This window comes from Mesoplodon mirus (assembly GCF_964341445.2).
Source record: "Mesoplodon mirus genome assembly, chromosome: 1".
NCBI classification, from domain to species: Eukaryota; Metazoa; Chordata; class Mammalia; order Artiodactyla; family Ziphiidae; genus Mesoplodon; species Mesoplodon mirus.
This window is the reverse complement of record NC_138976.1, coordinates 171,086,557-171,158,645: the sequence shown is the minus strand read 5'-3', so window position 1 is coordinate 171,158,645 and position 72,089 is coordinate 171,086,557.

Sequence of the window (72,089 nt, the reverse complement as noted above, 5' to 3'; positions counted from 1 at the left end):
CAAGGCAGAATATATACATAAAACTGGAACTGAAACAAGGAACAAGGATGTTTTCAAAGACTGGTAGGATCTCTAAAACATTTTTAAAGTACATGTCATTGATAAAGCTAAATACTCAAAGGTTGTGTAATACAACAGATTAAGCATTGAGAAGAGTGAAATTATGCTGTTTTGAAAACTATGGCAGGTTAGATTTTCTGCCTAATTATATAAGAAGATTTCTCTAAAAATACACATTATTTCAATGACTTATTGGCTGTGAAATAAGTTAAGGGTATTTCAAATGGCTTGTCTGCAAAGAAAGGTGAGATGTAGGGAATCACAGAAAGTCGTGGGGAAAATAGGTCAATATATACATTGCTATATGGTGAACTAAACCTTAGGCCAGCAACAATGGAGAGGACCTGACCCTTAGAAACTTACAAGAACGCTGGAATCTTCAAAAGTTCAAATCTGTATAAGTAAAATATTTATTAAAATGAATAACCAAGTGTTTTAATTGACATCAGAAGATCAAAACAATAAACCCTGAGAACATAGAAAAAAAGATAAATAAAGATATGAGCAGAACTTAATACAACAGAAAACGTATAAAATTCAGGTGATTTAGTAAGTCCAAAGAATCTTCTTTGAAAAGATTGAAAAGACACACTTGATTAAGGAAAACAAAAACATAAGTATAGAATATACAGAAAGAATCAGGACAATGTTATAGCAGAGAATACATGAAATGCCAGTAAATTTCAACATTTCTGTAAAGTGGACCATTTCCTAGCTCCTAAAGTTTACCAAACCTGACACAAGAGGAAATCATTTAAGGTCATCATGTCTGCCCTTGGCATTCTCGGAACGCCCTGGCCTCAGGATGCAGCCTCTGTAGTCCATGGTAACCTGCGGAGAGGGTGCGGGGCTAAGGGTGGTTGGAACTCTGGCCTCACTGAAGGAGTGGGTGTGGCCATCTCTGCTGTGACTGAACAAAGGGCAGGGGAGCAGGGGGCACAGGGCAGGGCCCTCAGAGCACGGCAGGTCCAGTGGGGTGTCACAAGCATTTAGGCCCAGTCCAAAGGGCGCCTTCTTTGTCTGCACAGCTGCCCAAACTCTCACCTTTCCACTCAGGCCGACCTCTTACTTGAAGTGTGTGTGGAACCTGTCCTCACAGTACACCTCGCTGCACAGCTAACCATAGGTCTGGGCATCGTAGCTTCCTGCCAGGTGACCGAAGTTCGCAGGCAGATGTGTCCCAGGGACACATGCAAAGAGGCTCCTGCCCGGGCCACAGGCTGCCCACTGCCCCTGCCCCAGATCGGTGGCCGCCAATCAGCCCTGTCGGAGTTCCCTTCCTCTAGAGGGAGTATTGGACCAAAACTTGTAGAAAACGGTGTCCTCGTGGGCAACTCATTGGAGGGACACAAATAAATCTTTGCCGTCTTTCTGCGGAAGCTTACGAGCGTTCACACCTAAGCGTCTTACAAGGTCAGCTGTTTAGCTAAAAATGAGCTCATGATCTAAATTTACACAATAATGAAGAAATCAGCTACGAGGGGAGACAATCAGTAAAGACTATCAATACCAGAATTAGATTTCCAAGGCCATCCATTAATTGTTGGAATAATCAGGTGCAAGGCAGAATATATACATAAAACTGGAACTGAATCAAGGAACAAGGATGTTTTCAAAGACTGGTAGGATCTCTAAAACATTTTTAAAGTACATGTCATTGATAAAGCTAAATACTCAAAGGTTGTGTAATACAACAGATTAAGCATTGAGAAGAGTGAAATTATGCTGTTTTGAAAACTATGGCAGGTGAGATTTTCTGCCTAATTATATAAGAAGATTTCTCTAAAAAATACACATTATTTCAATGACTTATTGGCTGTGAAATAAGTTAAGGGTATTTCAAATGGCTTGTCTGTAAAGAAAGGTGAGATGTAGGGAATCACAGAAAGTCGAGGGTAAAATAGGTCAATATATACATTGCTATATGGTGAACTAAACCTTAGGCCAGCAACAATGGAGAGGACCTGACCCTTAGAAACTTACAAGTAAGCTGGAATCTTCAAAAGTTCAAATCTTTATAAGTAAAATATTTATTAAAATGAATAACCGGGCCTCCCTGGTGGCGCAGTGGTTGAGAGTCTGCCTGCCGATGCAGGGGATGCGGGTTCGTGCCCCGGTCTGGGAGGATCCCATATGCCGCGGAGCGGCTGGGCCCGTGAGCCATGGCCGCTGGGCCTGCGCGTCCGGAGCCTGTGCTCCGCAATGGGAGAGGCCACAACAGTGAGAGGCCCGCATACCGCAAAAAGAAAAAAAAAAAAAAAAAAAAAAGAATAACCGAGTGTTTTAATTGACATCAGAAGATCAAAACAATAAACCCTGAGAACATAGAAAAAAGATAAATAAAGATATGAGCAGAACTTAATACAACATAAAAGGTGTAAAATTCAGGTGATTTAGTAAGTCCAAAGAATCTTCTTTGAAAAGATTGAAAAGACACACTTTGATTAAGGAAAACAAAAACATAAGTATAGAATATACAGAAAGAATCAGGACAATGTTATAGCAGAGAATATATGAAATGCCAGTAAATTTGAACATTTCTGTAAAGTGGACCATTTCCTAGCTCCTAAAGTTTACCAAACCTGACACAAGAGGAAATCATTTAAGGTCATCATGCCTGCCCTTGGCATTCTCGGAACGCCCTGGCCTCAGGATGCAGCCTCTGTAGTCCATGGTAACCTGCGGAGAGGGGGCGGGGCTGAGGGTGGTTGGAACTCTGCCCTCACTGAAGGAGTGGGTGTGGCCATCTCTGCTGTGACTGAACAAAGGGCAGGGGAGCAGGGGGCCCAGGGCAGGGCCCTCAGAGCACGGCAGGTCCAGTGGGGTGTCACAAGCATTTAGGCCCAGTCCAAAGGGCGCCTTCTTTGTCTGCACAGCTGCCCAAACTCTCACCTTCCCACTCAGGCCGACCTCTTATTTGAAGTGTGTGTGGAACCTGTCCTCACTGTACACCTCGCTGCACAGCTAACCATAGGTCTGGGCATCGTAGCTTCCTGCCAGGTGACCGAAGTTCGCAGGCAGATGTGTCCCAAGGACACATGCAAAGAGGCTCCTGCCCGGGCCACAGGCTGCCCACTGCCCCTGCCCCAGATCGGGGGCCGCCAATCAGCCCTGTCGGAGACCCCTTCCTCTAGAGGGAGTATTGGACCAACACTTGTAGAAAACGGTGTCCTCGTGGGCAACTCATTGGAGGGACACAAATAAATCTTTGCCGTCTTTCTGCGGATGCTTATGAGCGTTCACACCTAAGCGTCTTACAAGGTCAGCTGTTTAGCTAAAGATGAGCTCATGATCTAAATTTACACAATAATGAAGAAATCAGCTACGAGGGGAGACAATCAGTAAAGACTATCAATACCAGAATTAGATTCCCAAGGCCATCCATCAATTGTTGGAATAATCAGGTGCAAGGCAGAATATATACATAAAACTGGAACTGAAACAAGGAAGAAGGATGTTTTCAAAGACTGGTAGGATCACTAAAACATTTTTAAAGTACATGTCATTGATAAAGCTAAATACTCAAAGGTTGTGTAATACAACAGATTAAGCATTGAGAAGAGTGAAATTATGCTGTTTTGAAAACTATGGCAGGTGAGATTTTCTGCCTAATTATATAAGAAGATTTCTCTAAAAATACACATTATTTCAATGACTTATTGGCTGTGAAATAATTTAAGGGTATTTCAAATGGCTTGTCTGCAAAGAAAGGTGAGATGTAGGGAATCACAGAAAGTCGAGGGTAAAATAGGTCAATATATACATTGCTATATGGTGAACTAAACCTTAGGCCAGCAGCAATGGAGAGGACCTGACCCATAGAAACTTACAAGTAAGCTGGAATCTTCAAAAGTTCAAATCTTTATAAGTAAAATATTTATTAAAATGAATAACCAAGTGTTTTAATTGACATCAGAAGATCCAAACAATAAACCCTGAGAACATAGAAAAAAGATAAATAAAGATATGAGCAGAACTTAATACAACAGAAAACGTGTAAAATTCAGGTGATTTAGTAAGTCCAAAGAATCTTCTTTGAAAAGATTGAAAAGACACACTTTGATTAAGGAAAACAAAAACATAAGTATAGAATATACAGAAAGAATCAGGACAATGTTATAGCAGAGAATATATGAAATGCCAGTAAATTTGAACATTTCTGTAAAGTGGACCATTTCCTAGCTCCTAAAGTTTACCAAACCTGACACAAGAGGAAATCATTTAAGGTCATCATGCCTGCCCTTGGCATTCTCGGAACGCCCTGGCCTCAGGATGCAGCCTCTGTAGTCCAGGGTAACCTGCGGAGAGGGGGCGGGGCTGAGGGTGGTTGGAACTCTGCCCTCACTGAAGGAGTGGGTGTGGCCATCTCTGCTGTGACTGAACAAAGGGCAAGGGAGCAGGGGGCCCAGGGCAGGGCCCTCAGAGCACGGCAGGTCCAGTGGGGTGTCACAAGCATTTAGGCCCAGTCCAAAGGGCGCCTTCTTTGTCTGCACAGCTGCCCAAACTCTCACCTTCCCACTCAGGCCGACCTCTTACTTGAAGTGTGTGTGGAACCTGTCCTCACAGTACACCTCGCTGCACAGCTAACCATAGGTCTGGGCATCGTAGCTTCCTGCCAGGTGACCGAAGTTCGCAGGCAGATGTGTCCCAGGGACACATGCAAAGAGGCTCCTGCCCGGGCCACAGGCTGCCCACTGCCCCTGCCCCAGATTGGGGGCCGCCAATCAGCCCTGTCGGAGACCCCTTCCTCTAGAGGGAGTATTGGACCAACACTTGTAGAAAACGGTGTCCTCGTGGGCAACTCATTGGAGGGACACAAATAAATCTTTGCCGTCTTTCTGCGGAAGCTTACGAGCGTTCACACCTAAGCTTCTTACAAGGTTAGCTGTTTAGCTAAACATGAGCTCATGATCTAAATTAACACAATAATGAAGAAATCAGCTACGAGGGGAGACAATCAGTAAAGACTATCAATACCAGAATTAGATTCCCAAGGCCATCCAGCAATTGTTGGAATAATCAGGTGCAAGGCAGAATATATACATAAAACTGGAACTGAAACAAGGAACAAGGATGTTTTCAAAGACTGGTAGGATCTCTAAAACATTTTTAAAGTACATGTCATTGATAAAGCTAAATACTCAAAGGTTGTGTAATACAACAGATTAAGCATTGAGAAGAGTGAAATTATGCTGTTTTGAAAACTATGGCAGGTGAGATTTTCTGCCTAATTATATAAGAAGATTTCTCTAAAAATACACATTATTTCAATGACTTATTGGCTGTGAAATAAGTTAAGGGTATTTCAAATGGCTTGTCTGCAAAGAAAGGTGAGATGTAGGGAATCACAGAAAGTCGAGGGGAAAATAGGTCAATATATACATTGCTATATGGTGAACTAAACCTTAGGCCAGCAACAATGGAGAGGACCTGACCCTTAGAAACTTACAAGTAAGCTGGAATCTTCAAAAGTTCAAATCTTTATAAGTAAAATATTTATTAAAATGAATAACCAAGTGTTTTAATTGACATCAGAAGATCAAAACAATAAACCCTGAGAACATAGAAAAAAAGATAAATAAAGATATGAGCAGAACTTAATACAACAGAAAACGTATAAAATTCAGGTGATTTAGTAAGTCCAAAGAATCTTCTTTGAAAAGATTGAAAAGACACACTTTGATTAAGGAAAACAAAAACATAAGTATAGAATATACAGAAAGAATCAGGACAATGTTATAGCAGAGAATACATGAAATGCCAGTAAATTTGAACATTTCTGTAAAGTGGACCATTTCCTAGCTCCTAAAGTTTACCAAACCTGACACAAGAGGAAATCATTTAAGGTCATCTTGTCTGCCCTTGGCATTCTCGGAACGCCCTGGCCTCAGGATGCAGCCTCTGTAGTCCATGGTAACCTGCGGAGAGGGTGCGGGGCTGAGGGTGGTTGGAACTCTGCCCTCACTGAAGGAGTGGGTGTGGCCATCTCTGCTGTGACTGAACAAAGGGCAGGGGAGCAGGGGGCCCAGGGCAGGGCCCTCAGAGCACGGCAGGTCCAGTGGGGTGTCACAAGCATTTAGGCCCAGTCCAAAGGGCGCCTTCTTTGTCTGCACAGCTGCCCAAACTCTCACCTTTCCACTCAGGCCGACCTCTTACTTGAAGTGTGTGTGGAACCTGTCCTCACAGTACACCTCGCTGCACAGCTAACCATAGGTCTGGGCATCGTAGCTTCCTGCCAGGTGACCGAAGTTCGCAGGCAGATGTGTCCCAGGGACACATGCAAAGAGGCTCCTGCCCGGGCCACAGGCTGCCCACTGCCCCTGCCCCAGATCGGTGGCCGCCAATCAGCCCTGTCGGAGTTCCCTTCCTCTAGAGGGAGTATTGGACCAAGACTTGTAGAAAACGGTGTCCTCGTGGGCAACTCATTGGAGGGACACAAATAAATCTTTGCCGTCTTTCTGCGGAAGCTTACGAGCGTTCACACCTAAGCGTCTTACAAGGTCAGCTGTTTAGCTAAAAATGAGCTCATGATCTAAATTTACACAATAATGAAGAAATCAGCTACGAGGGGAGACAATCAGTAAAGACTATCAATACCAGAATTAGATTTCCAAGGCCATCCATTAATTGTTGGAATAATCAGGTGCAAGGCAAAATATATACATAAAACTGGAACTGAAACAAGGAACAAGGATGTTTTCAAAGACTGGTAGGATCTCTAAAACATTTTTAAAGTACATGTCATTGATAAAGCTAAATACTCAAAGGTTGTGTAATACAACAGATTAAGCATTGAGAAGAGTGAAATTATGCTGTTTTGAAAACTATGGCAGGTGAGATTTTCTGCCTAATTATATAAGAAGATTTCTCTAAAAAATACACATTATTTCAATGACTTATTGGCTGTGAAATAAGTTAAGGGTATTTCAAATGGCTTGTCTGCAAAGAAAGGTGAGATGTAGGGAATCACAGAAAGTCGAGGGGAAAATAGGTCAATATATACATTGCTATATGGTGAACTAAACCTTAGGCCAGCAACAATGGAGAGGAACTGACCCTTAGAAACTTACAAGTAAGCTGGAATCTTCAAAAGTTCAAATCTTTATAAGTAAAATATTTATTAAAATGAATAACCGGGCCTCCCTGGTGGCGCAGTGGTTGAGAGTCCGCCTGCCGATGCAGGGGATGCGGGTTCGTGCCCCGGTCTGGGAGGATCCCATATGCCGCGGAGCGGCTGGGCCCGTGAGCCATGGCCGCTGGGCCTGCGCGTCCGGAGCCTGTGCTCCGCAACGGGAGAGGCCACAACAGTGAGAGGCCCGCATACCGCAAAAAGAAAAAAAAAAAAAAAAAAAAAAAGAATAACCGAGTGTTTTAATTGACATCAGAAGATCAAAACAATAAACCCTGAGAACATAGAAAAAAGATAAATAAAGATATGAGCAGAACTTAATACAACATAAAACGTGTAAAATTCAGGTGATTTAGTAAGTCCAAAGAATCTTCTTTGAAAAGATTGAAAAGACACACTTTGATTAAGGAAAACAAAAACATAAGTATAGAATATACAGAAAGAATCAGGACAATGTTATAGCAGAGAATATATGAAATGCCAGTAAATTTGAACATTTCTGTAAAGTGGACCATTTCCTAGCTCCTAAAGTTTACCAAACCTGACACAAGAGGAAATCATTTAAGGTCATCATGCCTGCCCTTGGCATTCTCGGAACGCCCTGGCCTCAGGATGCAGCCTCTGTAGTCCATGGTAACCTGCGGAGAGGGGGCGGGGCTGAGGGTGGTTGGAACTCTGCCCTCACTGAAGGAGTGGGTGTGGCCATCTCTGCTGTGACTGAACAAAGGGCAGGGGAGCAGGGGGCCCAGGGCAGGGCCCTCAGAGCACGGCAGGTCCAGTGGGGTGTCACAAGCATTTAGGCCCAGTCCAAAGGGCGCCTTCTTTGTCTGCACAGCTGCCCAAACTCTCAACTTCCCACTCAGGCCGACCTCTTACTTGAAGTGTGTGTGGAACCTGTCCTCACTGTACACCTCGCTGCACAGCTAACCATAGGTCTGGGCATCGTAGCTTCCTGCCAGGTGACCGAAGTTCGCAGGCAGATGTGTCCCAAGGACACATGCAAAGAGGCTCCTGCCCGGGCCACAGGCTGCCCACTGCCCCTGCCCCAGATCGGTGGCCGCCAATCAGCCCTGTCGGAGACCCCTTCCTCTAGAGGGAGTATTGGACCAACACTTGTAGAAAACGGTGTCCTCGTGGGCAACTCATTGGAGGGACACAAATAAATCTTTGCCGTCTTTCTGCGGAAGCTTACGAGCGTTCACACCTAAGCGTCTTACAAGGTCAGCTGTTTAGTTAAAGATGAGCTCATGATCTTAATTTACACAATAATGAAGAAATCAGCTACGAGGGGAGACAATCAGTAAAGACTATCAATACCAGAATTAGATTCCCAAGGCCATCCATCAATTGTTGGAATAATCAGGTGCAAGGCAGAATATATACATAAAACTGGAACTGAAACAAGGAAGAAGGATGTTTTCAAAGACTGGTAGGATCACTAAAACATTTTTAAAGTACATGTCATTGATAAAGCTAAATACTCAAAGGTTGTGTAATACAACAGATTAAGCATTGAGAAGAGTGAAATTATGCTGTTTTGAAAACTATGGCAGGTGAGATTTTCTGCCTAATTATATAAGAAGATTTTTCTAAAAATACACATTATTTCAATGACTTATTGGCTGTGAAATAATTTAAGGGTATTTCAAATGGCTTGTCTGAAAAGAAAGGTGAGATGTAGGGAATCACAGAAAGTCGAGGGGAAAATAGGTCAATATATACATTGCTATATGGTGAACTAAACCTTAGGCCAGCAGCAATGGAGCGGACCTGACCCATAGAAACTTACAAGTAAGCTGGAATCTTCAAAAGTTCAAATATTTATAAGTAAAATATTTATTAAAATGAATAACCAAGTGTTTTAATTGACATCAGAAGATCAAAACAATAAACCCTGAGAACATAGAAAAAAGATAAATAAAGATATGAGCAGAACTTAATACAACAGAAAACGTGTAAAATTCAGGTGATTTAGTAAGTCCAAAGAATCTTCTTTGAAAAGATTGAAAAGACACACTTTGATTAAGGAAAACAAAAACATAAGTATAGAATATACAGAAAGAATCAGGACAATGTTATAGCAGAGAATATATGAAATGCCAGTTAATTTGAACATTTCTGTAAAGTGGACCATTTCCTAGCTCCTAAAGTTTACCAAACCTGACACAAGAGGAAATCATTTAAGGTCATCATGTCTGCCCTTGGCATTCTCGGAACACCCTGGCCTCAGGATGCAGCCTCTGTAGTCCATGGTAACCTGCGGAGAAGGGGCGGGGCTGAGGGTGGTTGGAACTCTCCTCACTGAAGGAGTGGGTGTGGCCATCTCTGCTGTGACTGAACAAAGGGCAGGGGAGCAGGGGGCCCAGGGCACGGCCCTCAGAGCACGGCAGGTCCAGTGGGGTGTCACAAGCATTTAGGCCCAGGCCAAAGGGCGCCTTCTTTGTTTGCACAGCTGCCCAAACTCTCACCTTTCCACTCAGGCCGACCTCTTATTTGAAGTGTGTGTGGAACCTGTCCTCACAGTACACCTCGCTGCACAGCTAACCATAGGTCTGGGCATCGTAGCTTCCTGCCAGGTGACCGAAGTTCACAGGCAGATGTGTCCCAGGGACACATGCAAAGAGGCTCCTGCCTGGGCCACAGGCTGCCCACTGCCCCTGCCCCAGATTGGGGGCCACCAATCAGCCCTGTCGGAGTCCCCTTCCTCTAGAGTGAGTATTGGACCAACACTTGTAGAAAACGGTGTCCTCGTGGGCAACTCATTGGAGGGACACAAATAAATCTTTGCTGTCTTTCTGCGGAAGCTTACGAGCGTTCACACCTAAGCGTCTTACAAGGTCAGCTGTTTAGCTAAACATGAGCTCATGATCTAAATTTACACAATAATGAAGAAATCAGCTACGAGGGGAGACAATCAGTAAAGACTATCAATACCAGAATTAGATTCCCAAGGCCATCCAGCAATTGTTGGAATAATCAGGTGCAAGGCAGAATATATACATAAAACTGGAACTGAAACAAGGAACAAGGATGTTTTCAAAGACTGGTAGGATCTCTAAAACATTTTTAAAGGATATGTCATTGATAAAGCTAAATACTCAAAGGTTGTGTAATACAACAGATTAAGCATTGAGAAGAGTGAAATTATGCTGTTTTGAAAACTATGGCAGGTGAGATTTTCTGCCTAATTATATAAGAAGATTTCTCTAAAAATACACATTATTTCAATGACTTATTGGCTGTGAAATAAGTTAAGGGTATTTCAAATGGCTTGTCTGCAAAGAAGGGTGAGATGTAGGGAATCACAGAAAGTCGTGGGGAAAATAGGTCAATATATACATTGCTATATGGTGAACTAAACCTTAGGCCAGCAACAATGGAGAGGACCTGACCCATAGAAACTTACAAGTAAGCTGGAATCTTCAAAAGTTCAAATCTTTATAAGTAAAATATTTATTAAAATGAATAACCAAGTGTTTTAATTGACATCAGAAGATCAAAACAATAAACCCTGAGAACATAGAAAAAAGATAAATAAAGATATGAGCAGAACTTAATACAACAGAAAACGTGTAAAATTCAGGTGATTTAGTAAGTCCAAAGAATCTTCTTTGAAAAGATTGAAAAGACACACTTTGATTAAGGAAAACAAAAACATAAGTATAGAATATACAGAAAGAATCAGGACAATGTTATAGCAGAGAATATATGAAATGCCAGTAAATTTGAACATTTCTGTAAAGTGGACCATTTCCTAGCTCCTAAAGTTTACCAAACCTGACACAAGAGGAAATCATTTAAGGTCATCATGCCTGCCCTTAGCATTCTCGGAACACCCTGGCCTCAGGATGCAGCCTCTGTAGTCCATGGTAACCTGCGGAGAGGGGGCGGGGCTGAGGGTGGTTGGAACTCTGCCCTCACTGAAGGAGTGGGTGTGGCCATCTCTGCTGTGACTGAACAAAGGGCAGGGGAGCATGGGGCCCAGGTCAGGGCCCTCAGAGCACGGCAGGTCCAGTGGGGTGTCACAAGCATTTAGGCCCAGTCCAAAGGGCGCATTCTTTGTCTGCACAGCTGCCCAAACTCTCACCTTCCCACTCAGGCCGACCTCTTACTTGAAGTGTGTGTGGAACCTGTCCTCACAGTACACCTCGCTGCACAGCTAACCATAGGTCTGGGCATCGTAGCTTCCTGCCAGGTGACCGAAGTTCTCAGGCAGATGTGTCCCAGGGACACATGCAAAGAGGCTCCTGCCCGGGCCACAGGCTGCCCACTGCCCCTGCCCCAGATCGGGGGCCGCCAATCAGCCCTGTCGGAGACCCCTTCCTTTAGAGGGAGTATTGGACCAACACTTGTAGAAAACGGTGTCCTCGTGGGCAACTCATTGGAGGGACACAAATAAATCTTTGCCGTCTTTCTGCGGAAGCTTACGAGCGTTCACACCTAAGCGTCTTACAAGGTCAGCTGTTTAGCTAAACATGAGCACATGATCTAAATTTACACAATAATGAAGAAATCAGCTACGAGGGGAGACAATCAGTAAAGACTATCAATACCAGAATTAGATTCCCAAGGCCATCCAGCAATTGTTGGAATAATCAGGTGCAAGGCAGAATATATACATAAAACTGGAACTGAAACAAGGAACAAGGATGTTTTCAAAGACTGGTAGGATCTCTAAAACATTTTTAAAGTACATGTCATTGATAAAGCTAAATACTCAAAGGTTGTGTAATACAACAGATTAAGCATTGAGAAGAGTGAAATTATGCTGTTTTGAAAACTATGGCAGGTGAGATTTTCTGCCTAATTATATAAGAAGATTTCTCTAAAAATACACATTATTTCAATGACTTATTGGCTGTGAAATAATTTAAGGGTATTTCAAATGGCTTGTCTGCAAAGAAAGGTGAGATGTAGGGAATCACAGAAAGTCGAGGGGAAAATAGGTCAATATATACATTGCTATATGGTGAACTAAACCTTAGGCCAGCAGCAATGGAGAGGACCTGACCCATAGAACCTTACAAGTAAGCTGGAATCTTCAAAAGTTCAAATCTTTATAAGTAAAATATTTATTAAAATGAATAACCAAGTGTTTTAATTGACATCAGAAGATCAAAACAATAAACCCTGAGAACATAGAAAAAAGATAAATAAAGATATGAGCAGAACTTAATACAACAGAAAACGTGTAAAATTCAGGTGATTTAGTAAGTCCAAAGAATCTTCTTTGAAAAGATTGAAAAGACACACTTTGATTAAGGAAAACAAAAACATAAGTATAGAATATACAGAAAGAATCAGGACAATGTTATAGCAGAGAATATATGAAATGCCAGTTAATTTGAACATTTCTGTAAAGTGGACCATTTCCTAGCTCCTAAAGTTTACCAAACCTGACACAAGAGGAAATCATTTAAGGTCATCATGTCTGCCCTTGGCATTCTCGGAACACCCTGGCCTCAGGATGCAGCCTCTGTAGTCCATGGTAACCTGCGGAGAGGGGGCGGGGCTGAGGGTGGTTGGAACTCTCCTCACTGAAGGAGTGGGTGTGGCCATCTCTGCTGTGACTGAACAAAGGGCAGGGGAGCAGGGGGCCCAGGGCAGGGCCCTCAGAGCACGGCAGGTCCAGTAGGGTGTCACAAGCATTTAGGCCCAGGCCAAAGGGCGCCTTCTTTGTTTGCACAGCTGCCCAAACTCTCAACTTTCCACTCAGGCCGACCTCTTATTTGAAGTGTGTGTGGAACCTGTCCTCACAGTACACCTCGCTGCACAGCAAACCATAGGTCTGGGCATCGTAGCTTCCTGCCAGGTGACCGAAGTTCACAGGCAGATGTGTCCCAGGGACACATGCAAAGAGGCTCCTGCCCGGGCCACAGGCTGCCCACTGCCCCTGCCCCAGATTGGGGGCCACCAATCAGCCCTGTCGGAGTCCCCTTCCTCTAGAGTGAGTATTGGACCAACATTTGTAGAAAACGGTGTCCTCGTGGGCAACTCATTGGAGGGACACAAATAAATCTTTGCCGTCTTTCTGCGGAAGCTTACGAGCGTTCACACCTAAGCGTCTTACAAGGTCAGCTGTTTAGCTAAACATGAGCTCATGATCTAAATTTACACAATAATGAAGAAATCAGCTACGAGGGGAGACAATCAGTAAAGACTATCAATACCAGAATTAGATTCCCAAGGCCATCCAGCAATTGTTGGAATAATCAGGTGCAAGGCAGAATATATACATAAAACTGGAACTGAAACAAGGAACAAGGATGTTTTCAAAGACTGGTAGGATCTCTAAAACATTTTTAAAGTACATGTCATTGATAAAGCTAAATACTCAAAGGTTGTGTAATACAACAGATTAAGCATTGAGAAGAGTGAAATTATGCTGTTTTGAAAACTATGGCAGGTGAGATTTTCTGCCTAATTATATAAGAAGATTTCTCTAAAAATACACATTATTTCAATGACTTATTGGCTGTGAAATAAGTTAAGGGTATTTCAAATGGCTTGTCTGCAAAGAAAGGTGAGATGTAGGGAATCACAGAAAGTCGAGGGGAAAATAGGTCAATATATACATTGCTATATGGTGAACTAAACCTTAGGCCAGCAACAATGGAGAGGACCTGACCCATAGAAACTTACAAGTAAGCTGGAATCTTCAAAAGTTCAAATCTTTATAAGTAAAATATTTATTAAAATGAATAACCAAGTGTTTTAATTGACATCAGAAGATCAAAACAATAAACCCTGAGAACATAGAAAAAAGATAAATAAAGATATGAGCAGAACTTAATACAACAGAAAACGTGTAAAATTCAGGTGAATTAGTAAGTCCAAAGAATCTTCTTTGAAAAGATTGAAAAGACACACTTTGATTAAGGAAAACAAAAACATAAGTAAAGAATATACAGAAAGAATCAGGACAATGTTATAGCAGAGAATATATGAAATGCCAGTAAATTTGAACATTTCTGTAAAGTGGACCATTTCCTAGCTCCTAAAGTTTACCAAACCTGACACAAGAGGAAATCATTTAAGGTCATCATGTCTGCCCTTGGCATTCTCGGAACACCCTGGCCTCAGGATGCAGCCTCTGTAGTCCATGGTAACCTGCGGAGAGGGGGCGGGGCTGAGGGTGATTGGAACTCTCCTCACTGAAGGAGTGGGTGTGGCCATCTCTGCTGTGACTGAACAAAGGGCAGGGGAGCAGGGGGCACAGGGCAGGGCCCTCAGAGCACGGCAGGTCCAGTGGGGTGTCACAAGCATTTAGGCCCAGGCCAAAGGGCGCCTTCTTTGTCTGCACAGCTGCCCAAACTCTCACCTTTCCACTCAGGCCGACCTCTTTCTTGAAGTGTGTGTGGAACCTGTCCTCACAGTACACCTCGCTGCACAGCTAACCATAGGTCTGGGCATCGTAGCTTCCTGCCATGTGACCGAAGTTCGCAGGCAGATGTGTCCCAGGGACACATGCAAAGAGGCTCCTGCCCGGGCCACAGGCTGCCCACTGCCCCTGCCCCAGATCGGGGGCCGCCAATCAGCCCTGTCGGAATCCCCTGCCTCTAGAGGGAGTATTGGACCAACACTTGTAGAAAACGGTGTCCTCGTGGGCAACTCATTGGAGGGACAGAAATATATCTTTGCCGTCTTTCTGCGGAAGCTTACGAGCGTTCACACCTAAGCGTCTTACAAGGTCAGCTGTTTAGCTAAACATGAGCTCATGATCTAAATTTACACAATAATGAAGAAATCAGCTACGAGAGGAGACAATCAGTAAAGACTATCAATACCAGAATTAGATTCCCAAGGCCATACATCAATTGTTGGAATAATCAGGTGCAAGGCAGAATATATACATAAAACTGGAACTGAAACAAGGAACAAGGATGTTTTCAAAGACTGTTAGGATCTCTAAAACATTTTTAAAGTACATGTCATTGATAAAGCTAAATACTCAAAGGTTGTGTAATACAACAGATTAAGCATTGAGAAGAGTGAAATTATGCTGTTTTGAAAACTATGGCAGGTGAGATTTTCTGCCTAATTATATAAGAAGATTTCTCTAAAAATACACATTATTTCAATGACTTATTGGCTGTGAAATAAGTTAAGGGTATTTCAAATGGCTTGTCTGCAAAGAAAGGTGAGATGTAGGGAATCACAGAAAGTCGAGGGGAAAATAGGTCAATATATACATTGCTATATGGTGAACTAAACCTTAGGCCAGCAACAATGGAGAGGACCTGACCCTTAGAAACTTACAAGTAAGCTGGAATCTTCAAAAGTTCAAATCTTTATAAGTAAAATATTTATTAAAATGAATAACCAAGTGTTTTAATTGACATCAGAAGATCAAAACAATAAACCCTGAGAACATAGAAAAAAAGATAAATAAAGATATGAGCAGAAATTAATACAACAGAACACGTATAAAATTGAGGTGATTTAGTAAGTCCAAAGAATCTTCTTTGAAAAGATTGAAAAGACACACTTTGATTAAGGAAAACAAAAACATAAGTATAGAATATACAGAAAGAATCAGGACAATGTTATAGCAGAGAATATATGAAATGCCAGTAAATTTGAACATTTCTGTAAAGTGGACCATTTCCTAGCTCCTAAAGTTTACCAAACCTGACACAAGAGGAAATCACTTAAGGTCATCATGGCTGCCCTTGGCATTCTCGGAACGCCCTGGCCTCAGGATGCAGCCTCTGTAGTCCATGGTAACCTGCGGAGAGGGGGCGGGGCTGAGGGTGGTTGGAACTCTGCCCTCACTGAAGGAGTGGGTGTGGCCATCTCTGCTGTGACTGAACAAAGGGCAGGGGAGCAGGGGGCCCAGGGCAGGGCCCTCAGAGCACGGCAGGTCCAGTGGGGTGTCACAAGCATTTAGGCCCAGTCCAAAGGGCGCCTTCTTTGTCTGCACAGCTGCCCAAACTCTCACCTTTCCACTCAGGCCGACCTCTTACTTGAAGTGTGTGTGGAACCTGTCCTCACAGTACACCTCGCTGCACAGCTAACCATAGGTCTGGGCATCGTAGCTTCCTGCCAGGTGACCGAAGTTCGCAGGCAGATGTGTCCCAGGGACACATGCAAAGAGGCTCCTGCCCGGGCCACAGGCTGCCCACTGCCCCTGCCCCAGATCGGGGGCCGCCAATCAGCCCTGTCGGAGTCCCCTTCCTCTAGAGGGAGTATTGGACCAACACTTGTAGAAAACGGTGTCCTCGTGGGCAACTCATTGGAGGGACACAAATAAATCTTTGCCGTCTTTCTGCAGAAGATTACGAGCGTTCACACCTAAGCGTCTTACAAGGTCAGCTGTTTAGCTAAACATGAGCTCATGATCTAAATTTACACAATAATGAAGAAATCAGCTACGAGGGGGGACAATCAGTAAAGACTATCAATACCAGAATTAGATTCCCAAGGCCATCCATCAATTGTTGGAATAATCAGGTGCAAGGCAGAATATATACATAAAACTGGAACTGAAACAAGGAACAAGGATGTTTTCAAAGACTGGTAGGATCTCTAAAACATTTTTAAAGTACATGTCATTGATAAAGCTAAATACTCAAAGGTTGTGTAATACAACAGATTAAGCATTGAGAAGAGTGAAATTATGCTGTTTTGAAAACTATGGCAGGTGAGATTTTCTGCCTAATTATATAAGAAGATTTCTCTAAAAAATACACATTATTTCAATGACTTATTGGCTGTGAAATAAGTTAAGGGTATTTCAAATGGCTTGTCTGCAAAGAAAGGTGAGATGTAGGGAATCACAGAAAGTCGAGGGGAAAATAGGTCAATATATACATTGCTATATGGTGAACTAAACCTTAGGCCAGCAGCAATGGAGAGGACCTGACCCATAGAAACTTACAAGTAAGCTGGAATCTTCAAAAGTTCAAATCTTTATAAGTAAAATATTTATTAAAATGAATAACCAAGTGTTTTAATTGACATCAGAAGATCAAAACAATAAACCCTGAGAACATAGAAAAAAGATAAATAAAGATATGAGCAGAACTTAATACAACAGAAAACGTGTAAAATTCAGGTGATTTAGTAAGTCCAAAGAATCTTCTTTGAAAAGATTGAAAAGACACACTTTGATTAAGGAAAACAAAAACATAAGTATAGAATATACAGAAAGAATCAGGACAATCTTATAGCAGAGAATATATGAAATGCCAGTAAATTTGAACATTTCTGTAAAGTGGACCATTTCCTAGCTCCTAAAGTTTACCAAACCTGACACAAGAGGAAATCATTTAAGGTCATCATGTCTGCCCTTGGCATTCTCGGAACACCCTGGCCTCAGGATGCAGCCTCTGTAGTCCATGGTAACCTGCGGAGAGGGGGCGGGGCTGAGGGTGGTTGGAACTCTCCTCACTGAAGGAGTGGGTGTGGCCATCTCTGCTGTGACTGAACAAAGGGCAGGGGAGCAGGGGGCACAGGGCAGGGCCCTCAGAGCACGGCATGTCCAGTGGGGTGTCACAAGCATTTAGGCCCAGGCCAAAGGGCGCCTTCTTTGTCTGCACAGCTGCCCAATCTCTCACCTTTCCACTCAGGCCGACCTCTTATTTGAAGTGTGTGTGGAACCTGTCCTCACAGTACACCTCGCTGCACAGCTAACCATAGGTCTGGGCATCTTAGCTTCCTGCCAGGTGACTGAAGTTCACAGACAGATGTGTCCCAGGGACACATGCAAAGAGGCTCCTGCCCGGGCCACAGGCTGCCCACTGCCCCTGCCCCAGATTGGGGGCCACCAATCAGCCCTGTCGGAGTCCCCTTCCTCTAGAGTGAGTATTGGACCAACACTTGTAGAAAACGGTGTCCTCGTGGGCAACTCATTGGAGGGACACAAATAAATCTTTGCCGTCTTTCTGCGGAAGCTTACGAGCGTTCACACCTAAGCGTCTTACAAGGTCAGCTGTTTAGCTAAACATGAGCTCATGATCTAAATTTACACAATAATGAAGAAATCAGCTACGAGGGGAGACAATCAGTAAAGACTATCAATACCAGAATTAGATTCCCAAGGCCATCCATCAATTGTTGGAATAATCAGGTGCAAGGCAGAATATATACATAAAACTGGAACTGAAACAAGGAACAAGGATGTTTTCAAAGACTGGTAGGATCTCTAAAACATTTTTAAAGGACATGTCATTGATAAAGCTAAATACTCAAAGGTTGTGTAATACAACAGATTAAGCATAGAGAAGAGTGAAATTATGCTGTTTTGAAAACTATGGCAGGTGAGATTTTCTGCCTAATTATATAAGAAGATTTCTCTAAAAATACACATTATTTCAATGACTTATTGGCTGTGAAATAAGTTAAGGGTATTTCAAATGGCTTGTCTGCAAAGAAAGGTGAGATGTAGGGAATCACAGAAAGTCGAGGGGAAAATAGGTCAATATATACATTGCTATATGGTGAACTAAACCTTAGGCCAGCAACAATGGAGAGGACCTGACCCTTAGAAACTTACAAGTAAGCTGGAATCTTCAAAAGTTCAAATCTTTATAAGTAAAATATTTATTAAAATGAATAACCAAGTGTTTTAATTGACATCAGAAGATCAAAACAATAAACCCTGAGAACATAGAAAAAAGATAAATAAAGATATGAGCAGAACTTAATACAACAGAAAACGTATAAAATTCAGGTGATTTAGTAAGTCCAAAGAATCTTCTTTGAAAAGATTGAAAAGACACACTTTGATTAAGGAAAACAAAAACATAAGTATAGAATATACAGAAAGAATCAGGACAATGTTATAGCAGAGAATATATGAAATGCCAGTAAATTTGAACATTTCTGTAAGTGGACCATTTCCTAGCTCCTAAAGTTTACCAAACCTGACACAAGAGGAAATCATTTAAGGTCATCATGTCTGCCCTTGGCATTGTCGGAACGCCCTGGCCTCAGGATGCAGCCTCTGTAGTCCTTGGTAACCTGCGGAGAGGGGGCGGGGCTGAGGGTGGTTGGAACTCTGCCCTCACTGAAGGAGTGGGTGTGGCCATCTCTGCTGTGACTGAACAAAGGGCAGGGGAGCAGGGGGCCCAGGGCAGGGCCCTCAGAGCACGGCAGGTCCAGTGGGGTGTCACAAGCATTTAAGCCCAGGCCAAAGGGCGCCTTCTTTGTCTGCACAGCTGCCCAAACTCTCACCTTTCCACGCAGGCCGACCTCTTTCTTGAAGTGTGTGTGGAACCTGTCCTCACAGTACACCTCGCTGCACAGCTAACCATAGGTCTGGGCATCGTAGCTTCCTGCCATGTGACCGAAGTTCGCAGGCAGATGTGTCCCAGGGACACATGCAAAGAGGCTCCTGCCCGGGCCACAGGCTGCCCACTGCCCCTGCCCCAGATCGGGGGCCGCCAATCAGCCGTGTCGGAATCCCCTGCCTCTAGAGGGAGTATTGGACCAACACTTGTAGAAAACGGTGTCCTCGTGGGCAACTCATTGGAGGGACAGAAATATATCTTTGCCGTCTTTCTGCGGAAGCTAACGAGCGTTCACACCTAAGCGTCTTACAAGGTCAGCTGTTTAGCTAAACATGAGCTCATGATCTAAATTTACACAATAATGAAGAAATCAGCTACGAGAGGAGACAATCAGTAAAGACTATCAATACCAGAATTAGATTCCCAAGGCCATACATCAATTGTTGGAATAATCAGGTGCAAGGCAGAATATATACATAAAACTGGAACTGAAACAAGGAACAAGGATGTTTTCAAAGACTGGTAGGATCTCTAAAACATTTTTAAAGTACATGTCATTGATAAAGCTAAATACTCAAAGGTTGTGTAATACAACAGATTAAGCATTGAGAAGAGTGAAATTATGCTGTTTTGAAAACTATGGCAGGTGAGATTTTCTGCCTAATTATATAAGAAGATTTCTCTAAAAATACACATTATTTCAATGACTTATTGGCTGTGAAATAAGTTAAGGGTATTTCAAATGGCTTGTCTGCAAAGAAAGGTGAGATGTAGGGAATCACAGAAAGTCGAGGGGAAAATAGGTCAATATATACATTGCTATATGGTGAACTAAACCTTAGGCCAGCAACAATGGAGAGGACCTGACCCTTAGAAACTTACAAGTAAGCTGGAATCTTCAAAAGTTCAAATCTTTATAAGTAAAATATTTATTAAAATGAATAACCAAGTGTTTTAATTGACATCAGAAGATCAAAACAATAAACCCTGAGAACATAGAAAAAAAGATAAATAAAGATATGAGCAGAAATTAATACAACAGAACACGTATAAAATTGAGGTGATTTAGTAAGTCCAAAGAATCTTCTTTGAAAAGATTGAAAAGACACACTTTGATTAAGGAAAACAAAAACATAAGTATAGAATATACAGAAAGAATCAGGACAATGTTATAGCAGAGAATATATGAAATGCCAGTAAATTTGAACATTTCTGTAAAGTGGACCATTTCCTAGCTCCTAAAGTTTACCAAACCTGACACAAGAGGAAATCACTTAAGGTCATCATGTCTGCCCTTGGCATTCTCGGAACGCCCTGGCCTCAGGATGCAGCCTCTGTAGTCCATGGTAACCTGCGGAGAGGGGGCGGGGCTGAGGGTGGTTGGAACTCTGCCCTCACTGAAGGAGTGGGTGTGGCCATCTCTGCTGTGACTGAACAAAGGGCAGGGGAGCAGGGGGCCCAGGGCAGGGCCCTCAGAGCACGGCAGGTCCAGTGGGGTGTCACAAGCATTTAGGCCCAGTCCAAAGGGCGCCTTCTTTGTCTGCACAGCTGCCCAAACTCTCACCTTTCCACTCAGGCCGACCTCTTACTTGAAGTGTGTGTGGAACCTGTCCTCACAGTACACCTCGCTGCACAGCTAACCATAGGTCTGGGCATCGTAGCTTCCTGCCAGGTGACCGAAGTTCGCAGGCAGATGTGTCCCAGGCACACATGCAAAGAGGCTCCTGCCCGGGCCACAGGCTGCCCACTGCCCCTGCCCCAGATCGGGGGCCGCCAATCAGCCCTGTCGGAGTCCCCTTCCTCTAGAGGGAGTATTGGACCAACACTTGTAGAAAACGGTGTCCTCGTGGGCAACTCATTGGAGGGACACAAATAAATCTTTGCCGTCTTTCTGCAGAAGATTACGAGCGTTCACACCTAAGCGTCTTACAAGGTCAGCTGTTTAGCTAAACATGAGCTCATGATCTAAATTTACACAATAATGAAGAAATCAGCTACGAGGGGGGACAATCAGTAAAGACTATCAATACCAGAATTAGATTCCCAAGGCCATCCATCAATTGTTGGAATAATCAGGTGCAAGGCAGAATATATACATAAAACTGGAACTGAAACAAGGAACAAGGATGTTTTCAAAGACTGGTAGGATCTCTAAAACATTTTTAAAGTACATGTCATTGATAAAGCTAAATACTCAAAGGTTGTGTAATACAACAGATTAATCATTGAGAAGAGTGAAATTATGCTGTTTTGAAAACTATGGCAGGTGAGATTTTCTGCCTAATTATATAAGAAGATTTCTCTAAAAAATACACATTATTTCAATGACTTATTGGCTGTGAAATAAGTTAAGGGTATTTCAAATGGCTTGTCTGCAAAGAAAGGTGAGATGTAGGGAATCACAGAAAGTCGAGGGGAAAATAGGTCAATATATACATTGCTATATGGTGAACTAAACCTTAGGCCAGCAGCAATGGAGAGGACCTGACCCATAGAAACTTACAAGTAAGCTGGAATCTTCAAAAGTTCAAATCTTTATAAGTAAAATATTTATTAAAATGAATAACCAAGTGTTTTAATTGACATCAGAAGATCCAAACAATAAACCCTGAGAACATAGAAAAAAGATAAATAAAGATATGAGCAGAACTTAATACAACAGAAAACGTGTAAAATTCAGGTGATTTAGTAAGTCCAAAGAATCTTCTTTGAAAAGATTGAAAAGACACACTTTGATTAAGGAAAACAAAAACATAAGTATAGAATATACAGAAAGAATCAGGACAATCTTATAGCAGAGAATATATGAAATGCCAGTAAATTTGAACATTTCTGTAAAGTGGACCATTTCCTAGCTCCTAAAGTTTACCAAACCTGACACAAGAGGAAATCATTTAAGGTCATCATGTCTGCCCTTGGCATTCTCGGAACACCCTGGCCTCAGGATGCAGCCTCTGTAGTCCATGGTAACCTGCGGAGAGGGGGCGGGGCTGAGGGTGGTTGGAACTCTCCTCACTGAAGGAGTGGGTGTGGCCATCTCTGCTGTGACTGAACAAAGGGCAGGGGAGCAGGGGGCCCAGTGCAGGGCCCTCAGAGCACGGCAGGTCCAGTGGTGTGTCACAAGCATTTAGGCCCAGGCCAAAGGGCGCCTTCTTTTTTTGCACAGCTGCCCAAACTCTCACCTTTCCACTCAGGCCGACCTCTTATTTGAAGTGTGTGTGGAACCTGTCCTCACAGTACACCTCGCTGCACAGCTAACCATAGGTCTGGGCATCGTAGCTTCCTTTCAGGTGACAGAATTTCACAGGCAGATGTGTCCCAGGGACACATGCAAAGAGGCTCCTGCCCGGGCCACATGCTGCCCACTGCCCCTGCCCCAGATTGGGGGCCACCAATCAGCCCTGTCGGAGTCCCCTTCCTCTAGAGGGAGTATTGGACCAACACTTGTAGGAAATGGTGTCCTCGTGGGCAACTCATTGGAGGGACACAAATAAATCTTTGCCGTCTTTCTGCGGAAGCTTACGAGCGTTCACACCTAAGCGTCTTACAAGGTCAGCTGTTTAGCTAAACATGAGCTCATGATCTAAATTTACACAATAATGAAGAAATCAGCTACGAGAGGAGACAATCAGTAAAGACTATCAATACCAGAATTAGATTCCCAAGGCCATACATCAATTGTTGGAATAATCAGGTGCAAGGCAGAATATATACATAAAACTGGAACTGAAACAAGGAACAAGGATGTTTTCAAAGACTGGTAGGATCTCTAAAACATTTTTAAAGGACATGTCATTGATAAAGCTAAATACTCAAAGGTTGTGTAATACAACAGATTAAGCATAGAGAAGAGTGAAATTATGCTGTTTTGAAAACTATGGCAGGTGAGATTTTCTGCCTAATTATATAAGAAGATTTCTCTAAAAATACACATTATTTCAATGACTTATTGGCTGTGAAATAAGTTAAGGGTATTTCAAATGGCTTGTCTGCAAAGAAAGGTGAGATGTAGGGAATCACAGAAAGTCGAGGGGAAAATAGGTCAATATATACATTGCTATATGGTGAACTAAACCTTAGGCCAGCAACAATGGAGAGGACCTGACCCTTAGAAACTTACAAGTAAGCTGGAATCTTCAAAAGTTCAAATCTTTATAAGTAAAATATTTATTAAAATGAATAACCAAGTGTTTTAATTGACATCAGAAGATCAAAACAATAAACCCTGAGAACATAGAAAAAAGATAAATAAAGATATGAGCAGAACTTAATACAACAGAAAACGTATAAAATTCAGGTGATTTAGTAAGTCCAAAGAATCTTCTTTGAAAAGATTGAAAAGACACACTTTGATTAAGGAAAACAAAAACATAAGTAAAGAATATACAGAAAGAATCAGGACAATGTTATAGCAGAGAATATATGAAATGCCAGTAAATTTGAACATTTCTGTAAGTGGACCATTTCCTAGCTCCTAAAGTTTACCAAACCTGACACAAGAGGAAATCATTTAAGGTCATCATGTCTGCCCTTGGCATTGTCGGAACGCCCTGGCCTCAGGATGCAGCCTCTGTAGTCCTTGGTAACCTGCGGAGAGGGGGCGGGGCTGAGGGTGGTTGGAACTCTGCCCTCACTGAAGGAGTGGGTGTGGCCATGTCTGCTGTGACTGAACAAAGGGCAGGGGAGCAGGGGGCCCAGGGCAGGGCCCTCAGAGCACGGCAGGTCCAGTGGGGTGTCACAAGCATTTAGGCCCAGGCCAAAGGGCGCCTTCTTTGTCTGCACAGCTGCCCAAACTCTCACCTTTCCACTCAGGCCGACCTCTTTCTTGAAGTGTGTGTGGAACCTGTCCTCACAGTACACCTCGCTGCACAGCTAACCATAGGTCTGGGCATCGTAGCTTCCTGCCATGTGACCGAAGTTCGCAGGCAGATGTGTCCCAGGGACACATGCAAAGAGGCTCCTGCCCGGGCCACAGGCTGCCCACTGCCCCTGCCCCAGATCGGGGGCCGCCAATCAGCCGTGTCGGAATCCCCTGCCTCTAGAGGGAGTATTGGACCAACACTTGTAGAAAACGGTGTCCTCGTGGGCAACTCATTGGAGGGACAGAAATATATCTTTGCCGTCTTTCTGCGGAAGCTTACGAGCGTTCACACCTAAGCGTCTTACAAGGTCAGCTGTTTAGCTAAACATGAGCTCATGATCTAAATTTACACAATAATGAAGAAATCAGCTACGAGAGGAGACAATCAGTAAAGACTATCAATACCAGAATTAGATTCCCAAGGCCATACATCAATTGTTGGAATAATCAGGTGCAAGGCAGAATATATACATAAAACTGGAACTGAAACAAGGAACAAGGATGTTTTCAAAGACTGGTAGGATCTCTAAAACATTTTTAAAGTACATGTCATTGATAAAGCTAAATACTCAAAGGTTGTGTAATACAACAGATTAAGCATTGAGAAGAGTGAAATTATGCTGCTTTGAAAACTATGGCAGGTGAGATTTTCTGCCTAATTATATAAGAAGATTTCTCTAAAAATACACATTATTTCAATGACTTATTGGCTGTGAAATAAGTTAAGGGTATTTCAAATGGCTTGTCTGCAAAGAAAGGTGAGATGTAGGGAATCACAGAAAGTCGAGGGGAAAATAGGTCAATATATACATTGCTATATGGTGAACTAAACCTTAGGCCAGCAACAATGGAGAGGACCTGACCCTTAGAAACTTACAAGTAAGCTGGAATCTTCAAAAGTTCAAATCTTTATAAGTAAAATATTTATTAAAATGAATAACCAAGTGTTTTAATTGACATCAGAAGATCAAAACAATAAACCCTGAGAACATAGAAAAAAAGATAAATAAAGATATGAGCAGAAATTAATACAACAGAAAACGTATAAAATTGAGGTGATTTAGTAAGTCCAAAGAATCTTCTTTGAAAAGATTGAAAAGACACACTTTGATTAAGGAAAACAAAAACATAAGTATAGAATATACAGAAAGAATCAGGACAATGTTATAGCAGAGAATATATGAAATGCCAGTAAATTTGAACATTTCTGTAAAGTGGACCATTTCCTAGCTCCTAAAGTTTACCAAACCTGACACAAGAGGAAATCACTTAAGGTCATCATGTCTGCCCTTGGCATTCTCGGAACGCCCTGGCCTCAGGATGCAGCCTCTGTAGTCCATGGTAACCTGCGGAGAGGGGGCGGGGCTGAGGGTGGTTGGAACTCTGCCCTCACTGAAGGAGTGGGTGTGGCCATCTCTGCTGTGACTGAACAAAGGGCAGGGGAGCAGGGGGCCCAGGGCAGGGCCCTCAGAGCACGGCAGGTCCAGTGGGCTGTCACAAGCATTTAGGCCCAGTCCAAAGGGCGCCTTCTTTGTCTGCACAGCTGCCCAAACTCTCACCTTTCCACTCAGGCCGACCTCTTACTTGAAGTGTGTGTGGAACCTGTCCTCACAGTACACCTCGCTGCACAGCTAACCATAGGTCTGGGCATCGTAGCTTCCTGCCAGGTGACCGAAGTTCTCAGGCAGATGTGTCCCAGGGACACATGCAAAGAGGCTCCTGCCCGGGCCACAGGCTGCCCACTGCCCCTGCCCCAGATCGGGGGCCGCCAATCAGCCCTGTCGGAATCCCCTTCCTCTAGAGGGAGTATTGGACCAACACTTGTAGAAAACGGTGTCCTCGTGGGCAACTCATTGGAGGGACACAAATAAATCTTTGCCGTCTTTCTGCGGAAGATTACGAGCGTTCACACCTAAGCGTCTTACAAGGTCAGCTGTTTAGCTAAACATGAGCTCATGATCTAAATTTACACAATAATGAAGAAATCAGCTACGAGGGGAGACAATCAGTAAAGACTATCAATACCAGAATTAGATTCCCAAGGCCATCCATCAATTGTTGGAATAATCAGGTGGAAGGCAGAACATATACATAAAACTGGAACTGAAACAAGGAACAAGGATGTTTTCAAAGACTGGTAGGATCTCTAAAACATTTTTAAAGTACATGTCATTGATAAAGCTAAATACTCAAAGGTTGTGTAATACAACAGATTAAGCATTGAGAAGAGTGAAATTATGCTGTTTTGAAAACTATGGCAGGTGAGATTTTCTGCCTAATTATATAAGAAGATTTCTCTAAAAAATACACATTATTTCAATGACTTATTGGCTGTGAAATAAGTTAAGGGTATTTCAAATGGCTTGTCTGCAAAGAAAGGTGAGATGTAGGGAATCACAGAAAGTCGAGGGGAAAATAGGTCAATATATACATTGCTATATGGTGAACTAAACCTTAGGCCAGCAGCAATGGAGAGGACCTGACCCATAGAAACTTACAAGTAAGCTGGAATCTTCAAAAGTTCAAATCTTTATAAGTAAAATATTTATTAAATTGAATAACCAAGTGTTTTAATTGACATCAGAAGATCAAAACAATAAACCCTGAGAACATAGAAAAAAGATAAATAAAGATATGAGCAGAACTTAATACAACAGAAAACGTGTAAAATTCAGGTGATTTAGTAAGTCCAAAGAATCTTCTTTGAAAAGATTGAAAAGACACACTTTGATTAAGGAAAACAAAAACATAAGTATAGAATATACAGAAAGAATCAGGACAATGTTATAGCAGAGAATATATGAAATGCCAGTAAATTTGAACATTTCTGTAAAGTGGACCATTTCCTAGCTCCTAAAGTTTACCAAACCTGACACAAGAGGAAATCATTTAAGGTCATCATGTCTGCCCTTGGCATTCTCGGAACACCCTGGCCTCAGGATGCAGCCTCTGTAGTCCATGGTAACCTGCGGAGAGGGGGCGGGGCTGAGGGTGGTTGGAACTCTCCTCACTGAAGGAGTGGGTGTGGCCATCTCTGCTGTGACTGAACAAAGGGCAGGGGAGCAGGGGGCCCAGGGCAGGGCCCTCAGAGCACGGCAGGTCCAGTGGGGTGTCACAAGCATTTAGGCCCATGCCAAAGGGCGCCTTCTTTGTCTGCACAGCTGCCCAAACTCTCACCTTTCCACTCAGGCCGACCTCTTATTTGAAGTGTGTGTGGAACCTGTCCTCACAGTACACCTCGCTGCACAGCTAACCATAGGTCTGGGCATCGTAGCTTCCTGCCAGGTGACAGAATTTCACAAGCAGATGTGTCCCAGGGACACATGCAAAGAGGCTCCTGCCCGGGCCACAGGCTGCCCACTGCCTCTGCCCCAGCTTCGGGGCCACCAATCAGCCCTGTCGGAGTCCCCTTCCTCTAGAGTGAGTATTGGAACAACACTTGTAGGAAACGGTGTCCTCGTGGGCAACTCATTGGAGGGACACAAATAAATCTTTGCCGTCTTTCTGCGGAAGCTTACGAGCGTTCACACCTAAGCGTCTTACAAGGTCAGCTGTTTAGCTAAACATGAGCTCATGATCTAAATTTACACAATAATGAAGAAATCAGCTACGAGGGGAGACAATCAGTAAAGACAATCAATACCAGAATTAGATTCCCAAGGCCATCCAGCAATTGTTGGAATAATCAGGTGCAAGGCAGAATATATACATAAAACTGGAACTGAAACAAGGAACAAGGATGTTTTCAAAGACTGGTAGGATCTCTAAAACATTTTTAAAGGACATGTCATTGATAAAGCTAAATACTCAAAGGTTGTGTAATACAACAGATTAAGCATAGAGAAGAGTGAAATTATGCTGTTTTGAAAACTATGGCAGGTGAGATTTTCTGCCTAATTATATAAGAAGATTTCTCTAAAAATACACATTATTTCAATGACTTATTGGCTGTGAAATAAGTTAAGGGTATTTCAAATGGCTTGTCTGCAAACAAAGGTGAGATGTAGGGAATCACAGAAAGTCGAGGGGAAAATAGGTCAATATATACATTGCTATATGGTGAACTAAACCTTAGGCCAGCAACAATGGAGAGGACCTGACCCTTAGAAACTTACAAGTAAGCTGGAATCTTCAAAAGTTCAAATCTTTATAAGTAAAATATTTATTAAAATGAATAACCAAGTGTTTTAATTGACATCAGAAGATCAAAACAATAAACCCTGAGAACATAGAAAAAAGATAAATAAAGATATGAGCAGAACTTAATACAACAGAAAACGTATAAAATTCAGGTGATTTAGTAAGTCCAAAGAATCTTCTTTGAAAAGATTGAAAAGACACACTTTGATTAAGGAAAACAAAAACATAAGTAAAGAATATACAGAAAGAATCAGGACAATGTTATAGCAGAGAATATATGAAATGCCAGTAAATTTGAACATTTCTGTAAGTGGACCATTTCCTAGCTCCTAAAGTTTACCAAACCTGACACAAGAGGAAATCATTTAAGGTCATCATGTCTGCCCTTGGCATTCTCGGAACGCCCTGGCCTCAGGATGCAGCCTCTGTAGTCCTTGGTAACCTGCGGAGAGGGGGCGGGCCTGAGGGTGGTTGGAACTCTGCCCTCACTGAAGGAGTGGGTGTGGCCATCTCTGCTGTGACTGAACAAAGGGCAGGGGAGCAGGGGGCCCAGGGCAGGGCCCTCAGAGCACGGCAGGTCCAGTGGGGTGTCACAAGCATTTAGGCCCAGGCCAAAGGGCGCCTTCTTTGTCTGCACAGCTGCCCAAACTCTCACCTTTCCAGTCAGGCCGACCTCTTACTTTAAGTTTGTGTGGAACCTGTCCTCACAGTACACCTCGCTGCACAGCTAACCATAGGTCTGGGCATCGTAGCTTCCTGCCAGGTGACCGAAGTTCGCAGGCAGATGTGTCCCAGGGACACATGCAAAGAGGCTCCTGCCCGGGCCACAGGCTGCCCACTGCCCCTGCCCCAGATCGGGGGCCGCCAATCAGCCCTGTCGGAGTCCCCTGCCTCTAGAGGGAGTATTGGACCAACACTTGTAGAAAACGGTGTCCTCGTGGGCAACTCATTGGAGGGACAGAAATAAATCTTGGCCGTCTTTCTGCAGAAGCTTACGAGCGTTCACACCTAATCTTCTTAGAAGGTCAGCTGTTTAGCTAAACATGAGCTCATGATCTAAATTTACACAATAATGAAGAAATCAGCTACAAGGGGAGACAATCAGTAAAGACTATCAATAACAGAATTAGATTCCCAAGGCCATCCATCAATTGTTGGAATAATCAGGTGGAAGGCAGAACATATACATAAAACTGGAACTGAAACAAGGAACAAGGATGTTTTCAAAGACTGGTAGGATCTCTAAAACATTTTTAAAGTACATGTCATTGATAAAGCTAAATACTCAAAGGTTGTGTAATACAACAGATTAAGCATTGAGAAGAGTGAAATTATGCTGTTTTGAAAACTATGGCAGGTGAGATTTTCTGCCTAATTATATAAGAAGATTTCTCTAAAAATACACATTATTTCAATGACTTATTGGCTGTGAAATAAGTTAAGGGTATTTCAAATGGCTTGTCTGCAAAGAAAGGTGAGATGTAGGGAATCACAGAAAGTCGAGGGGAAAATAGGTCAATATATACATTGCTATATGGTGAACTAAACCTTAGGCCAGCAACAATGGAGAGGACCTGACCCTTAGAAACTTACAAGTAAGCTGGAATCTTCAAAAGTTCAAATCTTTATAAGTAAAATATTTATTAAAATGAATAACCAAGTGTTTTAATTGACATCAGAAGATCAAAACAATAAACCCTGAGAACATAGAAAAAAAGATAAATAAAGATATGAGCAGAACTTAATACAACAGAAAACGTATAAAATTCAGGTGATTTAGTAAGTCCAAAGAATCTTCTTTGAAAAGATTGAAAAGACACACTTTGATTACGGAAAACAAAAACATAAGTATAGAATATACAGAAAGAATCAGGACAATGTTATAGCAGAGAATATATGAAATGCCAGTAAATTTGAACATTTCTGTAAAGTGGACCATTTCCTAGCTCCTAAAGTTTACCAAACCTGACACAAGAGGAAATCATTTAAGGTCATCATGTCTGCCCTTGGCATTCTCGGAACGCCCTGGCCTCAGGATGCAGCCTCTGTAGTCCATGGTAACCTGCGGAGAGGGGGCGGGGCTGAGGGTGGTTGGAACTCTGCCCTCACTGAAGGAGTGGGTGTGGCCATCTCTGCTGTGACTGAACAAAGGGCAGGGGAGCAGGGGGCCCAGTGCAGGACCCTCAGAGCACGGCAGGTCCAGTGGGGTGTCACAAGCATATAGGCCCAGGCCAAAGGGCGCCTTCTTTGTCTGCACAGCTGCCCAAACTCTCACCTTTCCACTCAGGCCGACCTCTTACTTGAAGTGTGTGTGGAACCTGTCCTCACAGTACACCTCACTGCACAGCTAACCATAGGTCTGGGCATCGTAGCTTCCTGCCAGGTGACCGAAGTTCGCAGGCAGATGTGTCCCAGGGACACATGCAAAGAGGCTCCTGCCCGGGCCACAGGATGCCCACTGCCCCTGCCCCAGATCGGGGGCCGCCAATCAGCCCTTCGGAATCCCCTGCCTCTAGAGGGAGTATTGGACCAACACTTGTAGAAAAGGGTGTCCTCCTGGGCAACTCATTGGAGGGACACAAATAAATCTTTGCCGTCTTTCTACGGAAGCTTACGAGCGTTCACACCTAAGCGTCTTACAAGGTCAGCTGTTTAGCTAAACATGAGCTCATGATCTAAATTTACACAATAATGAAGAAATCAGCTACGAGGGGAGACAATCAGTAAAGACTATCAATACCAGAATTAGATTCCCAAGGCCATCCATCAATTGTTGGAATAATCAGGTGCAAGGCAGAATATATACATAAAACTGGAACTGAAACAAGGAACAAGGATGTTTTCAAAGACTGGTAGGATCTCTAAAACATTTTTAAAGTACATGTCATTGATAAAGCTAAATACTCAAAGGTTGTGTAATACAACAGATTAAGCATTGAGAAGAGTGAAATTATGCTGTTTTGAAAACTATGGCAGTTGAGATTTTCTGCCTAATTATATAAGAAGATTTCTCTAAAAATACACATTATTTCAATGACTTATTGGCTGTGAAATAAGTTAAGGGTATTTCAAATGGCTTGTCTGCAAAGAAAGGTGAGATGTAGGGAATCACAGAAAGTCGAGGGGAAAATAGGTCAATATATACATTGCTATATGGTGAACTAAACCTTAGGCCAGCAACAATGGAGAGGACCTGACCCTTAGAAACTTACAAGTAAGCTGGAATCTTCAAAAGTTCAAATCTTTATAAGTAAAATATTTATTAAAATGAATAACCAAGTGTTTTAATTAACATCAGAAGATCAAAACAATAAACCCTGAGAACATAGAAAAAAGATAAATAAAGATATGAGCAGAACTTAAAACAACAGAAAACGTGTAAAATTCAGGTGATTTAGTAAGTCCAAAGAATCTTCTTTGAAAAGATTGAAAAGACACACTTTGATTAAGGAAAACAAAAACATAAGTATAGAATATACAGAAAGAATCAGGACAATGTTATAGCAGAGAATATATGAAATGCCAGTAAATTTGAACATTTCTGTAAAGTAGACCATGTCCTAGCTCCTAAAGTTTACCAAACCTGACACAAGAGGAAATCATTTAAGGTCATCATGTCTGCCCTTGGCATTCTCGGAACGCCCAGGCCTCAGGATGAAGCCTCTGTAGTCCATGGTAACCTGCGGAGAGGGGGCGGGGCTGAGGGTGGTTGGAACTCTCCTCACTGAAGGAGTGGGTGTGGCCATCTCTGCTGTGACTGAACAAAGGGCAGGGGAGCAGGGGGCCCAGGGCAGGGCCCTCAGAGCACGGCAGGTCCAGTGGGCTGTCACAAGCATTTAGGCGCAGTCCAAAGGGCGCCTTATTTGTCTGCACAGCTGCCCAAACTCTCACCTTCCCACTCAGTCCGACCTCTTACTTGAAGTGTGTGTGGAACCTGTCCTCACAGTACACCTCGCTGCACAGCTAACCATAGGTCTGGGCATCGTAGCTTCCTGCCAGGTGACAGAATTTCACAGGCAGATGTGTCCCAGGGACACATGCAAAGAGGCTCCTGCCCAGGCCACAGGCTGCCCACTGCCCCTGCCCCAGATTGGGGGCCACCAATCAGCCCTGTCGGAGTCCCCTTCCTCTAGAGTGAGTATTGGACCAACACTTGTAGAAAACGGTGTCCTCGTGGGCAACTCATTGGAGGGACACAAATAAATCTTTGCCGTCTTTCTGCGGAAGCTTACGAGCGTTCACACCTAAGCGTCTTACAAGGTCAGCTGTTTAGCTAAACATGAGCTCATGATCTAAATTTACACAATAATGAAGAAATCAGCTACGAGGGGAGACAATCAGTAAAGACTATCAATACCAGAATTAGATTCCCAAGGCCATCCAGAAATTGTTGGAATAATCAGGTGCAAGGCAGAATATATACATAAAACTGGAACTGAAACAAGGAACAAGGATGTTTTCAAAGACTGGTAGGATCTCTAAAACATTTTTAAAGGACATGTCATTGATAAAGCTAAATACTCAAAGGTTGTGTAATACAACAGATTAAGCATAGAGAAGAGTGAAATTATGCTGTTTTGAAAACTATGGCAGGTGAGATTTTCTGCCTAATTATATAAGAAGATTTCTCTAAAAATACACATTATTTCAATGACTTATTGGCTGTGAAATAAGTTAAGGGTATTTCAAATGGCTTGTCTGCAAAGAAAGGTGAGATGTAGGGAATCACAGAAAGTCGTGGGGAAAATAGGTCAATATATACATTGCTATATGGTGAACTAAACCTTAGGCCAGCAACAATGGAGAGGACCTGACCCATAGAAACTTACAAGTAAGCTGGAATCTTCAAAAGTTCAAATCTTTATAAGTAAAATATTTATTAAAATGAATAACCAAGTGTTTTAATTGACATCAGAAGATCAAAACAATAAACCCTGAGAACATAGAAAAAAGATAAATAAAGATATGAGCAGAACTTAATACAACAGAAAACGTATAAAATTCAGGTGATTTAGTAAGTCCAAAGAATCTTCTTTGAAAAGATTGAAAAGACACACTTTGATTAAGGAAAACAAAAACATAAGTAAAGAATATACAGAAAGAATCAGGACAATGTTATAGCAGAGAATATATGAAATGCCAGTAAATTTGAACATTTCTGTAAAGTGGACCATTTCCTAGCTCCTAAAGTTTACCAAACCTGACACAAGAGGAAATCATTTAAGGTCATCATGCCTGCCCTTGGCATTCTCGGAACGCCCTGGCCTCAGGATGCAGCCTCTGTAGTCCATGGTAAACTGCGGAGAGGGGGCGGGGCTGAGGGTGGTTGGAACTCTGCCCCCACTGAAGGAGTGGGTGTGGCCATCTCTGCTGTGACTGAACAAAGGGCAGGGGAGCAGGGGGCCCAGGGCAGGGCCCTCAGAGCACGGCAGGTCCAGTGGGGTGTCACAAGCATTTAGGCCCAGTCCAAAGGGCGCCTTCTTTGTCTGCACAGCTGCCCAAACTCTCACCTTTCCACTCAGGCCGACCTCTTACTTGAAGTGTGTGTGGAACCTGTCCTCACAGTACACCTCGCTGCACAGCTAACCATAGGTCTGGGCATCGTAGCTTCCTGCCAGGTGACCGAAGTTCGCAGGCAGATGTGTCCCAGGGACACATGCAAAGAGGCTCCTGCCAGGGCCACAGGCTGCCCACAGCCCCTGCCCCAGATCGGGGGCCGCCAATCAGCCCTGTCGGTGACCCCTTCCTCTAGAGGGAGTATTGGACCAACACTTGTAGAAAACGGTGTCCTCGTGGGCAACTCATTGGAGGGACACAAATAAATCTTTGCCGTCTTTCTGCGGAAGCTTACGAGCGTTCACACCTAAGCGTCTTACAAGGTCAGCTGTTTAGCTAAACATGAGCTCATGATCTAAATTTACACAATAATGAAGAAATCAGCTACGAGGGGAGACAATCAGTAAAGACTATCAATACCAGAATTAGATTCCCAAGGCCATCCAGCAATTGTTGGAATAATCAGGTGCAAGGCAGAATATATACATAAAACTGGAACTGAAACAAGGAACAAGGATGTTTTCAAAGACTGGTAGGATCTCTAAAACATTTTTAAAGTACATGTCATTGATAAAGCTAAATACTCAAAGGTTGTGTAATACAACAGATTAAGCATAGAGAAGAGTGAAATTATGCTGTTTTGAAAACTATGGCAGGTGAGATTTTCTGCCTAATTATATAAGAAGATTTCTCTAAAAATACACATTATTTCAATGACTTATTGGCTGTGAAATAAGTTAAGGGTATTTCAAATGGCTTGTCTGCAAAGAAAGGTGAGATGTAGGGAATCACAGAAAGTCGAGGGGAAAATAGGTCAATATATACATTGCTATATGGTGAACTAAACCTTAGGCCAGCAACAATGGAGAGGACCTGACCCTTAGAAACTTACAAGTAAGCTGGAATCTTCAAAAGTTCAAATCTTTATAAGTAAAATATTTATTAAAATGAATAACCAAGTGTTTTAATTGACATCAGAAGATCAAAACAATAAACCCTGAGAACATAGAAAAAAGATAAATAAAGATATGAGCAGAACTTAATACAACAGAAAACGTATAAAATTCAGGTGATTTAGTAAGTCCAAAGAATCTTCTTTGAAAAGATTGAAAAGACACACTTTGATTAAGGAAAACAAAAACATAAGTAAAGAATATACAGAAAGAATCAGGACAATGTTATAGCAGAGAATATATGAAATGCCAGTAAATTTGAACATTTCTGTAAAGTGGACCATTTCCTAGCTCCTAAAGTTTACCAAACCTGACACAAGAGGAAATCATTTAAGGTCATCATGTCTGCCCTTGGCATTCTCGGAACGCCCTGGCCTCAGGATGCAGCCTCTGTAGTCCATGGTAACCTGCGGAGAGGAGGCGGAGCTGAGGTTGGTTGGAACTCTGCCCTCATTGAAGGAGTGGGTGTGGCCATTTCTGCTGTGACTGAACAAAGGGCGGGGAGCAGGGGGCCCAGGGCAGGGCCCTCAGAGCACGGCAGGTCCAGTGGGCTGTCACAAGCATTTAGGCCCAGGCCAAAGGGCGCCTTCTTTGTCTGCACAGCTGCCCAAACTCTCACCTTTCCACTCAGGCCGACCTCTTACTTGAAGTGTGTGTGGAACCTGTCCTCACAGTACACCTCACTGCACAGCTAACCATAGGTCTGGGCATCGTAGCTTCCTGCCAGGTGACCGAAGTTCGCAGGCAGATGTGTCCCAGGGACACATGCAAAGAGGCTCCTGCCCGGGCCACAGGATGCCCACTGCCCCTGCCCCAGATCGGGGGCCGCCAATCAGCCCTTCGGAATCCCCTGCCTCTAGAGGGAGTATTGGACCAACACTTGTAGAAAAGGGTGTCCTCCTGGGCAACTCATTGGAGGGACACAAATAAATCTTTGCCGTTTTTCTACGGAAGCTTACGAGCGTTCACACCTAAGCGTCTTACAAGGTCAGCTGTTTAGCTAAACATGAGCTCATGATCTAAATTTACACAATAATGAAGAAATCAGCTACGAGGGGAGACAATCAGTAAAGACTATCAATACCAGAATTAGATTCCCAAGGCCATCCATCAATTGTTGGAATAATCAGGTGCAAGGCAGAATATATACATAAAACTGGAACTGAAACAAGGAACAAGGATGTTTTCAAAGACTGGTAGGATCTCTAAAACATTTTTAAAGTACATGTCATTGATAAAGCTAAATACTCAAAGGTTGTGTAATACAACAGATTAAGCATTGAGAAGAGTGAAATTATGCTGTTTTGAAAACTATGGCAGTTGAGATTTTCTGCCTAATTATATAAGAAGATTTCTCTAAAAATACACATTATTTCAATGACTTATTGGCTGTGAAATAAGTTAAGGGTATTTCAAATGGCTTGTCTGCAAAGAAAGGTGAGATGTAGGGAATCACAGAAAGTCGAGGGGAAAATAGGTCAATATATACATTGCTATATGGTGAACTAAACCTTAGGCCAGCAACAATGGAGAGGACCTGACCCTTAGAAACTTACAAGTAAGCTGGAATCTTCAAAAGTTCAAATCTTTATAAGTAAAATATTTATTAAAATGAATAACCAAGTGTTTTAATTAACATCAGAAGATCAAAACAATAAACCCTGAGAACATAGAAAAAAGATAAATAAAGATATGAGCAGAACTTAAAACAACAGAAAACGTGTAAAATTCAGGTGATTTAGTAAGTCCAAAGAATCTTCTTTGAAAAGATTGAAAAGACACACTTTGATTAAGGAAAACAAAAACATAAGTATAGAATATACAGAAAGAATCAGGACAATGTTATAGCAGAGAATATATGAAATGCCAGTAAATTTGAACATTTCTGTAAAGTAGACCATGTCCTAGCTCCTAAAGTTTACCAAACCTGACACAAGAGGAAATCATTTAAGGTCATCATGTCTGCCCTTGGCATTCTCGGAACGCCCAGGCCTCAGGATGAAGCCTCTGTAGTCCATGGTAACCTGCGGAGAGGGGGCGGGGCTGAGGGTGGTTGGAACTCTCCTCACTGAAGGAGTGGGTGTGGCCATCTCTGCTGTGACTGAACAAAGGGCAGGGGAGCAGGGGGCCCAGGGCAGGGCCCTCAGAGCACGGCAGGTCCAGTGGGCTGTCACAAGCATTTAGGCGCAGTCCAAAGGGCGCCTTATTTGTCTGCACAGCTGCCCAAACTCTCACCTTCCCACTCAGTCCGACCTCTTACTTGAAGTGTGTGTGGAACCTGTCCTCACAGTACACCTCGCTGCACAGCTAACCATAGGTCTGGGCATCGTAGCTTCCTGCCAGGTGACAGAATTTCACAGGCAGATGTGTCCCAGGGACACATGCAAAGAGGCTCCTGCCCAGGCCACAGGCTGCCCACTGCCCCTGCCCCAGATTGGGGGCCACCAATCAGCCCTGTCGGAGTCCCCTTCCTCTAGAGTGAGTATTGGACCAACACTTGTAGAAAACGGTGTCCTCGTGGGCAACTCATTGGAGGGACACAAATAAATCTTTGCCGTCTTTCTGCGGAAGCTTACGAGCGTTCACACCTAAGCGTCTTACAAGGTCAGCTGTTTAGCTAAACATGAGCTCATGATCTAAATTTACACAATAATGAAGAAATCAGCTACGAGGGGAGACAATCAGTAAAGACTATCAATACCAGAATTAGATTCCCAAGGCCATCCAGAAATTGTTGGAATAATCAGGTGCAAGGCAGAATATATACATAAAACTGGAACTGAAACAAGGAACAAGGATGTTTTCAAAGACTGGTAGGATCTCTAAAACATTTTTAAAGGACATGTCATTGATAAAGCTAAATACTCAAAGGTTGTGTAATACAACAGATTAAGCATAGAGAAGAGTGAAATTATGCTGTTTTGAAAACTATGGCAGGTGAGATTTTCTGCCTAATTATATAAGAAGATTTCTCTAAAAATACACATTATTTCAATGACTTATTGGCTGTGAAATAAGTTAAGGGTATTTCAAATGGCTTGTCTGCAAAGAAAGGTGAGATGTAGGGAATCACAGAAAGTCGTGGGGAAAATAGGTCAATATATACATTGCTATATGGTGAACTAAACCTTAGGCCAGCAACAATGGAGAGGACCTGACCCATAGAAACTTACAAGTAAGCTGGAATCTTCAAAAGTTCAAATCTTTATAAGTAAAATATTTATTAAAATGAATAACCAAGTGTTTTAATTGACATCAGAAGATCAAAACAATAAACCCTGAGAACATAGAAAAAAAGATAAATAAAGATATGAGCAGAACTTAATACAACAGAAAACGTATAAAATTCAGGTGATTTAGTAAGTCCAAAGAATCTTCTTTGAAAAGATTGAAAAGACACACTTTGATTAAGGAAAACAAAAACATAAGTAAAGAATATACAGAAAGAATCAGGACAATGTTATAGCAGAGAATATATGAAATGCCAGTAAATTTGAACATTTCTGTAAAGTGGACCATTTCCTAGCTCCTAAAGTTTACCAAACCTGACACAAGAGGAAATCATTTAAGGTCATCATGCCTGCCCTTGGCATTCTCGGAACGCCCTGGCCTCAGGATGCAGCCTCTGTAGTCCATGGTAAACTGCGGAGAGGGGGCGGGGCTGAGGGTGGTTGGAACTCTGCCCCCACTGAAGGAGTGGGTGTGGCCATCTCTGCTGTGACTGAACAAAGGGCAGGGGAGCAGGGGGCCCAGGGCAGGGCCCTCAGAGCACGGCAGGTCCAGTGGGGTGTCACAAGCATTTAGGCCCAGTCCAAAGGGCGCCTTCTTTGTCTGCACAGCTGCCCAAACTCTCACCTTTCCACTCAGGCCGACCTCTTACTTGAAGTGTGTGTGGAACCTGTCCTCACAGTACACCTCGCTGCACAGCTAACCATAGGTCTGGGCATCGTAGCTTCCTGCCAGGTGACCGAAGTTCGCAGGCAGATGTGTCCCAGGGACACATGCAAAGAGGCTCCTGCCAGGGCCACAGGCTGCCCACAGCCCCTGCCCCAGATCGGGGGCCGCCAATCAGCCCTGTCGGTGACCCCTTCCTCTAGAGGGAGTATTGGACCAACACTTGTAGAAAACGGTGTCCTCGTGGGCAACTCATTGGAGGGACACAAATAAATCTTTGCCGTCTTTCTGCGGAAGCTTACGAGCGTTCACACCTAAGCGTCTTACAAGGTCAGCTGTTTAGCTAAACATGAGCTCATGATCTAAATTTACACAATAATGAAGAAATCAGCTACGAGGGGAGACAATCAGTAAAGACTATCAATACCAGAATTAGATTCCCAAGGCCATCCAGCAATTGTTGGAATAATCAGGTGCAAGGCAGAATATATACATAAAACTGGAACTGAAACAAGGAACAAGGATGTTTTCAAAGACTGGTAGGATCTCTAAAACATTTTTAAAGTACATGTCATTGATAAAGCTAAATACTCAAAGGTTGTGTAATACAACAGATTAAGCATAGAGAAGAGTGAAATTATGCTGTTTTGAAAACTATGGCAGGTGAGATTTTCTGCCTAATTATATAAGAAGATTTCTCTAAAAATACACATTATTTCAATGACTTATTGGCTGTGAAATAAGTTAAGGGTATTTCAAATGGCTTGTCTGCAAAGAAAGGTGAGATGTAGGGAATCACAGAAAGTCGAGGGGAAAATAGGTCAATATATACATTGCTATATGGTGAACTAAACCTTAGGCCAGCAACAATGGAGAGGACCTGACCCTTAGAAACTTACAAGTAAGCTGGAATCTTCAAAAGTTCAAATCTTTATAAGTAAAATATTTATTAAAATGAATAACCAAGTGTTTTAATTGACATCAGAAGATCAAAACAATAAACCCTGAGAACATAGAAAAAAGATAAATAAAGATATGAGCAGAACTTAATACAACAGAAAACGTATAAAATTCAGGTGATTTAGTAAGTCCAAAGAATCTTCTTTGAAAAGATTGAAAAGACACACTTTGATTAAGGAAAACAAAAACATAAGTAAAGAATATACAGAAAGAATCAGGACAATGTTATAGCAGAGAATATATGAAATGCCAGTAAATTTGAACATTTCTGTAAAGTGGACCATTTCCTAGCTCCTAAAGTTTACCAAACCTGACACAAGAGGAAATCATTTAAGGTCATCATGCCTGCCCTTGGCATTCTCGGAACGCCCTGGCCTCAGGATGCAGCCTCTGTAGTCCATGGTAAACTGCGGAGAGGGGGCGGGGCTGAGGGTGGTTGGAACTCTGCCCCCACTGAAGGAGTGGGTGTGGCCATCTCTGCTGTGACTGAACAAAGGGCAGGGGAGCAGGGGGCCCAGGGCAGGGCCCTCAGAGCACGGCAGGTCCAGTGGGGTGTCACAAGCATTTAGGCCCAGTCCAAAGGGCGCCTTCTTTGTCTGCACAGCTGCCCAAACTCTCACCTTTCCACTCAGGCCGACCTCTTACTTGAAGTGTGTGTGGAACCTGTCCTCACAGTACACCTCGCTGCACAGCTAACCATAGGTCTGGGCATCGTAGCTTCCTGCCAGGTGACCGAAGTTCGCAGGCAGATGTGTCCCAGGGACACATGCAAAGAGGCTCCTGCCCGGGCCACAGGCTGCCCACAGCCCCTGCCCCAGATCGGGGGCCGCCAATCAGCCCTGTCGGTGACCCCTTCCTCTAGAGGGAGTATTGGACCAACACTTGTAGAAAACGGTGTCCTCGTGGGCAACTCATTGGAGGGACACAAATAAATCTTTGCCGTCTTTCTGCGGAAGCTTACGAGCGTTCACACCTAAGCGTCTTACAAGGTCAGCTGTTTAGCTAAACATGAGCTCATGATCTAAATTTACACAATAATGAAGAAATCAGCTACGAGGGGAGACAATCAGTAAAGACTATCAATACCAGAATTAGATTCCCAAGGCCATCCAGCAATTGTTGGAATAATCAGGTGCAAGGCAGAATATATACATAAAACTGGAACTGAAACAAGGAACAAGGATGTTTTCAAAGACTGGTAGGATCTCTAAAACATTTTTAAAGTACATGTCATTGATAAAGCTAAATACTCAAAGGTTGTGTAATACAACAGATTAAGCATAGAGAAGAGTGAAATTATGCTGTTTTGAAAACTATGGCAGGTGAGATTTTCTGCCTAATTATATAAGAAGATTTCTCTAAAAATACACATTATTTCAATGACTTATTGGCTGTGAAATAAGTTAAGGGTATTTCAAATGGCTTGTCTGCAAAGAAAGGTGAGATGTAGGGAATCACAGAAAGTCGAGGGGAAAATAGGTCAATATATACATTGCTATATGGTGAACTAAACCTTAGGCCAGCAACAATGGAGAGGACCTGACCCTTAGAAACTTACAAGTAAGCTGGAATCTTCAAAAGTTCAAATCTTTATAAGTAAAATATTTATTAAAATGAATAACCAAGTGTTTTAATTGACATCAGAAGATCAAAACAATAAACCCTGAGAACATAGAAAAAAGATAAATAAAGATATGAGCAGAACTTAATACAACAGAAAACTTATAAAATTCAGGTGATTTAGTAAGTCCAAAGAATCTTCTTTGAAAAGATTGAAAAGACACACTTTGATTAAGGAAAACAAAAACATAAGTATAGAATATACAGAAAGAATCAGGACAATGTTATAGCAGAGAATATAGGAAATGCCAGTAAATTTGAACATTTCTGTAAAGTGGACCATTTCCTAGCTCCTAAAGTTTACCAAACCTGACACAAGAGGAAATCACTTAAGGTCATCATGTCTGCCCTTGGCATTCTCGGAACGCCCTGGCCTCAGGATGCAGCCTCTGTAGTCCATGGTAACCTGCGGAGAGGGGGCGGGGCTGAGGGTGGTTGGAACTCTGCCCTCACTGAAGGAGTGGGTGTGGCCATCTCTGCTGTGACTGAACAAAGGGCAGGGGAGCAGGGGGCCCAGGGCAGGGCCCTCAGAGCACGGCAGGTCCAGTGGGGTGTCACAAGCATTTAGGCCCAGTCCAAAGGGCGCCTTCTTTGTCTGCACAGCTGCCCAAACTCTCACCTTTCCACTCAGGCCGACCTCTTACTTGAAGTGTGTGTGGAACCTGTCCTCACAGTACACCTCGCTGCACAGCTAACCATAGGTCTGGGCATCGTAGCTTCCTGCCAGGTGACCGAAGTTCGCAGGCAGATGTGTCCCAGGGACACATGCAAAGAGGCTCCTGCCCGGGCCACAGGCTGCCCACTGCCCCTGCCCCAGATCGGGGGCCGCCAATCAGCCCTCTCGGAGTCCCCTTCCTCTAGAGGGAGTATTGGACCAACACTTGTAGAAAACGGTGTCCTCGTGGGCAACTCATTGGAGGGACACAAATAAATCTTTGCCGTCTTTCTGCGGAAGATTACGAGCGTTCACACCTAAGCGTCTTACAAGGTCAGCTGTTTAGCTAAACATGAGCTCATGATCTAAATTTACACAATAATGAAGAAATCAGCTACGAGGGGAGACAATCAGTAAAGACTATCAATACCAGAATTAGATTCCCAAGGCCATCCATCAATTGTTGGAATAATCAGGTGCAAGGCAGAATATATACATAAAACTGGAACTGAAACAAGGAACAAGGATGTTTTCAAAGACTGGTAGGATCTCTAAAACATTTTTAAAGTACATGTCATTGATAAAGCTAAATACTCAAAGGTTGTGTAATACAACAGATTAAGCATTGAGAAGAGTGAAATTATGCTGTTTTGAAAACTATGGCAGGTGAGATTTTCTGCCTAATTATATAAGAAGATTTCTCTAAAAAATACACATTATTTCAATGACTTATTGGCTGTGAAATAAGTTAAGGGTATTTCAAATGGCTTGTCTGCAAAGAAAGGTGAGATGTAGGGAATCACAGAAAGTCGAGGGGAAAATAGGTCAATATATACATTGCTATATGGTGAACTAAACCTTAGGCCAGCAGCAATGGAGAGGACCTGACCCATAGAAACTTACAAGTAAGCTGGAATCTTCAAAAGTTCAAATCTTTATAAGTAAAATATTTATTAAAATGAATAACCAAGTGTTTTAATTGACATCAGAAGATCAAAACAATAAACCCTGAGAACATAGAAAAAAGATAAATAAAGATATGAGCAGAACTTAATACAACAGAAAACGTGTAAAATTCAGGTGATTTAGTAAGTCCAAAGAATCTTCTTTGAAAAGATTGAAAAGACACACTTTGATTAAGGAAAACAAAAACATAAGTAAAGAATATACAGAAAGAATCAGGACAATGTTATAGCAGAGAATATATGAAATGCCAGGAAATTTGAACATTTCTGTAAGTGGACCATTTCCTAGCTCCTAAAGTTTACCAAACCTGACACAAGAGGAAATCATTTAAGGTCATCATGTCTGCCCTTGGCATTCTCGGAACGCCCTGGCCTCAGGATGCAGCCTCTGTAGTCCTTGGTAACCTGCGGAGAGGGGGCGGGGCTGAGGGTGGTTGGAACTCTGCCCTCACTGAAGGAGTGGGTGTGGCCATCTCTGCTGTGACTGAACAAAGGGCAGGGGAGCAAGGGGCCCAGGGCAGGGCCCTCAGAGCACGGCAGGTCCAGTGGGGTGTCACAAGCATTTAGGCCCAGGCCAAAGGGCGCCTTCTTTGTCTGCACAGCTGCCCAAACTCTCACCTTTCCACTCAGGCCGACCTCTTACTTGAAGTGTGTGTGGAACCTGTCCTCACAGTACACCTCGCTGCACAGCTAACCATAGGTCTGGGCATCGTAGCTTCCTGCCAGGTGACCGAAGTTCGCAGGCAGATGTGTCCCAGGGACACATGCAAAGAGGCTCCTGCCCGGGCCACAGGCTGCCCACTGCCCCTGCCCCAGATCGGGGGCCGCCAATCAGCCGTGTCGGAATCCCCTGCCTCTAGAGGGAGTATTGGACCAACACTTGTAGAAAACGGTGTCCTCGTGGGCAACTCATTGGAGGGACAGAAATAAATCTTGGCCGTCTTTCTGCAGAAGCTTACGAGCGTTCACACCTAAGCGTCTTACAAGGTCAGCTGTTTAGCTAAACATGAGCTCATGATCTAAATTTACACAATAATGAAGAAATCAGCTACGAGGGGAGACAATCAGTAAAGACTATCAATACCAGAATTAGATTCCCAAGGCCATCCATCAATTGTTGGAATAATCAGGTGGAAGGCAGAACATATACATAAAACTGGAACTGAAACAAGGAACAAGGATGTTTTCAAAGACTGGTAGGATCTCTAAAACATTTTTAAAGTACATGTCATTGATAAAGCTAAATACTCAAAGGTTGTGTAATACAACAGATTAAGCATTGAGAAGAGTGAAATTATGCTGTTTTGAAAACTATGGCAGGTGAGATTTTCTGCCTAATTATATAAGAAGATTTCTCGAAAAATGCACATTATTTCAATGACTTATTGGCTGTGAAATAAGTTAAGGGTATTTCAAATGGCTTGTCTGCAAAGAAAGGTGAGATGTAGGGAATCAAAGAAAGTCGAGGGGAAAATAGGTCAATATATACATTGCTATATGGTGAACTAAACCTTAGGCCAGCAACAATGGAGAGGACCTGACCCTTAGAAACTTACAAGTAAGCTGGAATCTTCAAAAGTTCAAATCTTTATAAGTAAAATATTTATTAAAATGAATAACCAAGTGTTTTAATTGACATCAGAAGATCAAAACAATAAACCCTGAGAACATAGAAAAAAGATAAATAAAGATATGAGCAGAACTTAATACAACAGAAAACGTATAAAATTGAGGTGATTTAGTAAGTCCAAAGAATCTTCTTTGAAAAGATTGAAAAGACACACTTTGATTACGGAAAACAAAAACATAAGTATAGAATATACAGAAAGAATCAGGACAATGTTATAGCAGAGAATATATGAAATGCCAGTAAATTTGAACATTTCTGTAAAGTGGACCATTTCCTAGCTCCTAAAGTTTACCAAACCTGACACAAGAGGAAATCATTTAAGGTCATCATGTCTGCCCTTGGCATTCTCGGAACGCCCTGGCCTCAGGATGCAGCCTCTGTAGTCCATGGTAACCTGCGGAGAGGGGGCGGGGCTGAGGGTGGTTGGAACTCTGCCCTCACTGAAGGAGTGGGTGTGGCCATCTCTGCTGTGACTGAACAAAGGGCAGGGGAGCAGGGGGCCCCGGGCAGGGCCCTCAGAGCACGGCAGGTCCAGTGGGCTGTCACAAGCATTTAGGCCCAGTCCAAAGGGCGCCTTCTTTGTCTGCACAGCTGCCCAAACTCTCACCTTTCCACTCAGGCCGACCTCTTACTTGAAGTGTGTGTGGAACCTGTCCTCACAGTACACCTCGCTGCACAGCTAACCATAGGTCTGGGCATCGTAGCTTCCTGCCAGGTGACCGAAGTTCGCAGGCAGATGTGTCCCAGGGACACATGCAAAGAGGCTCCTGCCCGGGCCACAGGCTGCCCACAGCCCCTGCCCCAGAACGGGGGCCGCCAATCAGCCCTGTCGGAGACCCCTTCCTCTAGAGGGAGTATTGGACCAACACTTGTAGAAAACGGTGTCCTCGTGGGCAACTCATTGGAGGGACACAAATAAATCTTTGCCGTCTTTCTGCGGAAGCTTACGAGCGTTCACACCTAAGCGTCTTACAAGGTCAGCTGTTTAGCTAAACATGAGCTCATGATCTAAATTTACACAATAATGAAAAAATCAGCTACGAGAGGAGACAATCAGTAAATACTATCAATACCAGAATTAGATTCCCAAGGCCATCCATCAATTGTTGGAATAATCAGGTGCAAGGCAGAATATATACATAAAACTGGAACTGAAACAAGGAACAAGGATGTTTTCAAAGACTGGTAGGATCTCTGAAACATTTTTAAAGTACATATCATTGATAAAGCTAAATACTCAAAGGTTGTGTAATACAACAGATTAAGCATTGAGAAGAGTGAAATTATGCTGTTTTGAAAACTATGGCAGGTGAGATTTTCTGCCTAATTATATAAGAAGATTTCTCTAAAAAATACACATTATTTCAATGACTTATTGGCTGTGAAATAAGTTAAGGGTATTTCAAATGGCTTGTCTGCAAAGCAAGGTGAGATGTAGGGAATCACAGAAAGTCGAGGGGAAAATAGGTCAATATATACATTGCTATATGGTGAACTAAACCTTAGGCCAGCAGCAATGGAGAGGACCTGACCCATAGAAACTTACAAGTAAGCTGGAATCTTCAAAAGTTCAAATCTTTATAAGTAAAATATTTATTAAAATGAATAACCAAGTGTTTTAATTGACATCAGAAGATCAAAACAATAAACCCTGAGAACATAGAAAAAAGATAAATAAAGATATGAGCAGAACTTAATAAAACAGAAAACGTGTAAAATTCAGGTGATTTAGTAAGTCCAAAGAATCTTCTTTGAAAAGATTGAAAAGACACACTTTGATTAAGGAAAACAAAAACATAAGTATAGAATATACAGAAAGAATCAGGACAATGTTATAGCAGAGAATATATGAAATGCCAGCAAATTTGAACATTTCTGTAAAGTGGACCATTTCCTAGCTCCTAAAGTTTACCAAACCTGACACAAGAGGAAATCATTTAAGGTCATCATGTCTGCTCTTGGCATTCTCGGAACACCCTGGCCTCAGGATGCAGCCTCTGGAGTCCATGGTAACCTGCGGAGAGGGGGCGGGGCTGAGGGTGGTTGGAACTCTCCTCACTGAAGGAGTGGGTGTGGCCATCTCTGCTGTGACTGAACAAAGGGCAGGGGAGCAGGGGGCCCAGGGCAGGGCCCTCAGAGCACGGCAGGTCCAGTGGGGTGTCACAAGCATTTAGGCCCAGGCCAAAGGGCGCCTTCTTTCTCTGCACAGCTGCCCAAACTCTCACCTTTCCACTCAGGCCGACCTCTTATTTGAAGTGTGTGTGGAACCTGTCCTCACAGTACACCTCGCTGCACAGCTAACCATAGGTCTGGGCATCGTAGCTTCCTGCCAGGTGACCGAAGTTCGCAGGCAGATGTGTCCCAGGGACACATGCAAAGAGGCTCCTGCCCGGGCCACAGGCTGCCCACTGCCCATGCCCCAGATCGGGGACCGCCAATCAGCCCTGTCGGAGTCCCCTTCCTCTAGAGGGAGTATTGGACCAACACTTGTAGAAAACGGTGTCCTCGTGGGCAACTCATTGGTGGGACACAAATAAATCTTTGCCGTCTTTCTGCGGAAGATTACGAGCGTTCACACCTAAGCGTCTTACAAGGTCAGCTGTTTAGCTAAACATGAGCTCATGATCTAAATTTACACAATAATGAAGAAATCAGCTACGAGGGGAGACAATCAGTAAAGACTATCAATACCAGAATTAGATTCCCAAGGCCATCCATCAATTGTTGGAATAATCAGGTGCAAGGCAGAATATATACATAAAACTGGAACTGAAACAAGGAACAAGGATGTTTTCAAAGACTGGTAGGATCTCTAAAACATTTTTAAAGTACATGTCATTGATAAAGCTAAATACTCAAAGGTTGTGTAATACAACAGATTAAGCATTGAGAAGAGTGAAATTATGCTGTTTTGAAAACTATGGCAGGTGAGATTTTCTGCCTAATTATATAAGAAGATTTCTCTAAAAAATACACATTATTTCAATGACTTATTGGCTGTGAAATAAGTTAAGGGTATTTCAAATGGCTTGTCTGCAAAGAAAGGTGAGATGTAGGGAATCACAGAAAGTCGAGGGGAAAATAGGTCAATATATACATTGCTATATGGTGAACTAAACCTTAGGCCAGCAGCAATGGAGAGGACCTGACCCATAGAAACTTACAAGTAAGCTGGAATCTTCAAAAGTTCAAATCTTTATAAGTAAAATATTTATTAAAATGAATAACCAAGTGTTTTAATTGACATCAGAAGATCAAAACAATAAACCCTGAGAACATAGAAAAAAGATAAATAAAGATATGAGCAGAACTTAATAAAACAGAAAACGTGTAAAATTCAGGTGATTTAGTAAGTCCAAAGAATCTTCTTTGAAAAGATTGAAAAGACACACTTTGATTAAGGAAAACAAAAACATAAGTATAGAATAAACAGAAAGAATCAGGACAATGTTATAGCAGAGAATATATGAAATGCCAGTAAATTTGAACATTTCTGTAAAGTGGACCATTTCCTAGCTCCTAAAGTTTACCAAACCTGACACAAGAGGAAATCATTTAAGGTCATCATGTCTGCCCTTGGCATTCTCGGAACACCCTGACCTCAGGATGCAGCCTCTGTAGTCCATGGTAACCTGCGGAGAGGGGGCGGGGCTGAGGGTGGTTGGAACTCTCCTCACTGAAGGAGTGGGTGTGGCCATCTCTGCTGTGACTGAACAAAGGACAGGGGAGCAGGGGCCCCAGGGCAGGGCCCTCAGAGCACGGCAGGTCCAGTGGGGTGTCACAAGCATTTAGGCCCAGGCCAAAGGGCGCCTTCTTTGTCTGCACAGCTGCCCAAACTCTCACCTTTCCACTCAGGCCGACCTCTTACTTGAAGTGTGTGTGGAACCTGTCCTCACAGTACACCTCGCTGCACAGCTAACCATAGGTCTGGGCATCGTAGCTTCCTGCCAGGTGACCGAAGTTCACAGGCAGATGTGTCCCAGGGACACATGCAAAGAGGCTCCTGCCCGGGCCACAGGCTGCCCACTGCCCCTGCCCCAGATTGGGGGCCACCAATCAGCCCTTTCGGAGTCCCCTTCCTCTAGAGTGAGTATTGGACCAACACTTGTAGAAAACGGTGTCCTCGTGGGCAACTCATTTAGAGGGACACAAATAAATCTTTGCCGTCTTTCTGCGGAAGCTTACGAGCGTTCACACCTAAGCGTCTTACAAGGTCAGCTGTTTAGCTAAACATGAGCTCATGATCTAAATTTACACAATAATGAAGAAATCAGCTACGAGGGGAGACAATCAGTAAAGACTATCAATACCAGAATTAGATTCCCAAGGCCATCCAGCAATTGTTGGAATAATCAGGTGCAAGGCAGAATATATACATAAAACTGGAACTGAAACAAGGAACAAGGATGTTTTCAAAGACTGGTAGGATCTCTAAAACATTTTTAAAGGACATGTCATTGATAAAGCTAAATACTCAAAGGTTGTGTAATACAACAGATTAAGCATAGAGAAGAGTGAAATTATGCTGTTTTTAAAACTATGACAGGTGAGATTTTCTGCCTAATTATATAAGAAGATTTCTCTAAAAATACACATTATTTCAATGACTTATTGGCTGTGAAATAAGTTAAGGGTATTTCAAATGGCTTGTCTGAAAAGAAAGGTGAGATGTAGGGAATCACAGAAAGTCGAGGGGAAAATAGGTCAATATATACATTGCTATATGGTGAACTAAACCTTAGGCCAGCAACAATGGAGAGGACCTGACCCTTAGAAACTTACAAGTAAGCTGGAATCTTCAAAAGTTCAAATCTTTATAAGTAAAATATTTATTAAAATGAATAACCAAGTGTTTTAATTGACATCAGAAGATCAAAACAATAAACCCTGAGAACATAGAAAAAAAGATAAATAAAGATATGAGCAGAAATTAATACAACAGAAAACGTATAAAATTGAGGTGATTTAGTAAGTCCAAAGAATTTTCTTTGAAAAGATTGAAAAGACACACTTTGATTAAGGAAAACAAAAACATAAATATAGAATATACAGAAAGAATCAGGACAATGTTATAGCAGAGAATATATGAAATGCCAGTAAATTTGAACATTTCTGTAAAGTGGACCATTTCCTAGCTCCTAAAGTTTACCAAACCTGACACAAGAGGAAATCACTTAAGGTCATCATGTCTGCCCTTGGCATTCTTGGAACGCCCTGGCCTCAGGATGCAGCCTCTGTAGTCCATGGTAACCTGCGGAGAGGGGGCGGGGCTGAGGGTGGTTGGAACTCTGCCCTCACTGAAGGAGTGGGTGTGGCCATCTCTGCTGTGACTGAACAAAGGGCAGGGGAGCAGGGGGCCCAGGGCAGGGCCCTCAGAGCACGGCAGGTCCATTGGGGTGTCACAAGCATTTAGGCCCAGTCCAAAGGGCGCCTTCTTTGTCTGCACAGCTGCCCAAACTCTCACCTTTCCACTCAGGCCGACCTCTTACTTGAAGTGTGTGTGGAACCTGTCCTCACAGTACACCTCGCTGCACAGCTAACCATAGGTCTGGGCATCGTAGCTTCCTGCCAGGTGACCGAAGTTCGCAGGCAGATGTGTCCCAGGGACACATGCAAAGAGGCTCCTGCCCGGGCCACAGGCTGCCCACAGCCCCTGCCCCAGATCGGGGGCCGCCAATCAGCCCTGTCGGAGACCCCTTCCTCTAGAGGGAGTATTGGACCAACACTTGTAGAAAACGGTGTCCTCGTGGGCAACTCATTGGAGGGACACAAATAAATCTTTGCCGTCTTTCTGCGGAAGCTTACGAGCGTTCACACCTAAGCGTCTTACAAGGTCAGCTGTTTAGCTAAACATGAGCTCATGATCTAAATTTACACAATAATGAAGAAATCAGCTACGAGGGGAGACAATCAGTAAATACTATCAATACCAGAATTAGATTCCCAAGGCCATCCATCAATTGTTGGAATAATCAGGTGCAAGGCAGAATATATACATAAAACTGGAACTGAAACAAGGAACAAGGATGTTTTCAAAGACTGGTAGGATCTCTAAAACATTTTTAAAGTACATGTCATTGATAAAGCTAAATACTCAAAGGTTGTGTAATACAACAGATTAAGCATTGAGAAGAGTGAAATTATGCTGTTTTGAAAACTATGGCAGGTGAGATTTTCTGCCTAATTATATAAGAAGATTTCTCTAAAAAATACACATTATTTCAATGACTTATTGGCTGTGAAATAAGTTAAGGGTATTTCAAATGGCTTGTCTGCAAAGCAAGGTGAGATGTAGGGAATCACAGAAAGTCGAGGGGAAAATAGGTCAATATATACATTGCTATATGGTGAACTAAACCTTAGGCCAGCAGCAATGGAGAGGACCTGACCCATAGAAACTTACAAGTAAGCTGGAATCTTCAAAAGTTCAAATCTTTATAAGTAAAATATTTATTAAAATGAATAACCAAGTGTTTTAATTGACATCAGAAGATCAAAACAATAAACCCTGAGAACATAGAAAAAAGATAAATAAAGATATGAGCAGAACTTAATACAACAGAAAACGTGTAAAATTCAGGTGATTTAGTAAGTCCAAAGAATCTTCTTTGAAAAGATTGAAAAGACACACTTTGATTAAGGAAAACAAAAACATAAGTATAGAATATACAGAAAGAATCAGGACAATGTTATAGCAGAGAATATATGAAATGCCAGCAAATTTGAACATTTCTGTAAAGTGGACCATTTCCTAGCTCCTAAAGTTTACCAAACCTGACACAAGAGGAAATCATTTAAGGTCATCATGTCTGCCCTTGGCATTCTCGGAACACCCTGGCCTCAGGATGCAGCCTCTGGAGTCCATGGTAACCTGCGGAGAGGGGGCGGGGCTGAGGGTGGTTGGAACTCTCCTCACTGAAGGAGTGGGTGTGGCCATCTCTGCTGTGACTGAACAAAGGGCAGGGGAGCAGGGGGCCCAGGGCAGGGCCCTCAGAGCACGGCAGGTCCAGTGGGGTGTCACAAGCATTTAGGCCCAGGCCAAAGGGCGCCTTCTTTGTTTGCACAGCTGCCCAAACTCTCACCTTTCCACTCAGGCCGACCTCTTATTTGAAGTGTGTGTGGAACCTGTCCTCACAGTACACCTCGCTGCACAGCTAACCATAGGTCTGGGCATCGTAGCTTCCTGCCAGGTGACCGAAGTTCGCAGGCAGATGTGTCCCAGGGACACATGCAAAGAGGCTCCTGCCCGGGCCACAGGCTGCCCACTGCCCCTGCCCCAGATTGGGGGCCGCCAATCAGCCCTGTCGGAGACCCCTTCCTCTAGAGGGAGTATTGGACCAACACTTGTAGAAAACGGTGTCCTCGTGGGCAACTCATTGGTGGGACACAAATAAATCTTTGCCGTCTTTCTGCGGAAGATTACGAGCGTTCACACCTAAGCGTCTTACAAGGTCAGCTGTTTAGCTAAACATGAGCTCATGATCTAAATTTACACAATAATGAAGAAATCAGCTACGAGGGGAGACAATCAGTAAAGACTCTCAATACCAGAATTAGATTCCCAAGGCCATCCATCAATTGTTGGAATAATCAGGTGCAAGGCAGAATATATACATAAAACTGGAACTGAAACAAGGAACAAGGATGTTTTCAAAGACTGGTAGGATCTCTAAAACATTTTTAAAGTACATGTCATTGATAAAGCTAAATACTCAAAGGTTGTGTAATACAACAGATTAAGCATTGAGAAGAGTGAAATTATGCTGTTTTGAAAACTATGGCAGGTGAGATTTTCTGCCTAATTATATAAGAAGATTTCTCTAAAAAATACACATTATTTCAATGACTTATTGGCTGTGAAATAAGTTAAGGGTATTTCAAATGGCTTGTCTGCAAAGAAAGGTGAGATGTAGGGAATCACAGAAAGTCGAGGGGAAAATAGGTCAATATATACATTGCTATATGGTGAACTAAACCTTAGGCCAGCAGCAATGGAGAGGACCTGACCCATAGAAACTTACAAGTAAGCTGGAATCTTCAAAAGTTCAAATCTTTATAAGTAAAATATTTATTAAAATGAATAACCAAGTGTTTTAATTGACATCAGAAGATCAAAACAATAAACCCTGAGAACATAGAAAAAAGATAAATAAAGATATGAGCAGAACTTAATAAAACAGAAAACGTGTAAAATTCAGGTGATTTAGTAAGTCCAAAGAATCTTCTTTGAAAAGATTGAAAAGACACACTTTGATTAAGGAAAACAAAAACATAAGTATAGAATAAACAGAAAGAATCAGGACAATGTTATAGCAGAGAATATATGAAATGCCAGTAAATTTGAACATTTCTGTAAAGTGGACCATTTCCTAGCTCCTAAAGTTTACCAAACCTGACACAAGAGGAAATCATTTAAGGTCATCATGTCTGCACTTGGCATTCTCGGAACACCCTGGCCTCAGGATGCAGCCTCTGTAGTCCATGGTAACCTGCGGAGAGGGGGCGGGGCTGAGGGTGGTTGGAACTCTCCTCACTGAAGGAGTGGGTGTGGCCATCTCTGCTGTGACTGAACAAAGGGCAGGGGAGCAGGGGCCCCAGGGCAGGGCCCTCAGAGCACGGCAGGTCCAGTGGGGTGTCACAAGCATTTAGGCCCAGGACAAAGGGCGCCTTCTTTGTCTGCACAGCTGCCCAAACTCTCACCTTTCCACTCAGGCCGACCTCTTACTTGAAGTGTGTGTGGAACCTGTCCTCACAGTACACCTCGCTGCACAGCTAACCATAGGTCTGGGCATCGAAGCTTCCTGCCAGGTGACCGAAGTTCACAGGCAGATGTGTCCCAGGGACACATGCAAAGAGGCTCCTGCCCGGGCCACAGGCTGCCCACTGCCCCTGCCCCAGATTGGGGGCCACCAATCAGCCCTGTCGGAGTCCCCTTCCTCTAGAGTGAGTATTGGACCAACACTTGTAGAAAACGGTGTCCTCGTGGGCAACTCATTTAGAGGGACACAAATAAATCTTTGCCGTCTTTCTGCGGAAGCTTACGAGCGTTCACACCTAAGCGTCTTACAAGGTCAGCTGTTTAGCTAAACATGAGCTCATGATCTAAATTTACACAATAATGAAGAAATCAGCTACGAGGGGAGACAATCAGTAAAGACTATCAATACCAGAATTAGATTCCCAAGGCCATCCAGCAATTGTTGGAATAATCAGGTGCAAGGCAGAATATATACATAAAACTGGAACTGAAACAAGGAACAAGGATGTTTTCAAAGACTGGTAGGATCTCTAAAACATTTTTAAAGGACATGTCATTGATAAAGCTAAATACTCAAAGGTTGTGTAATACAACAGATTAAGCATAGAGAAGAGTGAAATTATGCTGTTTTGAAAACTATGACAGGTGAGATTTTCTGCCTAATTATATAAGAAGATTTCTCTAAAAATACACATTATTTCAATGACTTATTGGCTGTGAAATAAGTTAAGGGTATTTCAAATGGCTTGTCTGAAAAGAAAGGTGAGATGTAGGGAATCACAGAAAGTCGAGGGGAAAATAGGTCAATATATACATTGCTATATGGTGAACTAAACCTTAGGCCAGCAACAATGGAGAGGACCTGACCCTTAGAAACTTACAAGTAAGCTGGAATCTTCAAAAGTTCAAATCTTTATAAGTAAAATATTTATTAAAATGAATAACCAAGTGTTTTAATTGACATCAGAAGATCAAAACAATAAACCCTGAGAACATAGAAAAAAAGATAAATAAAGATATGAGCAGAAATTAATACAACAGAAAACGTATAAAATTGAGGTGATTTAGTAAGTCCAAAGAATCTTCTTTGAAAAGATTGAAAAGACACACTTTGATTAAGGAAAACAAAAACATAAATATAGAATATACAGAAAGAATCAGGACAATGTTATAGCAGAGAATATATGAAATGCCAGTAAATTTGAACATTTCTGTAAAGTGGACCATTTCCTAGCTCCTAAAGTTTACCAAACCTGACACAAGAGGAAATCACTTAAGGTCATCATGTCTGCCCTTGGCATTCTCGGAACGCCCTGGCCTCAGGATGCAGCCTCTGTAGTCCATGGTAACCTGCGGAGAGGGGGCGGGGCTGAGGGTGGTTGGAACTCTGCCCTCACTGAAGGAGTGGGTGTGGCCATCTCTGCTGTGACTGAACAAAGGCAAGGGGAGCAGGGGGCCCAGGGCAGGGCCCTCAGAGCACGGCAGGTCCAGTGGGGTGTCACAAGCATTTAGGCCCAGGCCAAAGGGCGCCTACTTTGTCTGCACAGCTGCCCAAACTCTCACCTTTCCACTCAGGCCGACCTCTTACTTGAAGTGTGTGTGGAACCTGTCCTCACAGTACACCTCGCTGCACAGCTAACCATAGGTCTGGGCATCGTAGCTTCCTGCCAGGTGACCGAAGTTCGCAGGCAGATGTGTCCCAGGGACACATGCAAAGAGGCTCCTGCCCGGGCCACAGGCTGCCCACAGCCCCTGCCCCAGATCGGGGGCCGCCAATCAGCCCTGTCGGAGACCCCTTCCTCTAGAGGGAGTATTGGACCAACACTTGTAGAAAACGGTGTCCTCGTGGGCAACTCATTGGAGGGACACAAATAAATCTTTGCCGTCTTTCTGCGGAAGCTTACGAGCGTTCACACCTAAGCGTCTTACAAGGTCAGCTGTTTAGCTAAACATGAGCTCATGATCTAAATTTACACAATAATGAAAAAATCAGCTACGAGGGGAGACAATCAGTAAATACTATCAATACCAGAATTAGATTCCCAAGGCCATCCATCAATTGTTGGAATAATCAGGTGCAAGGCAGAATATATACATAAAACTGGAACTGAAACAAGGAACAAGGATGTTTTCAAAGACTGGTAGGATCTCTAAAACATTTTTAAAGTACATGTCATTGATAAAGCTAAATACTCAAAGGTTGTGTAATACAACAGATTAAGCATTGAGAAGAGTGAAATTATGCTGTTTTGAAAACTATGGCAGGTGAGATTTTCTGCCTAATTATATAAGAAGATTTCTCTAAAAAATACACATTATTTCAATGACTTATTGGCTGTGAAATAAGTTAAGGGTATTTCAAATGGCTTGTCTGCAAAGCAAGGTGAGATGTAGGGAATCACAGAAAGTCGAGGGGAAAATAGGTCAATATATACATTGCTATATGGTGAACTAAACCTTAGGCCAGCAGCAATGGAGAGGACCTGACCCATAGAAACTTACAAGTAAGCTGGAATCTTCAAAAGTTCAAATCTTTATAAGTAAAATATTTATTAAAATGAATAACCAAGTGTTTTAATTGACATCAGAAGATCAAAACAATAAACCCTGAGAACATAGAAAAAAGATAAATAAAGATATGAGCAGAACTTAATAAAACAGAAAACGTGTAAAATTCAGGTGATTTAGTAAGTCCAAAGAATCTTCTTTGAAAAGATTGAAAAGACACACTTTGATTAAGGAAAACAAAAACATAAGTATAGAATAAACAGAAAGAATCAGGACAATGTTATAGCAGAGAATATATGAAATGCCAGTAAATTTGAACATTTCTGTAAAGTGGACCATTTCCTAGCTCCTAAAGTTTACCAAACCTGACACAAGAGGAAATCATTTAAGGTCATCATGTCTGCACTTGGCATTCTCGGAACACCCTGGCCTCAGGATGCAGCCTCTGTAGTCCATGGTAACCTGCGGAGAGGGGGCGGGGCTGAGGGTGGTTGGAACTCTCCTCACTGAAGGAGTGGGTGTGGCCATCTCTGCTGTGACTGAACAAAGGGCAGGGGAGCAGGGGCCCCAGGGCAGGGCCCTCAGAGCACGGCAGGTCCAGTGGGGTGTCACAAGCATTTAGGCCCAGGACAAAGGGCGCCTTCTTTGTCTGCACAGCTGCCCAAACTCTCACCTTTCCACTCAGGCCGACCTCTTACTTGAAGTGTGTGTGGAACCTGTCCTCACAGTACACCTCGCTGCACAGCTAACCATAGGTCTGGGCATCGAAGCTTCCTGCCAGGTGACCGAAGTTCACAGGCAGATGTGTCCCAGGGACACATGCAAAGAGGCTCCTGCCCGGGCCACAGGCTGCCCACTGCCCCTGCCCCAGATTGGGGGCCACCAATCAGCCCTGTCGGAGTCCCCTTCCTCTAGAGTGAGTATTGGACCAACACTTGTAGAAAACGGTGTCCTCGTGGGCAACTCATTTAGAGGGACACAAATAAATCTTTGCCGTCTTTCTGCGGAAGCTTACGAGCGTTCACACCTAAGCGTCTTACAAGGTCAGCTGTTTAGCTAAACATGAGCTCATGATCTAAATTTACACAATAATGAAGAAATCAGCTACGAGGGGAGACAATCAGTAAAGACTATCAATACCAGAATTAGATTCCCAAGGCCATCCAGCAATTGTTGGAATAATCAGGTGCAAGGCAGAATATATACATAAAACTGGAACTGAAACAAGGAACAAGGATGTTTTCAAAGACTGGTAGGATCTCTAAAACATTTTTAAAGGACATGTCATTGATAAAGCTAAATACTCAAAGGTTGTGTAATACAACAGATTAAGCATAGAGAAGAGTGAAATTATGCTGTTTTGAAAACTATGACAGGTGAGATTTTCTGCCTAATTATATAAGAAGATTTCTCTAAAAATACACATTATTTCAATGACTTATTGGCTGTGAAATAAGTTAAGGGTATTTCAAATGGCTTGTCTGAAAAGAAAGGTGAGATGTAGGGAATCACAGAAAGTCGAGGGGAAAATAGGTCAATATATACATTGCTATATGGTGAACTAAACCTTAGGCCAGCAACAATGGAGAGGACCTGACCCTTAGAAACTTACAAGTAAGCTGGAATCTTCAAAAGTTCAAATCTTTATAAGTAAAATATTTATTAAAATGAATAACCAAGTGTTTTAATTGACATCAGAAGATCAAAACAATAAACCCTGAGAACATAGAAAAAAAGATAAATAAAGATATGAGCAGAAATTAATACAACAGAAAACGTATAAAATTGAGGTGATTTAGTAAGTCCAAAGAATCTTCTTTGAAAAGATTGAAAAGACACACTTTGATTAAGGAAAACAAAAACATAAATATAGAATATACAGAAAGAATCAGGACAATGTTATAGCAGAGAATATATGAAATGCCAGTAAATTTGAACATTTCTGTAAAGTGGACCATTTCCTAGCTCCTAAAGTTTACCAAACCTGACACAAGAGGAAATCACTTAAGGTCATCATGTCTGCCCTTGGCATTCTCGGAACGCCCTGGCCTCAGGATGCAGCCTCTGTAGTCCATGGTAACCTGCGGAGAGGGGGCGGGGCTGAGGGTGGTTGGAACTCTGCCCTCACTGAAGGAGTGGGTGTGGCCATCTCTGCTGTGACTGAACAAAGGCAAGGGGAGCAGGGGGCCCAGGGCAGGGCCCTCAGAGCACGGCAGGTCCAGTGGGGTGTCACAAGCATTTAGGCCCAGGCCAAAGGGCGCCTACTTTGTCTGCACAGCTGCCCAAACTCTCACCTTTCCACTCAGGCCGACCTCTTACTTGAAGTGTGTGTGGAACCTGTCCTCACAGTACACCTCGCTGCACAGCTAACCATAGGTCTGGGCATCGTAGCTTCCTGCCAGGTGACCGAAGTTCGCAGGCAGATGTGTCCCAGGGACACATGCAAAGAGGCTCCTGCCCGGGCCACAGGCTGCCCACAGCCCCTGCCCCAGATCGGGGGCCGCCAATCAGCCCTGTCGGAGACCCCTTCCTCTAGAGGGAGTATTGGACCAACACTTGTAGAAAACGGTGTCCTCGTGGGCAACTCATTGGAGGGACACAAATAAATCTTTGCCGTCTTTCTGCGGAAGCTTACGAGCGTTCACACCTAAGCGTCTTACAAGGTCAGCTGTTTAGCTAAACATGAGCTCATGATCTAAATTTACACAATAATGAAAAAATCAGCTACGAGGGGAGACAATCAGTAAATACTATCAATACCAGAATTAGATTCCCAAGGCCATCCATCAATTGTTGGAATAATCAGGTGCAAGGCAGAATATATACATAAAACTGGAACTGAAACAAGGAACAAGGATGTTTTCAAAGACTGGTAGGATCTCTAAAACATTTTTAAAGTACATGTCATTGATAAAGCTAAATACTCAAAGGTTGTGTAATACAACAGATTAAGCATTGAGAAGAGTGAAATTATGCTGTTTTGAAAACTATGGCAGGTGAGATTTTCTGCCTAATTATATAAGAAGATTTCTCTAAAAAATACACATTATTTCAATGACTTATTGGCTGTGAAATAAGTTAAGGGTATTTCAAATGGCTTGTCTGCAAAGCAAGGTGAGATGTAGGGAATCACAGAAAGTCGAGGGGAAAATAGGTCAATATATACATTGCTATATGGTGAACTAAACCTTAGGCCAGCAGCAATGGAGAGGACCTGACCCATAGAAACTTACAAGTAAGCTGGAATCTTCAAAAGTTCAAATCTTTATAAGTAAAATATTTATTAAAATGAATAACCAAGTGTTTTAATTGACATCAGAAGATCAAAACAATAAACCCTGAGAACATAGAAAAAAGATAAATAAAGATATGAGCAGAACTTAATACAACAGAAAACGTGTAAAATTCAGGTGATTTAGTAAGTCCAAAGAATCTTCTTTGAAAAGATTGAAAAGACACACTTTGATTAAGGAAAACAAAAACATAAGTATAGAATATACAGAAAGAATCAGGACAATGTTATAGCAGAGAATATATGAAATGCCAGCAAATTTGAACATTTCTGTAAAGTGGACCATTTCCTAGCTCCTAAAGTTTACCAAACCTGACACAAGAGGAAATCATTTAAGGTCATCATGTCTGCCCTTGGCATTCTCGGAACACCCTGGCCTCAGGATGCAGCCTCTGGAGTCCATGGTAACCTGCGGAGAGGGGGCGGGGCTGAGGGTGGTTGGAACTCTCCTCACTGAAGGAGTGGGTGTGGCCATCTCTGCTGTGACTGAACAAAGGGCAGGGGAGCAGGGGGCCCAGGGCAGGGCCCTCAGAGCACGGCAGGTCCAGTGGGGTGTCACAAGCATTTAGGCCCAGGCCAAAGGGCGCCTTCTTTGTTTGCACAGCTGCCCAAACTCTCACCTTTCCACTCAGGCCGACCTCTTATTTGAAGTGTGTGTGGAACCTGTCCTCACAGTACACCTCGCTGCACAGCTAACCATAGGTCTGGGCATCGTAGCTTCCTGCCAGGTGACCGAAGTTCGCAGGCAGATGTGTCCCAGGGACACATGCAAAGAGGCTCCTGCCCGGGCCACAGGCTGCCCACTGCCCCTGCCCCAGATCGGGGGCCGCCAATCAGCCCTGTCGGAGTCCCCTTCCTCTAGAGGGAGTATTGGACCAGCACTTGTAGAAAACGGTGTCCTCGTGGGCAACTCATTGGTGGGACACAAATAAATCTTTGCCGTCTTTCTGCGGAAGATTACGAGCGTTCACACCTAAGCGTCTTACAAGGTCAGCTGTTTAGCTAAACATGAGCTCATGATCTAAATTTACACAATAATGAAGAAATCAGCTACGAGGGGAGACAATCAGTAAAGACTATCAATACCAGAATTAGATTCCCAAGGCCATCCATCAATTGTTGGAATAATCAGGTGCAAGGCAGAATATATACATAAAACTGGAACTGAAACAAGGAACAAGGATGTTTTCAAAGACTGGTAGGATCTCTAAAACATTTTTAAAGTACATGTCATTGATAAAGCTAAATACTCAAAGGTTGTGTAATACAACAGATTAAGCATTGAGAAGAGTGAAATTATGCTGTTTTGAAAACTATGGCAGGTGAGATTTTCTGCCTAATTATATAAGAAGATTTCTCTAAAAAATACACATTATTTCAATGACTTATTGGCTGTGAAATAAGTTAAGGGTATTTCAAATGGCTTGTCTGCAAAGAAAGGTGAGATGTAGGGAATCACAGAAAGTCGAGGGGAAAATAGGTCAATATATACATTGCTATATGGTGAACTAAACCTTAGGCCAGCAGCAATGGAGAGGACCTGACCCATAGAAACTTACAAGTAAGCTGGAATCTTCAAAAGTTCAAATCTTTATAAGTAAAATATTTATTAAAATGAATAACCAAGTGTTTTAATTGACATCAGAAGATCCAAACAATAAACCCTGAGAACATAGAAAAAAGATAAATAAAGATATGAGCAGAACTTAATAAAACAGAAAACGTGTAAAATTCAGGTGATTTAGTAAGTCCAAAGAATCTTCTTTGAAAAGATTGAAAAGACACACTTTGATTAAGGAAAACAAAAACATAAGTATAGAATAAACAGAAAGAATCAGGACAATGTTATAGCAGAGAATATATGAAATGCCAGTAAATTTGAACATTTCTGTAAAGTGGACCATTTCCTAGCTCCTAAAGTTTACCAAACCTGACACAAGAGGAAATCATTTAAGGTCATCATGTCTGCCCTTGGCATTCTCGGAACACCCTGGCCTCAGGATGCAGCCTCTGTAGTCCATGGTAACCTGCGGAGAGGGGGCGGGGCTGAGGGTGGTTGGAACTCTCCTCACTGAAGGAGTGGGTGTGGCCATCTCTGCTGTGACTGAACAAAGGGCAGGGGAGCAGGGGCCCCAGGGCAGGGCCCTCAGAGCACGGCAGGTCCAGTGGGGTGTCACAAGCATTTAGGCCCAGGCCAAAGGGCGCCTTCTTTGTCTGCACAGCTGCCCAAACTCTCACCTTTCCACTCAGGCCGTCCTCTTACTTGAAGTGTGTGTGGAACCTGTCCTCACAGTACACCTCGCTGCACAGCTAACCATAGGTCTGGGCATCGTAGCTTCCTGCCAGGTGACCGAAGTTCACAGGCAGATGTGTCCCAGGGACACATGCAAAGAGGCTCCTGCCCGGGCCACAGGCTGCCCACTGCCCCTGCCCCAGATTGGGGGCCACCAATCAGCCCTGTCGGAGTCCCCTTCCTCTAGAGTGAGTATTGGACCAACACTTGTAGAAAACGGTGTCCTCGTGGGCAACTCATTTAGAGGGACACAAATAAATCTTTGCCGTCTTTCTGCGGAAGCTTACGAGCGTTCACACCTAAGCGTCTTACAAGGTCAGCTGTTTAGCTAAACATGAGCTCATGATCTAAATTTACACAATAATGAAGAAATCAGCTACGAGGGGAGACAATCAGTAAAGACTATCAATACCAGAATTAGATTCCCAAGGCCATCCAGCAATTGTTGGAATAATCAGGTGCAAGGCAGAATATATACATAAAACTGGAACTGAAACAAGGAACAAGGATGTTTTCAAAGACTGGTAGGATCTCTAAAACATTTTTAAAGGACATGTCATTGATAAAGCTAAATACTCAAAGGTTGTGTAATACAACAGATTAAGCATAGAGAAGAGTGAAATTATGCTGTTTTGAAAACTATGACAGGTGAGATTTTCTGCCTAATTATATAAGAAGATTTCTCTAAAAATACACATTATTTCAGTGACTTATTGGCTGTGAAATAAGTTAAGGGTATTTCAAATGGCTTGTCTGAAAAGAAAGGTGAGATGTAGGGAATCACAGAAAGTCGAGGGGAAAATAGGTCAATATATACATTGCTATATGGTGAACTAAACCTTAGGCCAGCAACAATGGAGAGGACCTGACCCTTAGAAACTTACAAGTAAGCTGGAATCTTCAAAAGTTCAAATCTTTATAAGTAAAATATTTATTAAAATGAATAACCAAGTGTTTTAATTGACATCAGAAGATCAAAACAATAAACCCTGAGAACATAGAAAAAAAGATAAATAAAGATATGAGCAGAAATTAATACAACAAAAAACGTATAAAATTGAGGTGATTTAGTAAGTCCAAAGAATCTTCTTTGAAAAGATTGAAAAGACACACTTTGATTAAGGAAAACAAAAACATAAATATAGAATATACAGAAAGAATCAGGACAATGTTATAGCAGAGAATATATGAAATGCCAGTAAATTTGAACATTTCTGTAAAGTGGACCATTTCCTAGCTCCTAAAGTTTACCAAACCTGACACAAGAGGAAATCACTTAAGGTCATCATGTCTGCCCTTGGCATTCTCGGAACGCCCTGGCCTCAGGATGCAGCCTCTGTAGTCCATGGTAACCTGCGGAGAGGGGGCGGGGCTGAGGGTGGTTGGAACTCTGCCCTCACTGAAGGAGTGGGTGTGGCCATCTCTGCTGTGACTGAACAAAGGGCAGGGGAGCAGGGGGCCCAGGGCAGGGCCCTCAGAGCACGGCAGGTCCAGTGGGGTGTCACAAGCATTTAGGCCCAGTCCAAAGGGCGCCTACTTTGTCTGCCCAGCTGCCCAAACTCTCACCTTTCCACTGAGGCCGACCTCTTACTTGAAGTGTGTGTGGAACCTGTCCTCACAGTACACCTCGCTGCACAGCTAACCATAGGTCTGGGCATCGTAGCTTCCTGCCAGGTGACCGAAGTTCGCAGGCAGATGTGTCCCAGGGACACATGCAAAGAGGCTCCTGCCCGGGCCACAGGCTGCCCACTGCCCCTGCCCCAGATCGGGGGCCGCCAATCAGCCCTGTCGGAGTCCCCTTCCTCTAGAGGGAATATTGGACCAACACTTGTAGAAAACGGTGTCCTCGTGGGCAACTCATTGGAGGGACACAAATAAATCTTTGCCGTCTTTCTGCGGAAGCTTACGAGCGTTCACACCTAAGCGTCTTACAATGTCAGCTGTTTAGCTAAACATGAGCTCATGATCTAAATTTACACAATAATGAAGAAATCAGCTACGAGGGGAGACAATCAGTAAAGACTATCAATACCAGAATTAGATTCCAAAGGCCATCCAGAATTGTTGGAATAATCAGGTGCAAGGCAGAATATATACATAAAACTGGAACTGAAACAAGGAACAAGGATGTTTTCAAAGACTGGTAGGATCTCTAAAACATTTTTAAAGGACATGTCATTGATAAAGCTAAATACTCAAAGGTTGTGTAATACAACAGATTAAGCATAGAGAAGAGTGAAATTATGCTGTTTTGAAAACTATGGCAGGTGAGATTTTCTGCCTAATTATATAAGAAGATTTCTCTAAAAATACACATTATTTCAATGACTTATTGGCTGTGAAATAAGTTAAGGGTATTTCAAATGGCTTGTCTGCAAAGAAAGGTGAGATGTAGGGAATCACAGAAAGTCGAGGGGAAAATAGGTCAATATATACATTGCTATATGGTGAACTAAACCTTAGGCCAGCAACAATGGAGAGGACCTGACCCTTAGAAACTTACAAGTAATCTGGAATCTTCAAAAGTTCAAATCTTTATAAGTAAAATATTTATTAAAATGAATAACCAAGTGTTTTAATTGACATCAGAAGATCAAAACAATAAACCCTGAGAACATAGAAAAAAAGATAAATAAAGATATGAGCAGAACTTAATACAACAGAAAACGTATAAAATTCAGGTGATTTAGTAAGTCCAAAGAATCTTCTTTGAAAAGATTGAAAAGACACACTTTGATTACGGAAAACAAAAACATAAGTATAGAATATACAGAAAGAATCAGGACAATGTTATAGCAGAGAATATATGAAATGCCAGTAAATTTGAACATTTCTGTAAAGTGGACCATTTCCTAGCTCCTAAAGTTTACCAAACCTGACACAAGAGGAAATCATTTAAGGTCATCATGTCTGCCCTTGGCATTCTCGGAACGCCCTTGCCTCAGGATGCAGCCTCTGTAGTCCATGGTAACCTGCGGAGAGGGGGCGGGGCTGAGGGTGGTTGGAACTCTGCCCTCACTGAAGGAGTGGGTGTGGCCATCTCTGCTGTGACTGGACAAAGGGCAGGGGAGCAGGGGGCCCAGTGCAGGACCCTCAGAGCAGGGCAGGTCCAGTGGGGTGTCACAAGCATTTAGGCCCAGGCCATAGGGCTCCTTCTTTGTCTGCACAGCTGCCCAAACTCTCACCTTTCCACTCAGGCCGACCTCTTACTTGAAGTGTGTGTGGAACCTGTCCTCACAGTACACCTCGCTGCACAGCTAACCATAGGTCTGGGCATCGTAGCTTCCTGCCAGGTGACCGAAGTTCGCAGGCAGATGTGTCCCAGGGACACATGCAAAAAGGCTCCTGCCCGGGCCACAGGATGCCCACTGCCCCTGCCCCAGATCGGTGGCCGCCAATCAGCCCTGTCGGAATCCCCTGCCTCTAGAGGGAGTATTGGACCAACACTTGTAGAAAACGGTGTCCTCGTGGGCAACTCATTGGAGGGACACAAATAAATCTTTGCCGTCTTTCTACGGAAGCTTAGGAGCGTTCACACCTAAGCGTCTTACAAGGTCAGCTGTTTAGCTAAACATGAGCTCATGATCTAAATTTACACAATAATGAAGAAATCAGCTACGAGGGGAGACAATCAGTAAAGACTATCAATACCAGAATTAGATTCCCAAGGCCATCCATCAATTGTTGGAATAATCAGGTGCAAGGCAGAATATATACATAAAACTGGAACTGAAACAAGGAACAAGGATGTTTTCAAAGACTGGTAGGATCTCTAAAACATTTTTAAAGTACATGTCATTGATAAAGCTAAATACTCAAAGGTTGTGTAATACAACAGATTAAGCATTGAGAAGAGTGAAATTATGCTGTTTTGAAAACTATGGCAGGTGAGATTTTCTGCCTAATTATATAAGAAGATTTCTCTAAAAATACACATTATTTCAATGACTTATTGGCTGTGAAATAAGTTAAGGGTATTTCAAATGGCTTGTCTGCAAAGAAAGGTGAGATGTAGGGAATCACAGAAAGTCGAGGGGAAAATAGGTCAATATATACATTGCTATATGGTGAACTAAACCTTAGGCCAGCAACAATGGAGAGGACCTGACCCTTAGAAACTTACAAGTAAGCTGGAATCTTCAAAAGTTCAAATCTTTATAAGTAAAATATTTATTAAAATGAATAACCAAGTGTTTTAATTGACATCAGAAGATCAAAACAATAAACCCTGAGAACATAGAAAAAAGATAAATAAAGATATGAGCAGAACTTAATACAACAGAAAACGTGTAAAATTCAGGTGATTTAGTAAGTCCAAAGAATCTTCTTTGAAAAGATTGAAAAGACACACTTTGATTAAGGAAAACAAAAACATAAGTATAGAATATACAGAAAGAATCAGGACAATGTTATAGCAGAGAATATATGAAATGCCAGTAAATTTGAACATTTCTGTAAAGTGGACCATTTCCTAGCTCCTAAAGTTTACCAAACCTGACACAAGAGGAAATCATTTAAGGTCATCATGTCTGCCCTTGGCATTCTCGGAACGCCCTGGCCTCAGGATGCAGCCTCTGTTGTCCATGGTAACCTGCGGAGAGGGGGCGGGGCTGAGGGTGGTTGGAACTCTGCCCTCACTGAAGGAGTGGGTGTGGCCATCTCTGCTGTGACTGAACAAAGGGCAGGGGAGCAGGGGGCCCAGGGCAGGGCCCTCAGAGCACGGCAGGTCCAGTGGGGTGTCACAAGCATTTAGGCCCAGTCCAAAGGGCGCCTTCTTTGTCTGCACAGCTGCCCAAACTCTCACCTTTCCACTCAGGCCGACCTCTTACTTGAAGTGTGTGTGGAACCTGTCCTCACAGTACACCTCGCTGCACAGCTAACCATAGGTCTGGGCATCGTAGCTTCCTGCCAGGTGACCGAAGTTCGCAGGCAGATGTGTCCCAGGGACACATGCAAAGAGGCTCCTGCCCGGGCCACAGGCTGCCCACTGCCCCTGCCCCAGATCGGGGGCCGCCAATCAGCCCTGTTGGAGTCCCCTTCCTCTAGAGGGAGTATTGGACCAACACTTGTAGAAAACGGTGTCCTCGTGGGCAACTCATTGGAGGGACACAAATAAATCTTTGCCGTCTTTCTGCGGAAGCTTACGAGCGTTCACACCTAAGCGTCTTACAAGGTCAGCTGTTTAGCTAAACATGAGCTCATGATCTAAATTTACACAATAATGAAGAAATCAGCTACGAGGGGAGACAATCAGGAAAGACTATCAATACCAGAATTAGATTCCCAAGGCCATCCAGCAATTGTTGGAATAATCAGGTGCAAGGCAGAATATATACATAAAACTGGAACTGAAACAAGGAACAAGGATGTTTTCAAAGACTGGTAGGATCTCTAAAACATTTTTAAAGTACATGTCATTGATAAAGCTAAATACTCAAAAGTTGTGTAATACAACAGATTAAGCATAGAGAAGAGTGAAATTATGCTGTTTTGAAAACTATGGCAGGTGAGATTTTCTGCCTAATTATATAAGAAGATTTCTCTAAAAATACACATTATTTCAATGACTTATTGGCTGTGAAATAAGTTAAGGGTATTTCAAATGGCTTGTCTGCAAAGAAAGGTGAGATGTAGGGAATCACAGAAAGTTGAGGGGAAAATAGGTCAATATATACATTGCTATATGGTGAACTAAACCTTAGGCCAGCAACAATGGAGAGGACCTGACCCTTAGAAACTTACAAGTAAGCTGGAATCTTCAAAAGTTCAAATCTTTATAAGTAAAATATTTATTAAAATGAATAACCAAGTGTTTTAATTGACATCAGAAGATCAAAACAATAAACCCTGAGAACATAGAAAAAAGATAAATAAAGATATGAGCAGAACTTAATACAACAGAAAACGTATAAAATTCAGGTGATTTAGTAAGTCCAAAGAATCTTCTTTGAAAAGATTGAAAAGACACACTTTGATTAAGGAAAACAAAAACATAAGTATAGAATATACAGAAAGAATCAGGACAATGTTATAGCAGAGAATATATGAAATGCCAGTAAATTTGAACATTTCTGTAAAGTGGACCATTTCCTAGCTCCTAAAGTTTACCAAACCTGACACAAGAGGAAATCATTTAAGGTCATCATGTCTGCCCTTGGCATTGTCGGAACGCCCTGGCCTCAGGATGCAGCCTCTGTAGTCCTTGGTAACCTGCGCAGAGGGGGCGGGGCTGAGGGTGGTTGGAACTCTGCCCTCACTGAAGGAGTGGGTGTGGCCATCTCTGCTGTGACTGAACAAAGGGCAGGGGAGCAGGGGGCCCAGGGCAGGGCCCTCAGAGCACGGCAGGTCCAGTGGGCTGTCACAAGCATTTAGGTCCAGGCCAAAGGGCGCCTTCTTTGTCTGCACAGCTGCCCAAACTCTCACCTTTCCACTCAGGCCGACCTCTTTCTTGAAGTGTGTGTGGAACCTGTCCTCACAGTACACCTCGCTGCACAGCTAACCATAGGTCTGGGCATCGTAGCTCCCTGCCAGGTGACCGAAGTTCGCAGGCAGATGTGTCCCAGGGACACATGCAAAGAGGCTCCTGCCCGGGCCACAGGCTGCCCACTGCCCCTGCCCCAGATCGGGGGCCGCCAATCAGCCGTGTCGGAATCCCCTGCCTCTAGAGGGAGTATTGGACCAACACTTGTAGAAAACGGTGTCCTCGTGGGCAACTCATTGGAGGGACAGAAATATACCTTTGCCGTCTTTCTGCGGAAGCTTACGAGCGTTCACACCTAAGCGTCTTACAAGGTCAGCTGTTTAGCTAAACATGAGCTCATGATCTAAATTTACACAATAATGAAGAAATCAGCTACGAGAGGAGACAATCAGTAAAGACTATCAATACCAGAATTAGATTCCCAAGGCCATCCATCAATTGTTGGAATAATCAGGTGCAAGGCAGAATATATACATAAAACTGGAACTGAAACAAGGAACAAGGATGTTTTCAAAGACTGGTAGGATCTCTAAAACATTTTTAAAGTACATGTCATTGATAAAGCTAAATACTCAAAGGTTGTGTAATACAACAGATTAAGCATTGAGAAGAGTGAAATTATGCTGTTTTGAAAACTATGGCAGGTGAGATTTTCTGCCTAATTATATAAGAAGATTTCTCTAAAAATACACATTATTTCAATGACTTATTGGCTGTGAAATAAGTTAAGGGTATTTCAAATGGCTTGTCTGCAAAGAAAGGTGAGATGTAGGGAATCACAGAAAGTCGAGGGGAAAATAAGTCAATATATACATTGCTATATGGTGAACTAAACCTTAGGCCAGCAACAATGGAGAGGACCTGACCCTTAGAAACTTACAAGTAAGCTGGAATCTTCAAAAGTTCAAATCTTTATAAGTAAAATATTTATTAAAATGAATAACCAAGTGTTTTAATTGACATCAGAAGATCAAAACAATAAACCCTGAGAACATAGAAAAAAAGATAAATAAAGATATGAGCAGAAATTAATACAACAGAAAACGTATAAAATTGAGGTGATTTAGTAAGTCCAAAGAATCTTCTTTGAAAAGATTGAAAAGACACACTTTGATTAAGGAAAACAAAAACATAAGTATAGAATATACAGAAAGAATCAGGACAATGTTATAGCAGAGAATATATGAAATGCCAGTAAATTTGAACATTTCTGTAAAGTGGACCATTTCCTAGCTCCTAAAGTTTACCAAACCTGACACAAGAGGAAATCACTTAAGGTCATCATGGCTGCCCTTGGCATTCTCGGAACGCCCTGGCCTCAGGATGCAGCCTCTGTAGTCCATGGTAACCTGCGGAGAGGGGGCGGGGCTGAGGGTGGTTGGAACTCTGCCCTCACTGAAGGAGTGGGTGTGGCCATCTCTGCTGTGACTGAACAAAGGGCAGGGGAGCAGGGGGCCCAGGGCCGGGCCCTCAGAGCACGGCAGGTCCAGTGGTGTGTCACAAGCATTTAGGCCCTGTCCATAGGGCGCCTACTTTGTCTGCACAGCTGCCCAAACTCTCACCTTTCCACTCAGGCCGACCTCTTACTTGAAGTGTGTGTGGAATCTGTCCTCACAGTACACCTCGCTGCACAGCTAACCATAGGTCTGGGCATCGTAGCTTCCTGCCAGGTGACCGAAGTTCGCAGGCAGATGTGTCCCAGGGACACATGCAAAGAGGCTCCTGCCCGGGCCACAGGCTGCCCACTGCCCCTGCCCCAGATCGGGGGCCGCCAATCAGCCCTGTCGGAGTCCCCTTCCTCTAGAGGGAGTATTGGACCAACACTTGTAGAAAACGGTGTCCTCGTGGGCAACTCATTGGAGGGACACAAATAAATCTTTGCCGTCTTTCTGCGGAAGATTACGAGCGTTCACACCTAAGCGTCTTACAAGGTCAGCTGTTTAGCTAAACATGAGCTCATGATCTAAATTTACACAATAATGAAGAAATCAGCTACGAGGGGAGACAATCAGTAAAGACTATCAATACCAGAATTAGATTCCCAAGGCCATCCATCAATTGTTGGAATAATCAGGTGCAAGGCAGAATATATACATAAAACTGGAACTGAAACAAGGAACAAGGATGTTTTCAAAGACTGGTAGGATCTCTAAAACATTTTTAAAGTACATGTCATTGATAAAGCTAAATACTCAAAGGTTGTGTAATACAACAGATTAAGCATTGAGAAGAGTGAAATTATGCTGTTTTGAAAACTATGGCAGGTGAGATTTTCTGCCTAATTATATAAGAAGATTTCTCTAAAAAATACACATTATTTCAATGACTTATTGGCTGTGAAATAAGTTAAGGGTATTTCAAATGGCTTGTCTGCAAAGAAAGGTGAGATGTAGGGAATCACAGAAAGTCGAGGGAAAAATAGGTCAATATATACATTGCTATATGGTGAACTAAACCTTAGGCCAGCAGCAATGGAGAGGACCTGACCCATAGAAACTTACAAGTAAGCTGGAATCTTCAAAAGTTCAAATCTTTATAAGTAAAATATTTATTAAAATGAATAACCAAGTGTTTTAATTGACATCAGAAGATCAAAACAATAAACCCTGAGAACATAGAAAAAAGATAAATAAAGATATGAGCAGAACTTAATACAACAGAAAACGTGTAAAATTCAGGTGATTTAGTAAGTCCAAAGAATCTTCTTTGAAAAGATTGAAAAGACACACTTTGATTAAGGAAAACAAAAACATAAGTATAGAATATACAGAAAGAATCAGGACAATGTTATAGCAGAGAATATATGAAATGCCAGTAAATTTGAACATTTCTGTAAAGTGGACCATTTCCTAGCTCCTAAAGTTTACCAAACCTGACACAAGAGGAAATCATTTAAGGTCATCATGTCTGCACTTGGCATTCTCGGAACACCCTGGCCTCAGGATGCAGCCTCTGTAGTCCATGGTAACCTGCGGAGAGGGGGCGGGGCTGAGGGTGGTTGGAACTCTCCTCACTGAAGGAGTGGGTGTGGCCATCTCTGCTGTGACTGAACAAAGGGCAGGGGAGCAGGGGGCCCAGGGCAGGGCCCTCAGAGCACGGCAGGTCCAGTGGGGTGTCACAAGCATTTAGGCCCAGGCCAAAGGGCGCCTTCTTTGTCTGCACAGCTGCCCAAACTCTCACCTTTCCACTCAGGCCGACCTCTTATTTGAAGTGTGTCTGGAACCTGTCCTCACAGTATACCTCGCTGCACAGCTAACCATAGGTCTGGGCATCGTAGCTTCCTGCCAGGTGACCGAAGTTCACAGGAAGTTGTGTCCCAGGGACACATGCAAAGAGGCTCCTGCCCGGGCCACAGGCTGCCCACTGCCCCTGCCCCAGATTGGGGGCCACCAATCAGCCCTGTCGGAGTCCCCTTCCTCTAGAGGGAGTATTGGACCAACACTTGTAGAAAACGGTGTCCTCGTGGGCAACTCATTGGAGGGACACAAATAAATCTTTGCCGTCTTTCTGCGGAAGCTTACGAGCGTTCACACCTAAGCGTCTTACAAGGTCAGCTGTTTAGCTAAACATGAGCTCATGATCTAAATTTACACAATAATGAAGAAATCAGCTACGAGGGGAGACAATCAGTAAAGACTATCAATACCAGAATTAGATTCCCAAGGCCATCCAGCAATTGTTGGAATAATCAGGTGCAAGGCAGAATATATACATAAAACTGGAACTGAAACAAGGAACAAGGATGTTTTCAAAGACTGGTAGGATCTCTAAAACATTTTTAAAGGACATGTCATTGATAAAGCTAAATACTCAAAGGTTGTGTAATACAACAGATTAAGCATAGAGAAGAGTGAAATTATGCTGTTTTGAAAACTATGGCAGGTGAGATTTTCTGCCTAATTATATAAGAAGATTTCTCTAAAAATACACATTATTTCAATGACTTATTGGCTGTGAAATAAGTTAAGGGTATTTCAAATGGCTTGTCTGCAAAGAAAGGTGAGATGTAGGGAATCACAGAAAGTCGAGGGGAAAATAGGTCAATATATACATTGCTATATGGTGAACTAAACCTTAGGCCAGCAACAATGGAGAGGACCT